Here is a 64,445-nt window from a genome sequence, read left to right as displayed (position 1 = left end):
AAATACTTCAACAAGCAATGTTGAAAATTAACACTCGATCTTTCACCTTTAGTTAGCAATATTTCCTGTCCATAAAATGTAATGAATGAATATTTCAAAAAATGTTAGAATGCAAATTATTTGATTTACCAAATGTCTAAATACTATAAAAATATCCAAATGTCTTAAATTGATTAATTTTTTTTTTACATCACCTGATACAAGTACTTTCAATCCTATGATTAATTCAATTACTGGTCTCTAGCTGCTAGTCTACTATTAATTTACATGACAGATATTTGAATGTTATATCTTTGATTTCCTGTTTCAGCATGCTCAAGCATTCTAGATTGCATGGGGATTGGACGTTGTCATGATGACAATAGTCACTACCACTGCTTGGATAACAATTGCGCCTGTATGGAAGACAAAGATGTTCCATATTGGTAAAAAATGCGCTACTTTCGTTTTATTAACATAATAGAACATATTATCCCAAGTACAAGGACTATAAAACACATATACACAAAGTATGTTGCAAAATACGTGTACTAAGATTTTTCGATTAAGAAGTAAATGAAAGAAAATATGATCATTTTGTGTCTTAATTTTTGAAATAGATTCTAATCTAATAAAATTTTAAGTTATCTGAATTTAAGATTCTTTTTGTTTTTATTTCCAGATTTACGTGGTAAATGCGTTTTGCAACCTTATCTTTTGTTGTCACACATTTGAAAAATAAACATTAAATGGAAAAAAAGTAATAAGTTACTATCTTAGGTGTTCTTTTTTTTCACGATCCTCGTTTCTTGCTCATAAAAACTCAAATTTATACATTATACGTATTTGTTTTGGGGTTTTTTGGTATACTTTTATGGTTGTTAGTATTTGTTTCATCTTGGAAATAGGAGATTAAATAAAAACAACAACAAAGATGTTCAAGATTTATACTTTCTTCTTATTTACAAAAACAACACAATACTTTTGAGATATGCTGCACTTTAAACAATAAAAAAAAGTCTTTTAAAAAGTTTGAAGATGACGAACAGTAATAACACTCAAAAGCCCAATTGAATGTTGAGAATTGAGAGCTGAGAAAACTTAAACCACTGGAAACATCACAGGTGAGATTCAAATTTAAACCTGTACTCGGCACTTACACCTTTTTAGCAGTGAGGGAACTTTTTCGTGCCAGCACCCACTGCTTCACGGGAACCCCGATTTATACGGTCTCATCCGAAGGACTGGACTCCACGTCACACAGTGGATTTGAACCAACAAAGTAAGGATCAACTCCTTACGCCGCGACTCTAGAGCACTACACCATGCGGGGAACATCTTGATAAGGTAAACAGAGTAAAGCGTAATCAAAAGACAATAATAACATTGTTTTGTATTTAAAACTCAATGAATTCGACATAAAAAAAACTGTTTCTCTACAGATAAGATCATCATATTGATCATTAAATGGGAGAAATATTGTCTTGAAACGGTTTTCGCAACTTCAACTTACTTGTTTGTAACCTACCTGGGTTATACTCAGAACATGCTTTATTAACACAGTAACACTGTATGTGGTATTAATGGTATACTGTTTCATGAAATAAGAGAAGCTGGCGATAGAAAAATCGAAGTTAAATCATGTTTATCATAAAAAGTTTAGTTATTTTAGAATTTGCAATCAATTTGTTTCTCTTGGTGGAACATTTCGTGCATGGTTTCTGCTTTGTATTTTTAATCGTACATTGTGATTTTTGTAAACTTTTGGATTCCAGTATATGAAAAATAATTAGAATTGAACTTGATTGTAAAGAACAAGATTAAAATTGTCTTAAACTGACCGATGATTTTTGAATTATAACTATGAAGGTCCTTTTTTCCAGCTAGTAGGAGGACATGTTTCAGATGGCCGATTCCTACATATAAGAATCTAAGAGATTTTTATGCAATTAAAAAGTTTGGAAGTTTGATGTTTTTACACCATAAACATACATCAAATTCATCGGCAGGCATTTACATGAATCTTCTTAAACTGATGTTATACGAGGGTCGTTCAATAAGTAATGCAACAAACAGTATATCACAGTAAATGTAAATCTATTTAATTCTATTTTTTCACAGTTGAAATGTTCAATTAAAGAGCTCCTAATCATAGAAAACCCCATGATTTTTCTATTATCCTCGCAAAGAAATTTACTTTTAAAATATGCATGGTCATTACACTGAACTGAAAATTAACTTTTCAAAATGATCTCTGCCAAGAAGATGAAAATGAGAGCGTATGTGAAAACTGTGTTTCTTTAAATAAATCGCCGAAGAACTCATATTAAGGATTATGATTTTTATATGTGGAAAGAATAGTCTTTAACGCTGTATAGTTTTCAGATTGATTTAGAAGTAAAAAAGGAGAGTTAAAATATAAAAGTCAAACTGGTCGATTGAAATTTGTAGGGATAACAAAAATTATCGATGCAATGTGCAACATGATATCTGAAAATGTCAAATTTACATCCAAAGACATTGCACGAAGAGTAAGCATTTCATTGTCATAACATTTTATAGAATTCTGACAACGGAAATTAATATAATAATATTTCTATCAGATATGTGCCTTATTTTCTTAAAATTGCCTAAGAGAAAAATACGCATTAAATGTGCCAACGGTTTACTTAAAAACATACATTTTAACAAAATAGAAGATTTGTTAAATTTGCCTGATGAATGACGAAACATGGGTGCATTTTTTATAGCCAAAAAGGAAAATCAATAATAAAGTGGATTTAAAAAAAAAAGCTATTGTTCTTATTATTGTAAAGAGAAACAAGGGTTCCAAGCATGTTTCATTAATTTTCATTTTTTTCAAGAGGCCCAGTTAAACATGTAGATATACCCGAAGGAAGGACCATCAATGGTAACTTTTATGTTCAAATTGCACCGAGGAAAGGTAAACAGATTTCCTGCAGAAGAAGTCGACATACCGCCCCCAGGGTAATTTTCTTGCACCTGGCAACCTCCTGCAAATAAGCACAGAGAAATAAATGCAGCTCTGACGAAAAAAGAAGTTTACAGAGCTTTACCATCCCCCATATTGGCTAGATCTAAGCCATTGTGAGATCTTTTTATTCTAAAAATGTTTGAAAACAATCAATGGAAGATTGTACAATATTAGATATGTCATGGAAAGTGATATTCATCAGTGTCTTTGGGGCATCCCTAAAGAGGGGTATGCTGAGGTTTTCTGGTCATGGGCACAAAGACTTAAGACATGTATAAAGGATAACAGAGAATGCTTTAAGAGTTTGAAAATGTTTAGAATATATATTTCTCACTTTTCTTACTTTTAGATGACCTATTATATTATTTATTGAATGACCCTCGTATGTTAAACAAAAATATAATCCCGGGAAGAATCTATGGAATCAAGGGAAAAACACGCTTTACAACATCTTACAAATAAAATGGAGTATACGATAAGTGTATATTAAAGTGTGAAAACTGGCGTTTATAGATGTAAGCCATGTTATGTCAAATATTCTTATCATAAAATTCTTATTTCTTGTCGTGACATAGAATCTACAATGCCATGTCTTATCTTGTACTTCATTCCCAATAAAGGTTGTTTCTTTCTGTATAGCAGAATAGGTTCAGCATTGAAATCGCATTGTCGGTCATCATGAAGGCTTTATTTATCTGTGCTTTTATTTTTTACAGTGGTAAGTGACCTAGTATTTTTTTTGTTGAATTCTATGTTCACTCCATGTATATGGAACTGATGTTCTTAACATGTATAGAAGTAGATATAAAAGGGAATAAAAAAATGAGTATAACATAGTTGACAACATTAAGCAAAGCTACAGAGAATAAGCAAACCAGGGGTGGACTGAATATCATTTTAGCTGAGTACCAACTTTGAGGAATGACACAAGTTATTGTAAAGAAAAATATTTGATGACATGATCAAGCAAAAAGGCATACATAATTTAAAAGAATCTTTGCTTATATACTCATCAAAATTCCATTTCAAAATATTGTAAATTAATATCAATTTTGGATGATTTGACATGAAATATCATAAAGTGCAGTAAAATCTTCGACGTCAAGGGCATTCAACCCCAATTTAAACTGTACAGTGTATATACTTTAAAACTTGACCCTTAATTGGATTCTAGAACCTGATTGGTTATTAAGGAAAATATCGTTCAAAACTTTACAGTTTTTCTTTCAATGTACACAAGAACAGAGCATAATAAGCTTTTTTTTTTTAAAACAGACTGCATGAATTAGCCACTGGTGTAGAAGTTATTTCGTACGGTACTCTTGATTTATGACCTAACTTGAACAATGTTCTTAGAACATTTACACCTCCTCCCCTTTTTTTCAAAAAAGATCATACAATTTCAACGTGGAATATTCATCTCAAATTCACAACACACTTCGGATCGACGCAATATTTTAGGGAATTGCAGTTTAGACTTTAAAAAAAAACCTTTTTAAGGGTCTCTGAACAATATAGAAATTATGAATTTTATAGTCAAAAACTACATCTTGTTTTCGTACCAACGCATTTTATTATTTGATGACAGTAAGTGTTCTGGCGGAGGTCTGCAAACATGTCGATGACTGTACATTAACAGTATGTCCATCCAACTCAACCCATATTGCTTGTCATGAGGATAGATGCACCTGTGATGCCCACACCGGTAAATATCTTCGATTTATATTGCCACTGAAATATTGGAAATTCACTTGTTTTGATTATTTTTTTATAAATGTAACAACAAATACATTTGTTCTACATGTTTGTAAATATTTGGCAACCTGTAACAAGTTAACAGTCTTCATTTAAGCATTATATATCAGAAGAGTGTCAATTACCGTTGTGCTTACAGTAATTATATGTCTATGGCAGCATGCTTCGTCTTGCTCTTTGGAATGCGCTGTTACTTCAGTTTTTATTGTGTTGTATATTTCAGTCTGCTCCGATATGCTGGACTGTATGGGAATTGGCCGCTGTCGTGAACATGACGCCCATTACCATTGCCTGGATGGTAGATGTGAATGTCTCAAAGATCACGACCTTCCAGGGGTACATCATGGTCCCGGTGGTCCCCACCCCCATCCTTGAATGGTACATCTTTTCCTTATCATTAAGAAGGAATAGCACTTTGCTTAGAATACGTTCTATTTCCACTATGGAAGAGTTTTACTTCTTAGTGCGCTCTTTTGTGAAAAAGTCGGAAAATGTACAGATCTAACGGGATTTCTGGGAAAAACGTAACATAAACATGTAAACAATATATTGAATGTCGATGAACAATTCCTAAGAAAATGCAAATGAAATATTTTATTGTTGTGGACTTTATATACATCAAGAGTAGGAATGACAGCGATATCAATTTACATCTATTGTTGATCGTATGTACATATTTATCGTATGGGACATCTAAATACAATACACATGCCTCGGAAATGTCGTATTTTTTATTAATGGATGATAAATTTAGGGTTCTCACTCTCTTACATATGTCTTTTAGTTCTTTTATTCTTTAATTGGAATGACAAATACACTTAATATTTAAAATTGGATTGAGATTGGCATGTTTTGCATTATCCGCAACGCCATGCTGTCCCAGTCAGACGACCAAACGCGCCTCTAATTTTGAAGAGTTCATTAATGGAAATAGAACGTATTGATAAATAATCATGGTTTGTTTATAAGAAAAAAGACTCAATTTTCTTCTCATGTGGTTTTCTAAATATGCTTGAATTTTATATTTGAAATACACGGAAGAAAAAAAAAATATGTAAATGTAATTGCATTCAAAAATCCATTTCGGTAAGTGTAGGTCGTTCTAAAGTTTGATCATATAAATTTTCACAATATGTATACGATTTTTATAGATGGAATAACTAACATCTATCGATATCATCACAACCCGGATTAGTTTTGCATTAGCAGCAGAACTGTAGCTCTTTGGTTGAGAAAATTTAGACCAACAAACCAGAAAGCTATAGTTCCAAGCACTGTAAAATTCCTTCGACTTACGGCGTCACTTTCGTCTAAATTTTCACAACCAGAGAGCTTCAATTCTGCAGCAAGTTTGTGCCTATGGCACATGTGTTTTAGACAATTTTTAAATTAGTAACATATCTTATTTTCAGTATGGCAGATAAAAGTGGAGGTTTTCGACCTTGTATTTTTTCTTTATAAATTGTAAATGGAATAAAATATTTCAAGAATGCCTTGTTATTTATTATTGATCTCTCGATCTCTCTCTCTCTCTCTCTGTGTGTGTGTGTGTGTGTGTGTGTGTGGGTGAGTGTGTGGGTGGGTGTACTAAAAATGGTAAAATCTTTTTCGAAAAAAAAAAAAAACAATATAATGTATCACAAAATTTGAATTCGACCGAATGTTTCTAACAAAATACTGCAACTTCTACTTGTAATAGCCATAATGAGTTTGACTTGACCCTATCATGAATATCGAGCTACTCTTTGATTGAGACAAAGAAGTTGTTTTAAAGATATTTCTTAACTTGAAGAAAATAAAAAAATAAAGAGAGAAAACAAAAAAAGTGTTACCCTGGATAGTTTTTTGATCGATATGTTCCTTAACTTCAACGAAGCTTCAAAGTGCTAAGCATTGTATTACATTTATTTACTTTTATCAGATCATTCTTTTCATACTGATTTGTCAACGGATTATTCCATTTATCTGTTTATCTGATCAAGGTAAAAATGATCTCGGTCAGCTAGGGAAAGTAACTCCTACATCGCACATGATTCGATCTCTATCAATAGCTGATTCGATCTCTATCACTAATTGATTCGTTCTCTATCACTAGCTGCTCTTTGACATGCTCTCAGTTTCTATTGTATGTGGTGGCGATTGAGTCTTTTTTCATCCTCACATTCATGCTAATGCACGGAATTTTTCAAATTTAAATCCAGAATTGTCAAAGAAAACCATTAAATCTACATGTGATATTTCTCATTATCTATGTTCAAAACGAATTTTGAAAAAAGCTATATTTTAACTTGCGTTTTCCTGCCTGTACTCCTGTCTTGTTTATCCACAATAAACCCCTAAAGTGAAAAACAGATGAAAAGATAATTTTGATTTGAACATATTTTATTGTAATAATACATACAAAAGGATTGGATACAAGTTCTTTCAACTTAATAAATCCTCTCCTTATTATACAAACAATGAATACAATATATGATTGTCATAATAAGTAAATTGAGATAATTTACGAAAATTTATGTTGTACATGTAATATATATGAAAAATTATAAAGACACATACTGAGTAATCTATCCGAGCTCTAATGTTACATATGCACTGATTACAATGTTTATTGAACAAGAAGCTTTCATATTTGATAAAACATTTAAAATTTTCATTCTGCATATACATATTGAAATCAAAGACACTGTTTTGAATTAGAATCTATCTGATTCTCGAATAAATTTCTGGACACTACAGAAAATTTTAATATTTACATCGGTAGACAAAGATTCGTTTCCGCACAATAAAAATTGAGTATCTATTATATTTTGCTGGTTAAGTTGAAGAATAGTGTTTATTAAGTCATTTCTTGGACGTTCATATTTCTTGCATACAAAGAAAAAATGATAAATGTCTTCAGTTTGGCCGCAAGTACATTTGGGGGAAGAAATTATATTTCTCCGATACAAGTCGCTATTTAAGATACAGTTGTGTCTTAATTTAGTGTGAATTATATTCCAAAAACGTTTTCCATATGAAAAATAAGAGGGAGGTTTAGAGGATGGTGTACAAATACTTTTCTTAAATTGATTGATGGACTTTAATTCCCTCACTCCCAGATTGAGAGAATTCCAGTTGTTAATTACGTCTGGGACAAAGGATTTTTTAAAGATTTCAAGTCTACATTTCGGAATTGTGTAGTTTTCTGTATTACGAGTATTGTATGATGAAATGTTCCCTCGAGTATTTGGAAAAATCTCTTTTAAGTAATCAGGGACAGTGTTATTATGTATTTTTAACATTGTAGTTAATTTAGCTTTCTTCCTTCTCTCTACAAGAGGTTCCCATCCCGTTTCTGAATAGAGTGATTCACTAGAAACAAAAATGGGGAGACCTGTAATGATTCGTGCGGCAGTAAGCTGAACTTTTTCTAATTTTTCAATATCTTATTGTGTACATCCATCCCAGACAACGGATGCATATTCAAGGTGAGGCCTAACAAAAGCTATGTACATTTTAGAAAGTGTGTTACGTCCAAGAGTGAATTTGAGTTTTTTCAAAAGACCAAGTTTTTTATATGCAGTATTTACTATGCTATTAATATATTCAGACCAACTTAAGTCTTGTGAAAAAAGTAGACCAAGATGTTTATGCGTGGATACACACTGTATTTGACATTGTTGAAAATATAGTTTTGGAAGCTCAAATTTTTTTTTTAAGTGTAAAGAATATAGCTTTAGTTTTTGAAGGATTAAATTTTAGTAACCATTTTTTAGACCATTCATCTAAAACTTCTAGATCGTGATTAACATTATATTCTATGTTAGCAACATTTGACGAAGAACTTTGTATAGAATTGTCATCTGCAAATAATCTACAAAGTGATAACATGTTTTCTGAAACATCATTTATATATATTAGAAATAACAAGGGTCCAAGGACTGAGCCTTTGGATACCCCGGCATTAATAGCCTTGCTAGAAGACAAAGTATCTTTGTACATAACTTTTTGAGTACGATTGTTCAGGTAACTTTGAAACCATTCAAAAAGATTGCCCGAAATTCCATACGTTTGTAGTTTAAGAAGAAGACCCTTGTGCCATACTCTATCGAAAGCCTTTGATAAATCACAAAATATCATACAACATGATTTTCCCTCATCAATACTTTTAGCAATACTGTGGTATGTTTCTAGCAATTGATAAACGGTTGAGTGACCAGGTAGAAAACCTGCCTGGTATTTGTAGAACAAATCATTTGTATGAAAATAATTATACACATGCTTAAAAATTATTCTTTCCATAATTTTACTTACGTAGCTCAGTAATGATACTGGTCTATAATTTGATGTTAAAGACGGGTCGTCTTTTTTGAAAAGAGGCAGTACATGAGCTAGTTTCCAGTGGTATGGGACAACTTTTTCTTTTAGAGACCTGTTAAATAGTTTACATAATGGTTTTGAAATAGTCTGGATTGTTGCTTTCAACATTTTATGACTTATGCAATCTGGTCCTATAGTTTTGTTTACCGGAAGTATGGATATTATATCAATTATTTCCTGTTCTTGAATCAAAATATCACTTAGCCTATCATTACATAATGAATATTTTTTCGGTAATTCATTGCCATTGTCATCTATATTAGAAATAGACGAGAAATAGTTGTTTAGTATTTCAACCTTTTCTAGATCAGAAAATGCTGTTGCATTATTTCCACTTTCGGATATATAGTGAATGGGCGGTATATCTGATGAAAGTTTAGTACAGAAAGCTTCTTTCATTAGCTTCCAGTATAATTTGTTGTTATTTTTATTTGCATCGTTGATTTGTATATCAATATTGTCATAGTAGTTTGACAGCGCATGCTTTTTCATATTATTAACTTTATTCCTAATTTTACGATAGTTAGCCCAGTCAGAGTCATTTTTAGTTTTCAACGCTTTATTTCGCAATCTATTTCGTATTCTAATAAATTTTCTTAATAGGGAATCAAACCAAGGTTTGTCTTTAGGTCTTATAGTAATTGTTTGTTCGGGTATGCATTCACGAACATATGACAAATATTTTGAAGAAAAAAGCTCAGTAGCGGAGTTTATGTTTTCTGCATTACAGATTAGCTCATCCCAATCACAAGATTCAATTAAATTATTTAATTTTTCAATGTCTGTATTTTTATACTGCCATATTTTACGTTTATATGCACTATTAAGATTGTAGTTTTGTGAAATTGATATGTTGGTTGCTTTGTGATCACTTATAAAGGAGTCTATATATAGAACACCTGAATCGTTTGCTTCAATGTTTAGTGTTGTTAAAATGGAATGTTTAAAAAATCTGTGTTTATGTCACCAACAATTATTATTCGATTGGATAATTCGACTGCTTTATCTATGGACCAGGAAAAATTTCTCCAGAAAACATTTTCAATGTGTGGTGGGCGGTATATACAGCACAGAAGATAGTTAGAGGTAGGGTTTTCTATTTCAATCCATATACATTCAATATTTGTAGGTTCTAAATCTACCCGACGACGGGCAGAAATAGCATTTGATAGATAAATCATCACACCGCCCCCAAATGAATTCCTGTCTTTGCGAATAATACAGTTAAATCCTTCGATATGAAGATCATCATTTAGTATACTATTGTCTAAATGAGTTTCAGTGAAACAGGCGATATCAAAATCATGAATAATTGTATTTAAATAATCTATCTTGTTTCTTATGCTTCTAATGTTTAAGTGAAAAATGTCGAGGACACTCTCATGAGTGGGACCAGGGTTAATCTTGATATCACCAGACAACAATAAAGTAAAAATAAAAAAATGAAAGAAAAAGTTTACACACATCGATATTCTAATAAAACTCTTCAAATCCCATGACAAATGTTTTTTGAAGAATTTACGGGCGTATTCCGATAACTGTACAAAACTAAAGAAAACAAACATTGAAGATGTATAAATACCTCTACATGCAAGGTAGAAATTTCCTATTGCGGCACGATGTTGCATAACCGTATTACCCATTGTCCATGACTGTATTTATGCAAAATAAAAAGTGATTGATGTTTTGGTCGCACATAGGAAAGTATATATGTGTCAAATAGAAATACAAGGGAAAAGGTTGTTGAAAAATAGGTTGACAATCACACTTTTTTGTTTTAACATAAAAAAAGAAACGATGTAACAAAGAAGAAGCAAACAATGCAAATGCTAGAAATATACAAAAATAAGTGACTTTAGTGAAAATTAAAGACAAGTAATATATGTACAAAAGAGAATAAAGGGTTTGAAACCGAAACACGGTTATGGTGTAGTTTAGAATGATAAACAAGTTAAGCAAACAGAGTCTTACTAGGCAGATTGCCATAGAGAAAGTGTTTATGCGCACAATTCTGCTAGATGATTATGATTTATGAATGAAGAAAATAGACGATATGACATCTGGTAAATTTATTTTACATGTTTGATCAAATGGTCAGCCGTTTAAATTCTCACCATGGGGCGTACCTTGATTTCCGGAGAGAGAGCTGGTTGATGCTCCTGCAGAGGTGGCCTTAACCACTGATGAATATAACCCCTCCTGTGTATCGTCCTCAGCCTCATCTATCGTCTCCCTTGCCTGAGTGTTTGTAACTATAAGACGGTCCAAATCAGTTATGTTTTTAATAACGGCCTTTTTGTCATTGTTTTTCTTAATATAGATTTTTCCGTCATATGTCCAACAACCTTTAGCCCGGTGATTTCGGACAGCTTCTCTGGTCTTGGCGAACAACATGGACCTTCTTCGAGTCAGTGCCTCGTTGATATAGATTTTGTAGCAATTAGTAGGGTTGTCATTCCAGCCCTTTAGGTTGCTCTTGTTGTTGTAAACAAGGGCCTTGTCACTGTATCGAACAAATCTGACAATAATGTCCCTTGGCCTGTCTTGACGAGGAGGTCCAAGACGATGGGAAGTACTAATAGCATTGACATTAAATGAAATTTGCCCTTCATTCAAAACACATTTGTTGATGGTGTTAAGTATTACATTGTTAGTGTTCTCATCCGACATTTCGGGAATTCCAGTGAACTTTAAATATGTTTTTCTGGAGATAATTTTACAGAAAGTTGAATAGGATCTTTATCGTTGATTGAGGAACAATCCCTTAGGTTTTGACGAGAACTGGTCTAAAGATTCTAGTCTTTTTCTGTATTCATCAATTACATGCAATACGGTATGAAAATTTTTTAACAGTTTTTAATGAAATTTTTGGTGAAAAAACTTCAAGAATATGCAATGAAAGAGTGAGTAGATGCAAGTTTTTGTTGTTGCTGTAACACAATGAATTTTTTTAGAGAATAGACTGTAACATGAAGTGAGATAACCCTGAATACAATGTAATTTCAAAGGACTCTCTGAGTAATCTTTATTTACTTTTTCTGCCAATTACCATTTCAAAATATTTCTGCAATCTATTTTTTTTTTAAATTGATTGCAGAATATGCACATATAATATGCACACATAATATGCACATGTTTACACCAGAAGAAATAAACATACAAGACCGTTCTGCTTAAATGTCTGTACAAAAAATTACCTTTATTATTTTCCTCTTGAATCCTTATTTCTTCAGAATCATCCGTGGACGATAAAACATTCAAATTTTCTATTGTAAAACAATGAAAAAGAAGCAATGACACTGAATTCTATCAAGATATAGTCGCCTGCTTGTAATCATTATACTGTCATAGGCACTTGACATTATATATATTTTAATTAAATTTAAAAAAAAAAAAGCATTATACTCCCTATTCCGGTTTTCTGTGCATACTGTATCTCTATAATCAAGCTTAGAATTCACGGCACAAAATTCATCCATTCTTTGTTTAACCACAATACTAGATACAAAATGAAGATCTGTTTAGAGTTATATGCAGCATATTTTGAAAATTTAATGATTAGATTTATAATAAAATATTATTTATTTCGATGAAATCCTGTAATTTGAAATCCATTCTGAAAATTAGTTAACTTACAGAAATCAATAAAATTACGTGATAATATCTAGTACTGTGTAGAAGTACTTATAAATCTAACTTTTTATCTAATTTGTAGTACATGTAATGAATCATTTATGAAACAATTTTGATAAACATGTTGATTTTAGGGTTGCTTCAATTATGTTTCAATTTTTATGATTTTACAGAATTTGTACAAAATGTAAAGTGCATTTGCTTTGTACATTTGGTAACCTTAAAAAGTTATCATTTTCTGAATATGAGTGAAAAATTCTCGAACGGGACCTAAGACAACATACAATCAATCAATCATTCATTCATTATATTGATTTCTCTGTGAATGTTCAAATTAAAGTTATGTCCAATCCTAGAAAGAAAGAGGCATTATATTTGGTGCACATTTTCGCCACCTGTTTTACTACATAATCTTATTTTTTATAATTAAAGCAGTCTCAACAGTGCATGGATTGTTTCACGTATTCAATGCATGGCCACATATAATTAGTGTGAAATTGTATAAGTGGGACATTCATACAGTTAATTTACGTAATGCACTCTTAGTTTGTTGTTTGGTTGTGATATGGAGCAGAATGAAAAGACGATGTCAAAAGAAACTGTATCTGAGAAGGAATTGAATGATAATTACATGTAAGTAGATCAGTTGCGAAAATACATTTCATGTTTGTGTCAGTTTTGTGCATCAGTTATCATATTAACTCAAATTAATCTTTAACCGAATTTAATTTAAAATATTTCTTTTCATGTCTCTATTAAAACTCAAAGCTTTTCAAAAACAACCACAAAATCCAATTTCATTTTTCTTGATGACTTTTTTACTCTTACGAGGGGCATTTGAAAAGTTCTGAGAACTGCTTGCTAAAATATTAACCATTTCACAGACGTTAATAAGTTTGATACCATTGAAAAGAGCTGAAAAAATTGCACTTATATTAAGGTCATTCTCTTTTATTCATGACGTAATAACTCCAAAAATGAAAAGTCGCCTTCTTTTCCACATGAGAAGATCGAAAAAGTGCTTTCAAAGGCTTCTTTGAAAAGATATTTCAAAGAAAATATGCAAGGAGGTAGATTAAGACGTTAAGAATGGTACGGTAAATCAGCAATTCCATATTTTATTTTTTGTGCTTGGTTAATAAGAACGGTAATGTTATCTTAGTCGTTCATAAAAGATTCTTATTTGTATGATATAGCTTAATTCTCGGTCTATTATATAGCTCTCCACTATATCAAATAAAATATATTCTATATAAAACTGAAGTGTAACAATGCACTTTTCCACAAATGTATTTTGAGTATCAGGGCTCTTACCGTGTACGAATAAGACGTACATAAGTCTTCACCCGGACTTCTTTTTGTGCGTATTTTTTTTCCATATTATTTCAACTTCGGCGATACAAAACACACTATTGCTTTTGACTTTCGACTCAAGAAAATAAATTTGAATTTCATTGCCATGTACAATCTTATCTGTTTTCCAAGATTTAAAATTTTCGAACATATCGAGTTACGGTGGGGTCAGAACTACACCGGCGCCATTTTGGTTTTTACGAGAAAATATAGGACACCCTTAGCTTAACCTCTCTTGAGCTTTAATCGTTCCCGCAAAATTGGTTAAAATACCTGACGAATTAATGCCAGCAAACTATGTAACGCCGTCCACTATTCTTCTGTGATCATCAACTTTGTGATTTTCTCACAGCATCGTCTTTTTCACCCAATATTTTGCGAGAGATTCGATAATAACATGCTACGTTTGACACACTCGTAAACCATCTCAGAACTATAGGAGCCCCTGAATATTAGTTCATATGATAGACTGTTGTCTATGTAAACATTTTTCCAACTGGCAGTTGTGTCCGTTAGCTTGGATCCGAGTAATTAACAAAAGTTGACTTTAAAATTTTACTTTACTGAAATTGTGTCTCTTGTTAAGTCATTTTTATGGTCAGTATGCTAGACATTCGAGATTCTGATGTCATTTTCAGAGTTATTACGTAATAAAAATTACAAAGTGACGACACAGTATGTGTATATTTTTGTGATATGACCAATGATATCAAATTCTGTAATTTCTGTTAAAAGGTTAATATTTTATCAAACAGTTCTCAGAACTTTTCAAATGCCCCTCGTATATCATTTCAGTTGTTTTGTTTTATTTTGTTTTTTTAAATAATGTCATGTGAGCATTTCATATTTATAAAGCGCACAATTTTACAAACACTTTGCAATAATAATAATAAAAAATCCATCGACAGCACTTATTTGATCTTAGATATATTCTGATACAAAGCAATTTATAACACTGCTAAGTGCTGTAACTTCAATTTTGTAAGTTTATGATGTCATTAAAGTATAACATGAAATTCAAGATATTTGATTTGATATAATGCAGATATGGAAAGTGGGGTCCATATCAAGTTGTTCAGACAGCTATATCGTTGTTTAATATATGGCCAGCAGGATACCAACTCTTGATAGGAGTTTTTATTGGTAGGTTTTTGAAATTTATTAATTCAGTTTGTAAAGCTGTCATTCCATCACAAAAGTCACTCTGTATTTAGTATTAAGGAATTCAAATTCAAAATTTGTTTGACGCGGTAGAACCTACTATTTGAAAGATTTATGTGTAATTTGATTAAATTTCTTGGAAAAAGATATTATTATACTGTATACGTGTGTTAATTACAACAATTTAGTTCCTCGAGGGTAAATTTGTCTTTAAATGTTAATACTTTTAAGGAAAGGTTGACGAACGGTTTTTTTTTAAAGGCTATCGACCAGATTTTCAATGTGCAATTCCCGAAATAGAGAACAAAGATGGTAAAAACAATTCGATCTACATAACATACGAAAAATGTCACATCAAAACATTTCTCAACAACACAAACCAAGGGAGACCTCAGCTGATTAATCAGACTACTTGTATTCATGGATTTCACTACAGTCTAGGAAAGCACAGTACAATAGTAACAGAGGTACATGTATATAATTGAATTATTATTACCTCTCTGATTGGCTGAGTTTCAACATCGTAGAAAAAAATACTACGTTATGTTCACCTGCAGGTGAACTTCCAAGTGAACATAAGGTTTTTTTTTCTACATTGCTCCAAAAATATTTAGAATTTCCATACTGATACAATTGGTTATGAAAATTATTTCTCCAGCATCCAACTCCAACTTAGGTGAACATAGTTAACATTCAGACACATGGTATGTGTGTGTTTAGGTGTTAACTTTTTGTTAAAGTAAATTTTTGGTATTGAAAATTTCATTAAACAGTGGCTGAAACGTTATTGTACACGAATGATCACGTTACACGAACGATTCCGCACGATTATTCCTGATACACGAACGATCCTTCCCGCACACGATTATACGCGTTACTCGAACGATCACGATTGCGAATGCAAGTGCACGATTCTTCACGCAATATAGTTCAAAATATTTAGGAATGTACATTGATGTACATGCTGATCCTGCACTGTTAAGAGACAGATTATGTATAAATCTTCTCATGTACATGTATCGTCGGAACATTAAAGGTTGGTTGCTTCCTCTTACTTGCACCTATCTATCTTCTAAATTCCATTTATAAGCTGTTTTATAAAATGTTTTATCTACATGTATATGAAATTAATTATTCTCCTTATTAGTATTTAAAGTTTCTGTGGTTTTGTCTTGACTTTTAATCAACTTTTTTTCTGTATTCCAACAGAGGAAAAGGAAGTTATTTAATGATCAAACAAGCTTTAACGTCATCACTCCTGATTTTTACAATACACTAGAAGATTTAAGCAGAACGGAATGAAATTGAAAATTAACTTTTGACAATCCAAATACATGTAATTTGAAAAGAACAACTCAAAGAGAGATGCTTATTACCACAATTGCATTCAAGATTTTTAAAATGCATGGAAATTAAATCGGGTGTAAGAAATTTCATAGAATTTTATATGAACTAGATATGAGTTCTGAAAAGAAACTCCATGAAGACGTGGGTGACATATTTGTCGTGCGGTTATAGCGCGTAACCTACTAGCATTGTGTTAATCATTTTATTCTATAAAGTTTTTCATGTAACTTAATTACTTTTAAGGCAAAAGTCAAAATAGATAGGCATTTGTGTAAAAAATATGTTGATGACTTCCCATTATTTAAGATTTTATTTACGTTTGACATTACTTTCGGATTAATGCTAGTACTACATTGCTACAATTAAAAACTGATTAATACGTCTTTTTCTTCCTAAGTTTTACAAAGAATTCAGAATTTGACTCAGCGATTTAAAGTTTCCTGGCTTTAAAATATATTGCTTTTTATGGTGTTTTTAACGTTTAGTCTATTGGCTGCGCTATTTTTGTCATGTGATTTGTAAGAATTGTGTCATGTGAATAGTCAGCATGTAAAACTAGTCAATTTGTCATATTACTATAATTTTTAGCTAAGCCAATTAATTATTATCTAAGTCTATGTAATATGTAAATATAGTTTTAGTCTTTTGTTGGCTAGTTTAATAAATGATATGTTCACTTAATCGGAGTTTTTCTTAATATTATATACAAGATGTTTAGCAAAACAAGCTGCGAATAGCCAGAATTATCTCCTCTCATTACAGGAAAAATTTGTGGATATAAATATATTTTGCAGATGAACCTTGTCTGCGATCGAGCTCCCCTAGCTGAACTTGTCCAAACGTTGATCATGGCAGGACAATTGGTCGGAGCAGCCTTCGCATCTTCACTCGCAGACAAATTTGGAAGGAAGACCATTCTTCTTGTCTCTCATCTTTTGACCATGACATTTGGTTTTGGTGTTGCTTTCTCACGAAGCTACATAACCCTGGCTATTTTGAAATTCATTCTAGGTGTTTTACAACAGGTAATTGAGGGGTATAATGAATGAAGGTAAAGACTTTTTAAAAAAAACCTAAATTGAAGATAAAAGGAGTTTGGTTTCTTTGCTTTTTTTAATAATCACAAGAAAACATACAGTTAACAGCATACTAGTCATTTCTAAGAGTTAAACGTAGTTTTTTTAAAATAGGGAATGGTAATGCCTAATGCGGTGTTAGCGTTAGAACTGTTCCCGGAGAGAACACGTTTTTACACAGAGACATTAGGTATGTTTGTCTGGACTACTGGACTTATCATCATGGCACCCATTGCTTATCTGATGAAAGACTACAGTTGGCGATATCTGCAGATAGCTCTTACGTGTTTTTCTCTGTTTAGTCTGGTACAGTATTGGTAAGAATGAATGAAGTTATTTAAGTACGTAACCTAAAGCGTCTTCAGTAATCTACTGAGTTTAGCGTCGTTTAAAAGATACCTATTTCTCCTGCATGGTAGATATAGGAACAGTAGGAATTTTTCTACCAAAAAGAACTCTTTAAATTTAGACATTTTTATGCTCTCTCTTTCGGAACAAAATTTGATTAAATATATCTGTTCACACTATCTTTAATTGAATAATTCATATTAAAAATGTTGACGATTTAACGAAATTACTAGAGATATAATAGTCTTCGGCATAAAACAATATTTATGGTACTTTACATCTTTAGTGTTCCCGGAGTTATTGGAATTTGCAGCTTGAATTAATTTTAAGTAATTATTTTGATAATTTTTTTTTTTTTTTTTTTTTTTTTTTTTTTTTTTTTTTTTGAGAGGATACGTTATATTAACTTCATGAAGTTAAAATTCTCACAAAATAGTAAATATTATTTGTTTCAAACATCAAACACATGGATTTTCATTGCATACAGTTTGCAAAGAAAAAATATCAATATAAATATATCATGTGCAGTGTAGAATGCAACTTACTAATAAATCATTTACCTGAAGGGTTCAAGATGAATCTTTAAGATGGCTTGCAGCAAATGGAAAAAAGGAGGAGGCTGATAGAGTAATACGAAAAGTGGCAAAATGGAATAAACTAAATTATGAAGATCTGAGGAAGATAGTGGAAGGAAAAATGGCGCTTACCAAAACGGTCTCTGTGCAACAGATAGAAGATAAGAAAAGTGACCAACTATACCAGAAGTCTGATTTGCCTTTGGTTGAGAAATACTCATTTTTAACAATTTTGCGAAATAAAAACATTTTTGCAATATCGCTGATTATGTGGTTTACATGGTAAGTTTCTATAGATTAGTATAAGTGTTAATATTTATGCACATTCTATTCATCTGTACCTAGAGCAATGTATATTCAGTTTTTCTGAAGATGTAATACTAATTAGCACAACCACAAATTAATGCATCCTATGTTAGCATGCATCAGATAAAGTTGTTGGTTATAAATTAGTGTGCTATATCTACATCCAATACAATTTTCTACATAATCCTATAAGTAAAATTGGGTCTATCATCTTAATAGACCGCCAATAAGATTTCTTTAGCGTTTTCTTCGTCAGTCATTTATCCCACATAAAGAAAGTGGGTTGTGGAATCGGTTGCTTCCATGTTTAAATAATTTTTGGTGTGTAAAAGACTGGGGTTGTATGGAATGACATAAATTTTGATATAAAATACGTACATATAGGTCATTAACACATCGTAAGTTCAGTTTTTAAGCAAACAATAGCATTTTAGTTTTGGAAGTGAATAAAGTTGATAAGTCGTTGATGATTAGAGTCTCTGAATCATCTCGTGTTTGAATGAGGTTTCTACCTCCAAAGACCCTAAAAGCAAGATAATAATTCCATAAATAGACGTTCTAAAATATTTATCAATTTAAAATAAGTATACATGTAGTATTAAACAATGATGTTGTTTTTGTATTGTAGGGTGACCAACACACTCACATACTTTGGATTAACCTTGACTTCTACAAGATTGGCGGGTGATCGTTTCCTAAATTTCTTCCTATCCTCTTTTGTGGAATATATTGCTGTAATTCTTACACATGTCATGCTTCTTTGGTAAGTTATAAACTAAATCTCTAGTCTGCTCTTTTTTCAACCTCAAGCATATTTTGTTATTAAAGATGGAATGAAATGTTGGGTTTTAAGCTTTGTAGCTGAATGTTACTCATTCAAAGTCTTGAGGGAATATCCTCTCAACCTTTGTTGCAGTTCGTTAAGAATTTCAAAATAAAACTTTCAAAATCAAACGATAGAAAAAGACATTTCATTTATTTAATTAGATAAAAAAGAAATTTGAAATAATATCACATCTTCATTCAATATTAATATTTTAAAGTTTTCTTCCCCTAATATATGTGACAATTTGATGAACAATTAAAATGCATTTCGAGCAGTTTTCAAAAAAACTGAGTAAATTGTTAGTAAACTTACGATAAAATTTTATTTTTTAGTCTTGGTAGAAGAGCTATAACGATCATTTTTCACGCCATATGCGGAGTTTCCTTAGCTTCAGCTACGATATTGAATTACTTTGCAGGTATTCATGCCACAATGCTATATTTGAAATTGATGTCTTATTGCTTAATTATTTGCGGAAATTGACTGAACCGATTTCAGAGTTATCTTTCTTGTCAAAAGAAAATGTATATGTCAATGTATGTCACAGACGACAGTGCGTCTGTAGATTGACATGTACATTGTTTAGCTTCTGAATATGTTTGATCGGGGGAGCTGATTTCTTTCGCAAGCTTTGTAGAGCTTGAAATTTCTATCAGTTCTCTATAACAGGATAGAAGGCAGGAATTTCAGTTTGGATGACACCCACTAACAAAGAATAAAATGTCATCAGGCGTTATTTTTGAGGAGTCATATTCGTAAATAAGAGATTTTTTTGTGTAAATTATATACCGACAAATTTCTGGAAAGGAAGGGCCCTCCCCCCTGACTCCTGTTCCTATGGGCCTATAAAATATTTATTTCGGGGGACATGATTTATGAAATGCTGAATTTATATAATTAATACTTTTTTGGTAAATATCAAACTACATGTATAGGGTGAGTTAACCATGCGTCGGACACATACCTTGCTTCGGACAACTTTAAGCAATAAACTTTCATTGAACCTGAGTCTCCCCGTGTTTTTACTTGTTTCTGTCTTAAAGGTGAAGATTTAAACTTTTTAATGATGCCGATTTTTATTTCCATGTTGTGATAAAAATACCACAAGAATGGCCTTGAAATTACGTCATATTTTGCATCATCAAAGGGGAGTAACCAGAATTTTACGATTTTGTAATTTTTAGAGTTGTCGGTCTTTTAAATAGACTTCAACGGAACGAGTCGGGCCTAGGTAAAATTTGTCAATGATTGATATTTTTACAGAAATTTTTCAAAAATTCTACTTCAATGTTTGTATAATAACTTTTAGAGTTGTTTTTTACTATTATGTTCATTTCACCGTACATCGGACACAAATTAACCATGCATCGGACATTTTCCGATGCATGGGTAATCACTTCCATTCTCATATAAAACCCAAATGACAGCTGTTTTTTACGAAAATAGAAAATGAAAACTCTAAATTTTAAGTGAAAATACAAGTTATCGATATATGACGACTAGAAGTGGACCCAATTTATTTCTTTAAACTAGATGATGATAACCCACGAGACAAAGGCGCGAGTTGCCATATTACTAGCATTGTAAAGCCTTTCTAAGGCGATGTGATGCACCTAAAATCTCTTCACATTTGTGGATCGAAATAGTAATTCAAATTTAACTAGAAGTTTAATTTTTTAATAAAAGATAAAAATGTTTCGATTTCACTCATTTTAAAGCACCGAGATCAAGGTGTGATATTTTTCTGGTTAAAATACCGTATGTCCGATGCATGGTGAATATTGTCCGATCCATGGTGAATTCTGACTTATTTCGAAAAAATCGGGTTTTAATGATATTTTCTCAATAAAGAGCACACGATTGTGTCAAAAATTTATATTTTAATCACATACTACATGTTAAGTTCCATTTTGATAATATTCGGTCGGTAGCGATATCGCTAGAACTTGTTGAAGTGCGAGGGTGTCCGATGCATGGTGAATTCATCCTATGCCTGATCATAGACCTTGGTCGAGTATGCATATGTTGATTTATTGCAAAGCAATTATATCCCCATCAAATTTTCACAGAGTCATAGGATTGATGCATCCCCAAAAGATTACAGACATTTTAGGTTGATATACCTACAGTGTCGATCAACACAGTTTTGTTTGGTAGCCATTTGTGATTGATCAATGAGAATATTTTGTTTCCTATTCCCATCTACAACACATCTCCTTTTTTAAGAGTACTCCCAAGCAGGACAATCTTGCCATGGACATTTCTCTCTATCTACCATGCATTTCAAAACCAAATACATGATCTAAAGTTTTTTTGCATTGTTTTTAACATTGAACATTTGAAACCCTTCACAATTCACTATGACTAAACGCAGTTACTTTTCCTTCCCTCTTTCTGTGGACATTCTGAAAATTGGGAAGGTCCATAATTTCAATCTTTCCAGTTTCGCAAAAACTTGGTATCATGGTATTGCATGTAGACCCAGAAACCGAAAAAAACCTTGATTATATTATTTTAATTAACCTTTGACCATCTTTCTTTAAATTCGATTGTTTTAACTAGGGATATTTCTTTCCGTCTTCAATCCATTGTCATTTCAAAAGAAAAATGTCATTTTGACTTTTACATATGTTTCGTCTATGTCATATGCTAAAATATGCACCAATGTTGATTCAGGAGTTGAACTAAACTAAAGGACATAAGCAACGTACATCACCTACTGATAATTTTTCAAGATATTCTTAATTTAAGATTATAGTGTCATCAGATGTTCGTAGACAAAAAATCAGCATGTATTACCAGGAGTTTTGAAAAAAATATCAATTGATGAAAATTCTTGTATAATTCAAAGAAAAATATACAAACATTACTAAACATGTATTCTAGATGTTTTTTTTTACCCAAACTTGTTTTAGAAAAAGTGTACAACAGCATATGTAGACATTAAAATGTAGCACACAGTTCCTTCACGTATTGGAACTCTTCAACTTCAGGGAAAAAGACATTTAAGATCAAACTACGTTGCGTATGTCCTTAACCACTACATACAGATTTTTATTATAATAAAATTTAGGTACACAAAGCTTTTAATTTCGGCAATGTCCACCAACTTCCGCAAATACTTTGAGCACAACAGTGAACCATGTAATTATAATTTATAAAACAGTATTTGGTATTTCCATGATGGAATAGCCTGTATCAAAGTAATACGTGTGTGCGACACTTTGATAAAGGAAGATGACTATTTGAATATTTTAAGGACATAACAGTGCACTTCAAACGTTATCAGTGGTAACAACATTTGTTGGGAAAATGGCAATCGCAGGGTCTTTCAGCACTCTTTTCTTGTATACACCTGAGCTCTATCCAACAAATCTGAGGTAGGTTAAATTTTAAGATATTTCTTCAAGTTTAGCCGTGTTTTGGTTTGTTTAGAGTCCATTGGAAGCATTTCAGCTTATGAAGGGGGATATCAGCCATGATTCTTACAGGCTTGTGCTTATTGCTATAAAAGTGAAAACATACTGCAGATACTATTCTGATAAGTAAAAGTAAGGGTAATAAATACATATTGGTTTACCGATAAGGAAAGAAGGTTTGAAAATATGATTTTTGTCCTTCCTCTAGGAACGTTGGCATAGGTTTTTCTTCAGCCTTTGCAAGAATTGGTGGAATATTATCACCATTTGCTGGAACGTTGGTAAAATATATTTTAAAAATATAATTCTTATAAAACTCTAAGGTTATAAAAAAGTATTCCAATGTTTTCCTAATTTTTTATAGGCCGAAGAAATACCCTGGGTTCCAGGAACAATATTTTCTGTAATGTGCTTCATAGTGACATTACTTATCCTGTGTGTACCTGAAACACGGGGTACGGAGCTTCCACAGTCTTTGATAGAAGTTAAATTATGGTACACTGAAAATAGTGGCATTCACAAACGAAATAAAACGATGAACACGAAGCTTTGAGAAACATATTCGAAATTTTATTTTTCAGTATCATAAAATAGAATTTCTGAGACAATATACGTTATCTAAATAAAGTATAACTAGTATTTTGAACGATTTTGAAAATGAAGATGTACTTACAGATTTCCATACAACAAGAATTATTAACAAAAGTACGCATTATTATACATATAGCCTTTATGTAATATGTAACATGTAGAAGTTTTAATTGATGATATGAGTTTTATTTGTTATTAGCATTCCCACTGGGAGAAAGTTTTAATTATCCAATCGTAGTCATTGCTAAAACCACGTGACACAAGATAGCATCACTTCGCTGATTTACATGTTGAAGTGTAAACAAGTTGTTTTGGCGTTGTGATGTTGCAAACAGCTGTTTGTTTTTGGTGGCAGCTTTTCGTTTTGACAACTTTTTGTTTTGTGTTACTTTTATTTGTTTAAAATATTCTGCCAAACTGATGATTGTTTGCAACAGGGGAGATCCCATTGTCAATTTTATCGTTCTTTGTACTAAGGATTTTTTTGCTGTTATTATCCTGGTGATCTTCCCACAACTATAATTGTGTTGTATAGTTATTGTCATTAAATAATTCACACTCAATATTCTTTGTCTTTGTTTTGATTCAATTACAACTTATGCAATAGCCTAGCCAGATCACTAGGGTTACATCATAAAAATATTTTGGACATGAGGAAGTCCTCCTCCTTTTATAAAAAAAAAAAAAATAATAATAAAATCATAAGCAGAGGGTGATACTGAAGAATGAAGAAAACGTTAGTTGATTAAAAGATGAATTGTTAATATATGCATTGTTCGGAAAATCCAAATAATTCAAAATATCCTTCAGTTATTCATGGTGTGGAGGAAAACCTTTCAAATAATTTTTCATGCATATTCGCGCAAAGTCAAACGTATTCTGCTAGTTCGATGCAAATCAAATAAATTAGAAATAAATTTAAAATTCGGCCTTTAAACTGCAACGACTTAAGAGACCATACCAATAGAATTATGTAATACTTTTTTACTCTGAAAGTACCTCATTTTGCTGCTATGTAATTTTTGGAGGGATACTTGAGGTGACGCAAAAAGCAAATAAAATTTTTACGTTATGCAAGCATTTCATCTTGATTTACTATATGTGCAATTTTAATATAAATGCATACAAGATATATATGTTTACATAACAGGGACATTTTGTATGACTTTAATCTTTTTCTCTTCTTTTCTTTCTTTCTTTTTTTTTTCATTATCTACGTTTGAGAAAACGTCCATAACATTTTGGGGGTTTCAATGAAAGGGAGAAATACAGAGATGGTAGGGGAGGGGTGATTGATTTTTGAAAATATCTGCAAAACTTCTAAATATTTGTTGCTTTAGTTAAATTGAATCTCCAGTCAATGCTTGAATGCCTTCATGAAAGGGAGATTTCTGAACACTTTGAAACTGGTAATTTTTAAAGGATTCTTCTTTGACATTAGTTGAGTAATCATTATTGAGACTCTATGGGAAAAATAGATATGGCAAATTTTTTTTTTATTACAGACTTCTGTGCAGTTTGTATAGTATTTTGATATATATATTTATAAATTTCTTCAATTTAAATTTGTGCAGGAAAATTTTATACATTTGCACAAAGTATATGATGAGTTTATGTATATTTGATTAAAAAAATGCCAAAGACAAATTTCGGACATGTAGTTAATAAACTTTAAATTCAATATGCACTGCGCCTAAATGTGAATGAATACCTGATTGCTACGGAGAGATACACTTAAAAATTCATTCTCTCTTTAAGAGATCTTTTTCCTTTCATATCTATCAAAGTATTCGATCACCAAATGCATGATCGGAGGAATTTAATCGGCCTACAGAAAATATGAATTAAATATTTGATTTAGAGACCATTGAAACTCGGGTGATTTTTAAACACAAATACTAAATAACATCCACATGTTCTTTGTGCGACAGTCGCGCAACTGTCTGGCGGATTTATTTTTGTTGTTAACTAATGGACAAGACTTTCCGCGCCAGCTACTCTAAATGTCGAATTTATTGACATATGAATTCAAACTGACGCGAGGACGAATACAGGATTACATATTTATTATTTGCAGTAAAATGAAAAGATATCTATCCACTCTCAGATTTTAAACAAATCAGGTAAATACGGGGAGTTTAATACCAGATCGAAGGGACACTGCGCCAGAGGATGAATAGTTTTTAAGTTTGGTTGATTTAAATAGGTAAGTAACTTTTAATATTTATTTTTGAGTAAAGAGACGTGTGTGATATTAACATTTATTATAAAAGATGTAATACACGTAAAACAACGAATCCACCTTTTTAAAATAAAAATAAATGGCAGTGTAATTAAATGTATTGGAATCATTTAACGGACAGACCACCGATATCATGTGAAAGAGTGTATACATGTCCCATCAAATTAAAATGTTAAACACATTTTTTTGTTAGTTTAATATCGCAAGAGAATGTCAACTTGTATCTCGGTATATATCATCTCAATAGATAACGAATCAGAATGTTTAATAAAACATTACGTATTGTGTTTGATTTTAGTAAAATTCAATTTAATTGTTTGCCTTGGAATTAAGGTATCGCAAAATCAAATATTAAGTGGTTATTTTCAACCAAAATTGATCCTTACATCGATGATTTACTAAATATGTCAAGGCGTTTATTTAAAAATTTCAGAAACTTTATTCAAAGTTCTTAATAAAACGTGTCTTGAGAGCAAATTTTTATTACAAACAACAAAAGGACTTGATAAATTGATCTAAATATGAAATTCTTTTCTTCGACAACTGAGAAAGAAGATTTTAAATTGCACTATACAATCTCATGTACCTTGATCTATCGAGAATAAAAAAGTAAAATATACCATCAGACCTGTCAATTGCATTTTAATGATAACTTTCTTTATTCCTTAAATTGCAAATCACTGCTTCATTTGCCAGCTTTTGTTGAATTGTTTGTTAAAATTCTTCAAATCGATGTAATGTAATACCTAGTTCCGTGCAGTTATAGAAAAAGGGATGTAGAGGTATTGAAAATGCAAGTATTGAATTGCCTGTCTTTCACTGCATTTAAAGTGTCAAACAAAAGTTGATATCGTTTGAATAAAATCAATTTCCGAATGGCTTGGTATAAAGAGTGGTTAATAATGTTGGACAATACTCAGAATTTTCTTTAAAATAAAATCTAATGGGGATTCATTGTAATGCATGTTGATTATTAATGTGAAAGTTTAATGTCCTAATGATAGCTGTGAGAGAGTTTGTTGCTAAATGTGTTCAGGTACATATATGTAAGTACTAGTGTGAAAGTTATTATGACAAAATCGTGATTATAAATCATAACATGTCAAAATTAGGTAATTAAAAAATGTTGAATGGCATCGCTGAATATTTTTTTTTCTGTGTAAACATGCACTATTAATTACAATGAATATTCTTTACATTCCAAAGACGTTGACAATGCAAAAATGTAACTTAGTCTAATAAGTAACTATGATGCACTTTATTCTAACCTTGAAATGTTTCTTTAATTTCCCGTACATGTATATGAAATGATTTTTTTTAATCAAATGATTTGTTTCAGAGAGGAATATCTATCTGCATGAAACTATTAATGCAAAATCTTTGAAATCTAAAATGCTAATTATGACTGGATTATCAGCTTATTATTCACAATACACTTCACATTATTGTAAGTCTATTGTTTTCCTTTACTCATGTGTTTGCTGATTTTCAGAAGTAACACCAATGTCAGCCCCCACATTAACCAGGTCTGCTTCAGACATGGACTTCAAAAAGTCCGGAATAGACTGGAGTGAGACTTACCTGGAGAATGACCAGCTGGACTCTCAACTGGAAAGTAGGATTCACCAGATCCATAAGGCAAAGTACAAGGCCACGATTGACAGTGATTATAGTCTGATGGAGGCCCGGCGTCAGGCTGAGGAAATACAACAATTAAGTAAAGCCATCAAAAAGAAAGACCGACCGAACAGTGTCAAGTTGTACGAGTCTAGCAGTAAATCTGGATCCTTTTCTAAATCTCGTGGAACTTCAGCTGTAATGAGAGAAACTATTTCAGAGAAAGAGGAGACGGATATTAATAAAAATGAGATATCTAAATCAAAAAATGAAAATCTAGACTCCAATCAGAGTAGAGTGTCAACAGAGAAGGAAGAAAATACTACAGACGCAAATAATTCCAACGAAGCATCTGAGGATGAAATTAAACTTAGACCTGTTAATGTGGCCATGTTCAAGTTATCATTTAGAAGATTTAACTCTAATAAACAGAACAATTCTCCTTCTGATGACCTTCATCGTCAGTCCATGTCTATTTCAAACATTCGACAAACCCAGTCTGCAGCACCATCCAACATACGAGATCGTGCGAGAAACATTCGAGATTTAAAGAGATCTGGTGGTAGGACGAGACGTCCTATGACATCCAAATTAAGACAGCTAAAAGATGGCGAGGTTCTAGAGGCAGTGGATATTCATCCTGTGGTAGTGTTTGGTGTTAATACGCGGAAAATGAAGGAGACAAAATCTAGGCGGGAGTTAGAGGAAATGAGCAAAATTCAACACGAAGAGAAATTCGGTAAACCCGACAAAGAAAAAGAGGAAAGAAAGTTAAAAATGGCCGCTTGGGCAAAAGGCGACGGATCTTTGGAGAGCAAGATTCGTAATTTTATCACTGACATAGAAGATTTCAAACGCCGATCCAAAGGTTCAGACAATATTTTGCTTTCGTATCGGAGAACAAACTCAGTTTTATAGAACGTATTCAGGATGTTCAGTTATGCAGTCCTTGTTTAATGCAGTTCTCACAGTAATAAAAAGGCATTTTATGGCGAATGTTTTAAATAATTTTAAGTAATAAATGTTCACTATAAAGATTTTGCTCAGAACTAGAAAAATTCTCCGAATTCTGTAAAACTTTTGAGCTAATTATAGTATTGATAACATGAATTGGCTCATACTAAGACAATCGAGGTTCCATTTCTAGTCTTAGATACACGAAAAATGAATACCCTATAGCGGGTTTTCTTGGCGGGGGTAAAATTTAGCGTTTTGCTTGCTCAAAAGCATGCCAAAAATTTTGGCGTTATTAATGTAGCGGACACAGGGCTCAAACACTTTTCAAAAGAACACTTAGAAGAATACTGAATATTTTCGAGATTAAAATTTTACTGGGCTACTACCAAAACGCTAAAATAAACCAAAATTAGCACCCCGCTAAAATTACCCGCTATACGGTAGGTTAAAAAAATTTTTAAAAAAAAATACATTAAAAAAATTAATTAAATGAAGGGCGAGATGAATATTGTACTTCGCGGGTTGCTCATCGTAATGACTTAAATGAAAACCAGCAACAGTTGTTTGTTATTTGATTAAATGGTGCAAACCTTGCCTTTTTTTTATTTACATTTGTTGAGGTCCTGGCCGATTGCAGTTAGAGAAATATGATATGGTATACAGATAAGGTCTTCCCTTTGGATATGAACCTGCAGAATTCAAAACTACCTTGGGACATTTTTTTTTTTTTTTCAAACTCATGAAAATAACAACTGAAGCCTTGTTGATATAAGTAAATGCATAATTTCTCCGCTTATATTTAAATTTTCATTCTAAGTTTCACAATTATGACTTCACAAGTGATGAAAAGTTGTATAGATTTATGAGGGTGGCAGCAAAAAAGTAGAATTTTGATCATTGTGTTCCAGAAATTTCAAATGCATATATAAACAAGAGTCCCAGAGGCCACATCGCTCACCTGAGCATGTGGCTAGGAAAAAAGCAAAAATCAGTTTAGTATTGAAAAGCTTAAATGCAAAAGTGGTCCCGACCTACCCCTAAGAAGAGGGGGAGGGTATGATTTGAACACAATTGAATCTACAATAACGAAGGATGCTTAGATATTTTTTTTAAATGTGACCTTTTTTCCCTACAAGTTTGAACTTTCATTGTGGCCCCTACCTACCCCCAAGGGGTCATGATTTGAACAAACTTGAACCTACGCTATCTGAGGATGCTTCCATATCTCCTGTGTAAACTTTGATCATCCATTGTGGCCCCACCCTACCCCCGGGGGTCATGATTTGAACTAACTTGAACCTACACCACCTGACAATGATTCCACATGAGTTTCATCTTTCCTGGCCCATTGGTTCTTGAGAAGAAGATTTTTCAATGATGCTATAATTTTTCGCTATTTCGTAATTATCTCCTCTTGGAGGAGGGCGTGTCCCTTCATTTGAGCAAATTTGAATCCCCTTAACCCAAGGATACCCTGTGCCAAGTTTGGTTAAAATTCGTCTAGTAGTTCTGGAGAAGAAGATGAAAATGTGAAAAGTTTACAACGACAACGCCAACGACCACGACAACGACAGACAACGGACAAATTTTGATCATAAAAGCTCACTTGAGCCTTTGGCTCAGGTGAGCTAAAAAGTAAAGGTTTAGATCATTTCATTGATTGATTGTATGTTGTTTAACGTCCCATTCGAGAATTTTTCACTCATATAGAGACGTCCTTAGATCATTTCAAATTAACGGTCAAAGTTAAATGGGATTTTTTTTTTGTTTAAAGGCCTTGGAAAAATAATGTCGAATAACTGTTCTTCCAAATAATTTCTTCTTCTCTGCCTTTGCCTCCAAATAAAGACGACGAATGCTTTTATATGTGTCTATTACTTTGTTTATCTGCAGACAAGATAATAAACAAAGAAATGTTTTGGTTTTTTTAAGTTCAGGAAAAGAGTATTTAGAAACATTTTGAAAGGTTGTACCCTTCGCTACTAAAGAATTGCAAGGAGATAGACAAATAAAGACGAACAATATATGAAAACAGCGACCTATTTCAAAAGAGAACTTTTTAAATTAGTTTCAAAAAGGAGATGGGCGAATAAGGCTTGCAGTATGCGTATACCCTAACAAAAAATACTATAGTTAACTATAGTTTACTATAGTTAACTATAGTGATAACTTTGACACTATGAAAACTTTGATTTACTATAGTGATAACTTTGACACTTTGATTTACTAAAGTGTTTAAATATGAAAACTTTGATTTATTATAGTGATCACTATGAAAACTTTGATTTACTATGGTTAAAACGTTGATTTACTATGATGATAACTTTGAAAACGTTGATTTACTATAGTGATAACTTTGACACTATAGTGATCACTTTGAAAACTTTGATTTACTATAGTGATCACTATGACACTATAGCGATCACTTTGAAAACTTTGATTTACTATAGTGATAACTTTGACACTTTGATTTACTATAGTTAACTATAGTAAACTATAGTTAACTATACTATAGTATTTTTTTGTTAGGGTAGCTTCAGATATATTAAAAATCATATTCATTTTGTGAATTAAGTATTTAGAGTAAAATTTTCATTGTTAAAATTTATGAAAATTTGACAAACAAAAAATTTCTAAGGAAAATTTTCTCTGCAAATTTTTTTTTCTATTATTAAAACATAGGTAATCAGAGATGACAGAGCTCACCTCAACGAATGTTGTCTTTAAGTAAGGCAAATTCCCAACTAAACTAATAATCTACTAGTGTGCAATCCTAGATGCAATATTATGCAATTTTGATCTTATATGGCTTGCAGTTACTTGGGAATGTACTTATCTAAAAACTTAAAACTAGTAACTCATCCAGAAAATGTTAGTCAAATCCAGCATCTGAAGCAAGTTTAAGAGTGTTGGTAACTAATGCAGCATCCATGCAAGTTTGGTTCAGATAGGCCTTATAGTTTCTTGGCAATGGACCTGAACCAAAACCTTTAACCTGGTCACTCATCTGGAAAATGTAGGTTAGATACAGCATCCGAAGCAAATCCAGTAGTGCGCATCCTTAGATGTATCATCCATGCAAGTTTGGTCAATATGGGGCTTATAGTTAATAAGAAATGAGATCTGCACCAAAATCTTTCATCTGGTCACTCATCCGGAAATGTAGGTCAGATCCAGCATCCAAAGCAAGTCAAGTAGTTTGCATCCTTAGAAGTATCATCCATGCAAGTTTGGTCAATATAGGGCTTATAGTTACTTGGAAATGAGGTCTGCTCCAAAAATGTTTACCTGATCACTCATCCGGAAAATGTAGGTCAGATCCAACATCCAAAGCAAGTCTGGTAGTGTGCATCCTTAGATGTATCATCCATGCAAGTTTGGTAAACATAGGCCTTATATTTACTTTGAAACGAGACCTGCTCCAAAAACTTTAACCTGCTCCAAAAACATTAACCTTGTCATTCTTTAGCTGAAATTGCAGCATCTGAAACCTTGACTGGTACAATGAAACACACTAGAAGCCTCTTCCATGTATCTCCGATTAATATAGGGCATAGAAGTACTTGAAAAGATATCTGCTCAAAAAACTTTAATCTGGGACGCCGAAGCTGACACCGACGCCGAGGGTTTTGCATATTAAGCTCCCCCGACTTCATTGAGGTGAGCTAAAAATAATGTGATATTCTAGGGGTTCGAACCCTAGCAATAAAAATACTGAGTATAATTTTCCTTTGAGATTAACACGATAACCAGTATGCTACACACCTCCTTATGAGTATTGGCATTTAAATCATGTTTGTGATATGACCCTTGACTAAATAGACTTCTAAAGTATTTCTCGGAAAGATGCGAATGTTGTGTCATACAAAGTAAATTTTTAAGGTATTATGGGTCTTTGCTCCGTATTTTTGTTAACCGAAAATGTACATTTTTACGCAACCTTTGAGGATAAACGTTCAAAAAAATGGAGAAAAGACCCACTCACATGGAAAATTGTGTTAAAATATGAGAAAATCACCCTGTTTGCCCTCTTTGGTGTGTGTATACTAAATTGTAGGCAAATGATTTCAATCTTTGTGAGATTTTTGCACATTGTGGAGATTTTACGTAAAGTATACTTTAATGTTAGATGAAATATCAAAGAAATTTTGTTAGAATTGAATTTTAGTTTTTCACCTCATATTTGCCTAACCATGTCCATCTACAGTTAAACCTCACTATCTCGAACTCAATGGACCGGGAAAAAAAATTGAGATGTCCGAGGATTCGAGATATCGAGGGTAAAATACTTAAAGAATAAGTAGGGGCTTCCAAATCATTTCGAATTATCCATGGTATTCGAGATATATCAGTTTCGAGATACCGAAGATTAACTGTACTTTTTAATGAGTAAAGTTTCTAGTCTCTCAATATTGCCTGTTTTAGAGATGTTTTAACCTGCAGACATCCTAGGAAATGCAGATATTCATATTTATATTCATGTTGATGTATATGTCTTTTTAAAATATAGTTTTTGTTTTGTTTTGCTTTTAAATCATGATATAATGCTTAGAAGATGTAAAAAGCTTTAAGGAATAAATGAGATACGACGTTTCAGCAAGAAAATGTTTCATTTCTTTATCCGCTCCAGTTCATTTCTTCTGGAATGACATTTGTTTCCAACAGTAATGGTTATCCTCCTTACCGTACCACTGTCATTTTCATATTCATTTCTTTTATTTATTTATTTACTCCCAATATATTAGTTGCTTCCTCTCTAACAATCCGGAAATCCTCAGTACATCTCCCCCGCCTTAAATTGACCAATAAAAAAAACTATATTTGTTTTCAAGGTGAAATGCGTCATTTCTTTTGTACCGTGAAACAATATCTTAAGATGATAGGTCAACTTCCTGTGCTGCACGTATTCTGACGTAAACAGGTTAATAAGAGTGTTTTTAAAACAATTACCTCACTTCTGAGGGGATGGTTTTCTTACTATTATATTTGAGACAATAATAAGACAGAAATAGAAATGAAGTATTCACCAAATATGAAGCAGCTACCTATACTGGTGTTGTCTGTCGTTATAGCAGGTAAGCAGAGAACCACGGTCAAGTAACAGATGTTCTAAGAAACAGAGCAACTCCTAAATTTTATCAACAAGATAAAGCTATATTTTTTACTTTTATTACACAATGAAATTAAAGAAGCTTTGCCAATTCCTGTGTTTAAAATTAAATGAATTAATAGAAACTTTAAGGGCCTCGATCCTTAGGAAAAAAAATTGAATAGCATTTTGGATTAATCGCGAAATATATTTTTACTAGGAACCACTGTACAACAGTGTGACATTAATGGTGTTTTAAAATGCTGGAGTGAGTCATCTGTGCCAGAAATCATGAACAGGTTTAGAACACCTGAATTCTTGAAGACTTTGAATGCCCAATATGCAACTGAGGAATATTGTAGGTAAGTCCACTTTTTGTGTAGTTGGATTTTTTTTAACTGAGGTCTGATAGAAAGGAGCTTAAAGGAAATGGATCGTTTTTTTTTTGTTTTTTTTTCTCTTCAAGAAATTGTAAAAATGAATATATTGAAGACTTGCACACTTTTTGATACATAAACTGTATTCAGAACCGTTTGAAAAACATTATTTCTTTCAAATTCTTCTCTCGAAATTTATCTTTGAAACGACTAAATGCCGTAAATTTGTTCTTTTAGTGCTCAAACAAAACTCGATTTATGCATGCAAGACTACAGAACTAATTGTCCTTCCGACGACACTCTGTCATTAGACACCATCATATCAGCTGGAAATTTTCTGTGCACAGATGGTAAACAAGGTAAAACAATGTAGCATTCTTTAATTTTTAATGAGTCAAAAATGATTGTAATTACCTTACAAATATAAAAACTGCAACTAATAAAAAAATTACCATCTTGCACAATAAAAAACAAATAATATCAAGAAAGGTAAAATAAACATAGAATTTGTATTTTCACAACGGTACAGGTTTCATTAATCATTTCCACTGCTTGATGACTGATGCGTTTCAAACCAGCACATTGACTTGTATGAATGATATGATGGAGCTGTCCAAAAATGTAAGCAAGGCCAAGGACAATGGTCGGAATCTTTCCAGTGAAAAATGCAGGTAAAGGTTCATACCTGAAAATATACGATGTCGTAGTTTTAATGTCTGCTTTGGATTAATGCATTTTTTAGTTTCTGTTGCTAAAGCAATGTATGTATTTATGGGGCTGTTTTAGGGATAACTGTAAAATACTATTTTCAGACATTTGATTAAGAATTTTTCTTCATTTGAAACACGATAAAGATTAAATTTCAAATTTGTAAAAAAGAATGACATGTATTTCATTTTGCTTCGATGCTTCGATAATTACGGCTATTTTACAGAGTTTTATGGGGCTTGTTTTATCTTGCAGGACATCAAAAGAAGCAATAACTTGCATTGAGGAGAAAACTAAGATATCATGTGGGGAATCTGCAGGTCAATTTGTCCATCATTATCTCGAAGCAACCCTTCAACCATTACTGAAAGACGTACAGTGTAACCACAGTGAGTACACTTCATACAAATTTGTACATCTGAACATTTGACATCTCGGACAACATTTGACATATATATATATATATATATATATATATATATATATATATATATATATATATATATATATATATATATATATATATATATATATATATATATGGAGAGAGAGAGAGAGAGAGAGAATGGTATAGATTATTCCTATATTTATTCCTATTCAATAATTTTTTATGATTCTCCATCACAGGTCATTCACCAAATGAATATCCCACTTCACAGAATGTGCACATCGTTGGAAAAACCTGTATAAAATATTGTTATAAATATCCTCAAAGCTCTGCCACACCCGTCCTGGAGAGCACAAAAAAGGAGATGGATGGCTGGTGTGAAACCAACTGTAAGCTTGGTAACTGTCCCGAGAACCTCTGTACCTGTGACTGCCAAATTCCAACACAGGTTCTTGTGTGTGAGCCAGTCTTGTCAAAATTTGGCGCCAAAGATGACGCTGCTTCCTGGTGTTTAAACACATGTAAAGCAGGACACTGTCCTGAGGATTACTGTAAATGTCATATCCTCTATAGCCTTCCTAGACCAGTCACAAATGGATTATGACGTTTAAACCTTGCAAAATTGAAGAGAAATCCATAAGTTTAAATGTTCAATTGCTTTAATAATATTTTTATTACAGTGTTTTTATTAATTGTCCGTTTAAGATTATTTATTCTTTTTATCGGTAATGTTCTGAATAAATGATTCACCTCTGTTATTACCAGAATGATTAAATTTTCATTTGCCTTAATTTTGTTTTTGTTTTTGTTTTGTTTTGTTTTTTTCCTTTTAAACTTTGCTCATTTACAGTTTTGTGTAGTATGTTTATCATTTTGTGTACTCTTTAAACAGTATTTTAATTTTACTTTGAAGACTGAATTGAAAATGAAAATGACACAAAATGCCAGATATGCTCATTGCTCCGCCTTGACATCAATTCATTTTGCTGTCGTTATCTGATTTCTATCTCTGTATTTCTTGTCCAAATTCTATCAAACCTGCATAAAACAAAGACCAAAAAAAAAAATCTTAAAAATTACAAACATAATTTATATAATTTTCCCACTTGTCCAACCTGAACTATTTACGTAGTAATATACTAATTGTCATTATCCGATTTCTTGACTGCGCCGGGTTACCATATCATCAATTCATTGATATACCATAACAAGAAATAAAAATATTTCTGAAATATTTCATTTCTTGCCTTTATGTATTAATTAATTAATTAATTGATCTATTTATTTATTTATTTTTGTAAGTTTAACGCAAATGCCAATTTTCACCAAACTATGTTCATTTGAAAGAATATACACAATGTCTCAATAACTTCCGAACAACCCTTGTATATTTATACTTGAGAAAAACAACATGAAGAATTCATATATGCAAATATATGACACATAGAATCAGCACGCATATCTAAAAATTCCCTTTGGATTCTCCATTTAAGGATGATTACCTGATTTATATTAAAATTAGAATAGGTGTTGTTCTATTTAAAGGTGCTTGGACACAGAATTGAAGTTAATATTTTCTCAAATTGTCGGTATAATTTCGTGACTTATATGTTGCCATAGCATTTCATACTAAAATACAATAAAAATCTTATTTCATCTCGAAGTTATTAAAACTTCGAATTTCTGGACGCGTTTGATTGACACATCCTTGCGCTTTCACATATTTTAATTTTATTCTTAATACTGAAGAAAAGTGGCAATTTTGTTGTGTATTAATGAAAAATATTAAAACTATAACCCAGTAAATTCAGAGTGGAAATGTTCGAAAGCAAAACTCACTCACAGTATTGTAAGTCCGTGCTCAGTGGTGTGTGCAGAGTTTAACAATTGAACACACCCGGTGAATCGTAAACATTAATAATAACAGAGCTCGTGCCCTGTTTACAAAAACAGTTTACGTTTCACGGATGTGTTTAATTTGTTAAATTCTATACACATCACAGAGCACGTACTGACAATACTGGTGATTTGGTTTTGCTTTCGAACATTTCTACTCTGAATTTTCTGGATTTTAGATGTAATATTTTTCATTTTTACATAACAAAATCGCTTCTTTTCTTAAATATTAAGGATAATGTTAAAATTTGTGTAAGTGCAAAGATGTGTTAATCAAACGCGTCCCGGAATTCGTAGTTCCAATAATTTCCAGATAAAATAAGTTTTTTTATTATATTTTCGTGTGAAATGCTATTGCAATATATAAGTCGTGATATTATACAGAAAATTTGAGAAAATATTAAGTTCAAATCTGTGTCTAAGCACCTTTAATATAAATATGAAATCAACAAGAATGAACTATCTTCTGCATTATCTTTCCTACTGAGTTCTATATAGCAATTTGCGATCTTCCTAGAGGTAATATTTTAAATTGCTCAAGCAAACCATTGCATGATCACATCATAAAACCAAAAAAATGGACAGTTATTCTTTATATTACATGTACCACGTTTCCGCAAATTCACAAGCTCAGTCAAAGCCCCTCCAACTTCTCTCTCTCTCTCCGTCAATTTTTTAACCACCCCTATGGTTGAAACAATAACTTTATGAAGAAATCAAGCTATTTTACTATTTGTAGTTTAATCTCGGACAAAAAGAAATTTAATCTTGTAAATATGTTTCAAAATGAAAAAAAATTGTAATATTTTATTTCAATTTCATTATTCACTCTAGCTTTGAAAGCTAGGGAATCACATTTCTACGTGAATGTCAGATTTTATATGATAAATGCTACATTTAATCGGTCTGAATATTTGTGGATTTTTTCTTTGCTGTTATAAATAATGATCGATATGCTAGTTGGCAATAAATAACTGACCACCCTTCGATTTATTGCTATCTTTAATGATGCCACGAAGGAGGTGACAAACGTGTTCCTTGGAACACTATAGTTCTGAAAATTTATCATTTTTTCATGTTTGCAAACGGATCATAGATCGTGGCATGTTTCGAGGTGTACACATCTTATTCATGGAAAAATTCTTTTTCGTAGTTTTAAACATTCCATGTTACTACATGTATTCCTTAATATAAAGTTTTCATCGAAGTCTAAAAACTTAAACAAGGGTCCAAGTAAATTTATATAATTCGAGATCTATAGTCTATGTCCATGTTTAGAATTACCTAAAATACAATTCTTAAGCAAGCTGCATTCAAATTACAAAGGCAAATTAAATATACTTGTTAACAAAAAAAAAAAATACATGCTTAAAAATTGACTTAGCTTCTTAACTTAATTGCATTTACTGCCTCCAGTGAAAAAAAAATATGCAAATAACTGACGCATAGAAAGAGTATGCATGCGTAAAAAACCCTTTTGGATTTTCCATGAAGAAATGATCATCTGATATAAAATATTGAGAATAAAATTAATGTCATCATGAATTAAAATTAGTAAGAATGGTCTACCTCCTACTAGTTACACTTCTTAGTATACTAGGTAAGTGAGACAAGTTTTAACTCATTTATTTATAGCGAAATAATCCTAATTTGTAAAACGTGCAAAACTGACACAACAAATCGGACGTCTCTTCACGATTTATTGCCTCTATCCTAGGTACTGTATTTAATAGATGAGGGTATGAATTTACCAGAAATAATTGAAGCATTTGTTTTAGGGACCTTTGCTAAAGGATGTACCCATACGGAGATCATTAATTGCTTTATGCAACCATCACTACTAAATTATACACACAAGATTAACTCACCAAACATTTTAAGGATACTGAAAGCTCAGGATACTGTAGAGGAATATTGTAGGTAAGTTACCAACTGTTAGTTCATGTGCTGATTTAGTTTGATACAAAATCCTTAATACATGTACAAATAGTTAATGACGTTCTCTGGATCGTTCTACATGTATTTAAATGGAAAGGTGCTTCATATAAAAAAAAATCCATATCGTTTTCTTTTACTACTCTTTAAATGAATAGTAGGGAATGTAGCCTATATGATTTTTAATTCAATGTTTATTACAAAGTAATCATTTGCACCCTAAAGTGATTTTAATATGAAAATTTTAAATGCACCAAATATTAAATTTTTAATTTTTTTTTTTTTTTCTTTTCTTGGAAAGCATAACAAAGGGCTTAACATCATGTCTACAGGACGTCAAAACAACATGTTTATCTACAAACAGAATCACTTTATCAATAGACATGGCGCTTTCTCTGATAAACTACCTGTGTTCAGAGGGAAAACGAGGTACTATGGTTCATAAATAGTGACATTGTGCTTGACACATAGTACGGAAAAAATATTGCAATACAGATTTGTCACTTCTAACACTGCTAATACGCTAATCTCAAAAACATTATAGCTTTCTTTGATTTATATATTTGACCTTTTACATATCTGAATATAGGTCAGCTTTAAAAAATTCTTTTGCAGATTTCATTGATCATTTTCAATGTGTGATTCTCGATCATATCCAAAATGAAACGAGTTTTAAGAGTTGCCAAAAAGATATGTTGGATTTATTCGATTCTTTCATAGAGGCCCAAAGAAGTGGTAATAATAATTATGGCAAAATATGCAGGTAAATTTTATGTACAATTATATATCACATGATAGAAAAATAAGAAGTCTTACACAGCTTTTGTAAAAGTTGTAATGATTATGAAAACATACTTTCAATTTTGCTTCAGTTATGTATTCAAATATTATCCTAAAGTATCATGACCTTCAATGGGAATATGAACAATCAATTATTGATTACTAATGATCAAAATCTTTAATAGGTAATATTTTTCTCTCAAACGTGTTAGTGTATACATTTTTTTAAAGTTATATCAAATTTAAAACTATAAAACTATATATAACCGTTTAGAGCAGCAAATAAAATTGTAACTTGTATGGAAGAAGAAGGAAAAAGAGTATGCAGTGACGAAGCAAGCAAGGTTATGCGAACAAAAACGGAAGCTGCGATTCAGCCATTGATGAAGGACATATCGTGTGAAAATAGTATGTATATTTTTAAATTAAGCTATCTGTGGCTTGAAAAAAAGACAAAAGAACGTCATATGTGTTTTTAGATATTTTATGTCTACTCATTTAAGAGGGATTCATATTTTCTCACCATTGAAAAAAAAATCCAAATCTCATTCATGAATTTGTTTTTTGTTACCTTTTTTTACTTACATGTACAAAAATCAATCGCGAATACATAATTTCGCTAAAAAATAAATAATTCACTAAATCTTCTAATAGAGAAAGACAAAATTATGTATATTGAATTGAAATCCCTTATAACGAGTGATGTCAAACTTCAGAATCAGGGTTCGAATTCTCAACATTTCAAATTTAACTGTGGCGCAAGACGTATGCGAAATGCTAATATTCGCGGTCTTTTAGCGACTGAATTCGGGAAGTTACAATGAATAAATTGAAAAACACAACTTTTCTGAATCACTATTGTAATACACAAGTTGTATTAAATATTTGGCAAATTGGGATTTAAATCAAACGATAATTAAAATCAATTAATGGATATCAAATTTAACATAGTGTAAAAGAGAAACAAGAACGTTTCCGTTATACAAGTTTTCTTTGACACCCCGCCCCCAGCCAACACAACACAACGTACTTAAAAAAACAAAAAATAATAAGCTTATAAAAATCTGAAAATATTAGTACCAGTAATAACAAGTTTTAAGTGTTTAATCTGATTTTTTCAAAAGATATTTTTTTTTTTTACAAAATGTAAATTATACACTTACAGTGTCAGGACAGAGGAATTTCTAGCACAATCAAGCTTTCATCAGCCAGATATATTTGCAATATTGGTTTCGGTTGACTACAGTATCAATGCAAATTTAAATTAGCTGTTTGAAGTCATAAAATGCTGCTTTGATGGATTATCGTTCATTTTTCAACTTTACAGCAATACATGATTACGATACACGTACGATGTTTGACTTACAGTGCCAATGCAATTTTAGAGACGTGGTTATCTTTAGTAAAGCTAAGTAGTTTTAAAATTAGCATTAAAAATCATTTGCAATTACCGGGGAGTGTGAAAAAGGTTGTCTCTTTTCATTCATGCGTAAAGTCCAGCGAGGCCTAGCAGATAATTGAATGTGCAAGCCCAACATTGTCTCTAATGGGACTAAATAACGGTTAAGCATTAAAAAACAGTACATAATATGGAGGTTCAGTTCATGTTTGAGTTTATAAATTTATACATAAAATTTAATCTTCATGATAGACGACGATCTTACTGAGCCGCTAATTTTTTACTTAGCGGAACTATGGCGCTAATTTTTTAACTGTGAAACTAAGGAATTTAACTGGCACGGGGTCGCCAAGTTAAACGACGACCCTTGAAGAACCATGCAGAATGATAGTTATTTCAAATTAGTCTGAAATATCATTACACATTTGATGTTATCTTCTTCAATTCAAAAGTTGAGCAGTGGTAACTTTTGCTTAAATTACATCACTGTTCTGTGTATCAGGAGAGTGAACTTCTTTACAAAATAAAAGAAACACAATCAATATTCAGCATATTCATGTAATGTGAACACTTCATTTGACATGTTATTCATTCTGAAGTTTAAGATACTTTTAAAATTAATCAAGAAGTAATCTCATTGACTTAAGTATTCAGAAAGAACAAGGATATTTTCATTTTAGAGACGCTACTACATGTGCATGGATGTAACAAAGACGGATTTTCTAACTGCCTAATACAGTCATCTCTACCAGATTTCATAAAGGAAATAAGATTAATGAACAATTCAAAGATTTTAAATGCTCAAGAGACTGTTGATGAATATTGCAGGTAAAAACCTTATTTATTACATATTTTTAAGTCTCTGATAAAGGGATAAAACTTTCAAATAGTTTTGAATATGAAATAAATTTAAAGTATGGGCATCCTGAGAAAACTTGAACTCAAGAATGAAACTTTCTGACCAATGAAATGTCTCTGTGTATATAACATGGAGTTAAACTGTTTCATGAATCATGTTGATTTGTTCTCATTGTAACTAAACATCTTCTTGATGCTTGTCGCATAAAAACAAGCGTATTAGTTACTAGTTACATTGCTGTATGTACTTACGGCCTTTAGTATTCATGCTAGCAAAGCTACAGAAAGGAAATATTTTGAATATTAAGAGAATACTCAGAACAGCTGCAGCATTTGCACAAGAAAAACTTCCTTTAAAGGACTTATCGCATGATCTTTCAAAAATCGTAATTTTATGAAAAATATTATCTATAACCTTATTCATCAAAATGCTGAATACAATAATCGTTGTTGAAAGCATATTTTAAGAGATATTAAGAGTTGAAATTCAAATACGGCAATATGCATATTTCAGTCGGATTTCGGCGAAATACTGCTCTGACGTCATAGGCGACAATTCGGTGATAGAGAGATGAGAATATGCACACTATTAACGGAGTTATCAATGACAAATGCAGCTAAATTACGAAAAATGCTGAAAAAATTAATTCCTTATATGATTTTCAATTATCATAGAAACATTAATTAGTTCTAAGGTATAAGGCTTTTAAGATATTTTCGTTTTTTATTCAAAACATTTAGAACCTAGCTGTAGCTCTAATTACGGCAATGTTTCGTGATCGGGAAATTATTTTTCAAGATCGCCATCCTTTAAAAAACATATGAAGACTTGCATAAATTAATATTATATACAAAACGAAGAATAACAAAGTTATATAATGTTTAATTTGTGAATCAAATAATACATGTGATAAGATGACAAATCAAATTGCATTGTTATGGCGAGTTTCTTCGTCTTCGCTGCGTCTCCCTCGCTATCGTCGCTGCTATTTTTACAATGTTAGATTTTTCAGATTTTTTCTTGCTTACAATTCTAACATATAAGGTTGAATATTCAATTTTATATCGACAAAATAAGTGATTTGGTCATTCACAACGCAGAAAATTCAGGTTGTATCGCGTATATTTTAGTAAGATTAATGAAGAGCTGATCAGCCATTGTCGCCTTTGACGTCACAGGGTCACGTGATAGCTATCTAATTAACTTAGATTTTTAATCCAGGGGTTTTCATTTGAGTCAATAATTGGTTAATTACCGCGATTTATCCACAGTAAAAACACAGAATTTATAAATTGTGGCCATAAGGAACGTAATACGCTTTTAATTTCAAATAATTTAGAGACGGCTTAAAGGTCCTTAATGATGGATTAAAGGTCGTCTTTAATTAAAAAAAAATGATAACAATATGCGTTTATATCAAAACAAAGTGCGTGTAATTTAATATCTAAGTTCGATTTATTCGATTTACGGAATATTCAAAATCTTCTTTTAATTTAAGAACAAAAGAACTCTATCGTATAATACTTCTTATGAATTCAGCAGCGGAACATGACTCTCCACACACGAAAGAAAATTATAACGTGTTTTTTTTTTTCTTTTCGTTGAATTATAAGGTATGTGTTTAGGATAAAAATAATTTAAAACAAGTATTTAAACAAAGATTTTTTGGTAGCGAAATTTTTAAGATTACTTGCAGGAGCAGTTCTAAGTGTTTATGTTTATACGCATTGACAGAACTTAGAATTAAAATTAGATAGTCAGCATTATGAATTGAGTAAGATTTTACTAGCGTAAATGATACTTAAAGATAATTTTAACTTAATACACTGTAGTTTAAAGACTGGTTAAAGAGTTGCGTAAAGTTGGCTTAAAGATTACTTAAAAGTGGCTTAAAAATTACTTAAAAATGGCTTAAAGAAGTTGGGACATTAAGCACCTATATGCTAGAGCTTAAAGGTTACTTAATGGTGGCTTAAAACAGTTTGGACATTTACATGTAGCACTTATTAGCTGCAGCTTAAAGGTTGCTTAAGGATGACGTTTACGCAGGGTTTTAGTTGGCAGAAATGCAATGCTATAAAGTACTATACGTTAGATCAAAAGATTGTTCTAAATAGACAAAATATTCATGTTACGACTCAGTATCCATTTGAAAATTTGAAATTTTATTATTTGATTGATTGATTGATTGTATGTTGTTTTACGTCCCATTCGAGAATTTTTCACTCATATAGAGACGTCACCATATACCGGTGAAGGGCTTCAAATTTTGACCTTTACTCGGCACTCAGGGCCATTGAGCAGTGAGAGATCTTTATCGTGCCAACGCCTGCCGTGACACGGGGCCTTGGTTTTTAAGGTCTCATCCGAAAGACCCGCAACTTTTCACTCCAAAGTGCCGAGCGCATGGCGAAGGAACAGTTGCTACCTATTAATTTATCGACTTAGGTCTGTCGCGGCCGAGATTCGAACTCACGACCTCCCGATCACGGAGCGAGCGCTCTACCGACTGAGCTACCGTGAACGGTTTTATTATTTGAAGAGAAATATCTAATTATTTGAAAGTGAATAAAAACACTACAGTCTAGGTCTACAATGAACAATAATTGGATTTTCGTTGTTATCAGTGGAATTTTTTATCATTTGAGTAAATCTCATCCTTAATGGTGGAGTATAGAAATCAATTTCTTTAGTCCCTCTTTAAACCACCTTTAAGCCGTCTTTAAGCGAATGCTTTAAGAAAGTTTTTCGTCTTTATTGTTTAATGTTATGAAACTAATGTGAATTTGGATCAATTTTTCTTGAAGATTTTGATAAAAGTTGTTGATTCTATGTACGTTCCATAATATTCTATAGAGATAATGCATACTACTAAAGCTGATTTAATACTAAGAGGAGAAATTATGAAATCATTTTTTCTTAGATGTACAATATTTGAGTGGTTTTCGTGGATGTCTCTTGCACAAGGTCTTACAACCTCAATGAATACTGAAATATGACATTATACCCCCAAGAGCTTGTAAATAATTAGTTATTACCGGAAAAATTCCCAAATTGATTCCACAATTGTGCTTGCTGTAAGTTGCTCTTGAGTATTCAAATCGACTTAGAAAGAATTTGCCATTATTAATGAATATGATTTTTGAGTAGTCAAGGAAATTCTTGGCTCGGTAACTTATGAAAGGGTAAAAGAGAAAAATGTTCCTCAAGTAAGTGCTGTGGTTAATAAGCCTTTTTTTTCTGTATTGAACAGTATCATAAGGAAGCCCAGCCATTGCTTGGAAGACATCAAGACCACATGTCATTTTACAAACAGCATCTCTCTTGACATAGATATCATGCTTTCTGCTGAAAACTTCCTGTGTTCTGTAGGAAGACAAGGTATATGTTTAAGTGTAAAAGTACCTTAAGAGTTTGAATTATGCTTCCGAAATTTAAAATAAAAAGTAATTGAATGAAACTGTACATTTTAATGGAACAATAATAAAATGATTAACTTGTCTTTTACAGGCTTCGTAAAGAACTTTCAGTGTGTGATGTACGACCTTCTCCTTAACAAAGGTCTTGATTTCTGTACAAAAACTTACATGGCAAAACTAACGAGAAACATAATTGAGGCAGATGCAAGTGGTTCTGGCATTTCAAGCAAAGTTTCTGAAAATCTATGCAGGTATATTTTCGTACGTTGAAAATAGATGCAATTTAACATGGTTCTTTCCCCTCTTAAAAAAAACAAGCATTTAAAAAAAAACTTAAGTAATACATGTACTTAATTTGTAAATTGCATTCTAAGCATAATTTTATGCATTACATGAAGGAATATATAAGTGTGAAACATTCATGTAAGTTATGCTCTCAAATGTTCAGTATTTTTATATATTTTTAATATTAATTTTTTAGAGCAGCAAATGAGACATTTAGTTGTTTTCAAGAGAAAAGCAGGACATTGTGTGGTGAGGAAGCAGGAGCATTCACGAATGCTTACTTTGAAGCAAAAATCCGACCATTGATGTCAAATATTACATGTGAAAATGGTAGGTCCACGGTTTCTGTTATACTTGCTTTAACTTCTGTTTTAGACTTTTGGAATTTTTAATTTTTTGTTCAAAATCCCACATTTAAAAACTTTAATCTAAGTCTAAAATCTAAACTCAAATTCCAATTACTTTAGCTTCGAAACATGGATAAAATTTTGTTAAATTTTGTAGCTTCATCCGAAACATTTTTAAATCTAAATTTTCACAATCTTTATCATAAAATAAATTTATTTCAAACATTTAGTTTCAACATTTGAAATATTTGCGATTTTTCGAAATTTTAAATTTGATGCACATACTTGAATTTCTCGTATTCAAAACATCTATGTTTTTAAAATTCTGTTAAGTGTTAAACTGACAAGTTCATCATTGAACTTCATATCAAAAAGATATTGTGTAAGCAAGATAGAATTTAGAGGTGAAAATATCTCATCATCAACAGTTATTAAAATCAAACTTTCCGGATAAAGAATATCTTAAAATTTAGATTTCAGGGTAATATAAAACTTATGATCTAAATATTGCATATCAATCAATTTTTACCTTTGTTTCTAAATGAGTAACAGTTGAAATATCAGAAAACATTAATGTTATTAATTGCAGGTTATTCTCCAAGAAAATATCTCAGCAATGTTTATATGGACCAGCATGGTGAAAGTTCAAGTACCATAACCTCTCCTACTCTGGGAAACAATTGCTTTTTCATACTTATCCAAACTTTCGTATGGGCATTTACAACTGATATTTCATTACAGTAGATTTAACATTAAAAAGTCCAACATTATTTGCTTGGATTGTTCTGTAAAAATAGTTGTGAAGATAATGATCTCAAGTAAATATAAGTCGTGAAATAAATTGCACATTTTTTCTTAGGAGGAACTTCAACTGCAGAAGACAAACTAGTGATTCTTTTACCACCTCCGATTTAGTGAAAATGGAAGGATAGATTGTTTCCATTTTGCCTTTTAAATTTCTTATACGATTCTTTTTTCTTTATATATTTCTAAAACACTTAATCCATTCTGATAAAGTGTTCAGATTTTTCTTTTCAAATTTGGCCGAAAGTCTGGCATAATCTTTGACAGAATTCAGAATAGAAATGAAGTTCTGTCGCCAAATGAATGATCGCAATTAGGACCGTTTAAGATGATTGATTTTAGGTCTTCATTTTCAATTATACTGACATCATCAGCAACGATTTGCCCAGCGGGGCTGTAGTAGATAGAAAGAGAAAGAACGTTTAAGAAGATTTTGTTTATATAAGAGGCACCTCAAGGTTTGTTTATAATTAAAAAGGTTGGAAGCAACAGTTTTGGAATATATATAGGAAATGAAGGGTATAGACTTCAACTTCAAATATAGTGGAATGCAATAGTAAGCTTTTCTATGGCTGAGAATGTTACTAACGTTTGCAGCATCTATTCTGATTTATTAATTGAATGATATATTTTTTTTCCAAAATTCTAAAGTTTACCCTCATTGAAAGAATAGAGGTGTTAGGCAAAAATAAATGTTTATAAAGATGTTGATGGCCCCTGTTATTTAGTTTAATCTTATGCCAAGACATTCTCTTATTGAGAAAACCTTTTTTCTCCAATATAAACCTGTTTGCAAAGAGTACATTCAATTCCATAGACATTATTGAAGTTTTACAGATCAATTTTTTTACCAATTTTAGTATAAAACTTTTTCCAGTAAGGTTGCTATAAAAGAATTATTTATCAAAATGTCACAGGTTTTGCAATTTTTAATAGAACATTTGTAGATTGAACACATGGGGTTTAAAAATGAATTGCCAGAAATAGATCTGATTAAAACCTTGCAATCTTCAATTTTAGCAAAGGTTTGGTTTGTTTTTATACCAAATCTGTTTATCTGTTGATTGTATTTAAGATAAATTGTGAATGTCTCGAAGGAGAATTCGAGGCCTAGGGCACCAATTATTCTGTCAGAACCTGTGCCCCTTATAGGTTCTGCAGTTCGACAGCTTTTTAAATACTGTGCTCTGTGTCACCAGTGTAGAACCGTTTGTCTTTTCAAAATCCATAGTAGAACATATACCTAGCGATAAGTATTCTCGGGGACAGAATCTCCACTAACAGAGACACTTGCGCAGTGGTTAAAATGAAAAGAGACGAAGATAACGAAGAGTGATCGATCTAAACAAAATTTATAAACAATACATGTACAAATATGTGAAGAGGATATAACATACGGACCCCTGAAAATTCCAGAAGTTGGATCAATTGGATGGTTGGGATCTATATTTTGTGTTAATGGTCAACATTATTCTTTATTTTTTTTTTTTTTTTTTTTTTGCATCTGAAAGTCAGAAATGAAAATACAAATTTTAAACTGAAGGGGAAAAACTCAGGGTAACAAATTATGAGCTAATATTAAATTAGCTACTTTTCCAACATAATGACCCCTGACTCAATAAACTTGTCACCTGAGTTTCAAATCTACTCCATCGGCCTCCGTAAAGTCCAACTTAGGACTGGTTTATTTGAAGACTGGGAAAATATCCCCAAAAGAAAGTATAAATTGTCATAACAGTATTCTAGTTAAAGTTCACGTCAAAACATGGCACAAAATAATTCCTGAATCTCCCCTTCCGAACCGGACATTTTTTCCCTAGACTGGGACTGATTTTTTTTTAAGAAATGAAAACCTATATGTAAACTTTCTGCATATACCAGATTCTCTAAAATGTGTGTTCTGAATTCTTTATATGTAGTTTAGTAAAGGGGTGGATTAGGCCCTACTATTGATTTTCAATCTCCTTAAGCTTCGACCGAAATAAACTTGCGTACCTTGTTGAATGGCTATGTGTTTTTGGTACTAAAATATGTAAAATAAATTGCTTTTCAAGGTCTGAAAAGAAATATTCTCAAAAGATTGTTTTGAGTTAATAACGCCTACTTAGAATTGTGCGTTTGGTAGGAATATCTAAAAAAAAAAAAAAAAAAAAAAAAAAAAAAAAAAAAAAAATTAATACTCTGACGCAAATGCAGCAAATCCATCCATTGTGACTGATGCCCCCCCCCCCCCTCCAGACATATGCGATACTAAAGAGATAGCTGAATTTCCTTTGGGATGGGGCTACCAAATCTTCTTCAATTTACTTACTAATAATCAGTCAAGAGAAAATGGGATTTTGGTAATTTGGTGAGTAAAGATGCTTTGGAATGTTATGTAAAATAATTTGAAAAAAGAAATAAATAAAATGAGATTGATCATTGTTCCTTATCTTTATCTTTTACATCACCTTAATTGTAATTGCATAATTTTCTTCCAGTTATTGCTACTTCAAATAATGGACGACTCTAAATGGGTTGTCGCAGCAGTTTAAAGGAAAAATAATGCTAGGACATACATATACATTCTCGAGACTCGAAATGAATTTAAATAAGATAATTTAATGTATTTAAATTAATTAATCTTTATAACTAATATGTTTGTTTAAAACAGGTTTTGCTTTCTTAAATAAGTATGAATCCTCCGATCAGTGGGTTTTTTAAATCTGCCTTTTCTAATGAAAACCATATAACTAATGTTTAAAAAAATCAGGTGTTGTCTGTGTCATTTATTATATGACTTTTACGTAAAACTGAAATCAATGTATGAAATATATGGAGATAACGAGTATTCAAACTCAAAAGTCCATTCAAACAATAAAAATTAGGGGCAAAGCAAACACGGACCTTCTAAAACATCAGAGGTTGGATCAGGTGCCATAGAAGAGTGAGCATCCCCTTCCGACCTGTCGCATCCGCTTGTGCTTCTAATGATCGGGAAATAACGGGAAAGTCCGTCGACAATTCAGTGTGTAAATAATGGATTAACAACTAGTATGAAAAACATCAGTCAGCATTTGACTAAATGATAGATTGTACTTGCTGACAAGATCAATGTATCGACCATACATTTTACGAAATGATGACCTTAAATGAGACTGTTGTATGAGTGTAATATAGAAATGCAAGAGGAGTCAAACCCTAACAAAAATACTATAGTTAACTATAGTTTACTATAGTTAACTATAGTATCAAAGTAAAAACTTTGGAACTTTGATTTACTATAGTGAAAACTTTGGAACTTTGATTTACTATCGTAAAACCGTCGAATTATGTCTTTGATTCCCATTTTTGACATTTTAAGATGTTCATAAAAGCATCAGAGAACTTTGTATAAAACCGACCCTTTCCCTAATAGAAATTAATGTACAAGAAATGAACTTAATGTAAGATTGTCTCTGGCGCCGATAGATAAGCAACATTTATTTAGGTGTATTTAATTTAATGCAGGTGTAATGCAAGTTCTCTTTATGGAGAAAGGAAAATAATATACTATAAAATAAATATTGCGTCATTTAAAACAAAAATACCTGTTCCAACAACTTCAGTATTGTATTGTACATGTATTTTTTTTTTCAGTTTATAAATGTAAATATTGCATTTCAGTTAACTAATTCGTAAATTTAAATTAAGACATACAACAACCTCCACCCCCTAAAAACGGCAAAATAAAAACAATATTAAAAAATACTTTAATAAGTTGATAAACTATTGTGAAAGCTTTGGAACTTTGATTTACGATAGTGAAAACTTTGGAACTTTGATTTACTACAGTAAAAACTTTGGAACTTTGATTAACTATAGTAAAATCTCTGAAACTTTGATTTATAGTTCACTATAGTATTTTTTGTTAGAGAAGGCTTAGATGCTAAGGGTAATTAAGTGTATTTTAATTCTTTTTGCAATCAGTTAACTGGCTTGGATCAAAAATTTATCAGTCCAGTGTTATATAATATAAGTGAATATAATAAAATCTATTTCCTATCTAGGTTGTAACACGATATTTGATTGGATAGCAACCGGGTGTAAATGTCTGTATACCCGTCTTGAGCCGGGGATAAATAACATGATATCACAATGCATAAGTTTCAAAGCAAATAATGATGAAACCTTGATGTATTGTAGCACGTAGTAAATATTATCGAGAAATTTAAACGCATTGATTGTCATGGATTGCAAAGAATTTATTTTGTTACATAGATGTGACTGAGACCTCAAAATCACACTTAAACAATCAGTTTCTTTATTGTAAGAGATAAAGAAAATAAAAAAAATAATAATTAAAACACGGAATGTGTAAAATGCAAATTGAAAACAATACTTGTAAATTTTTTGAATACTAAGGTGTATCAATTCAATTTCGAAATGTTTAGTTTCAGGAAATTTTTACTGAGTAATATCATTTAAAGAATTTTTTTTACAAGACCTTGACCAAGTAATTTGCATAATGAGTATTGTAAATGAGACAGTTTAGTCTTCTAATACACACCTTCTGACGTATGGAGGCAGCCATGCATATCTCTCTTTACACACGTACTCTAATATGGTTTTTCCAGTGTGAAATAAACATTATCTATATACTAAAGCTAAACATACTTGGATTATAATCATGAAATCTGTAAGCATGGCATTTGTCCTTCTTGTATCGCTTGCCATTGTGTCAGGTAAGTAAAAAATAGTAATAATTTTTTCCAAAGAAAGTGGCTCCCATCAGCCACGTACCTCAGATCACTTGACTCGACACTAATCTAGTGTTTTGGTGGTATGATATATACGAGGCTTATGATTTTGATAGTTTATTAATTAGCTGCAAATCCGCCATCATCAGGAGCCTACCAACAAACGCATTATTAATAACTGATATGACGAGCATGTACACAAACATGGAATTCAACGAACTTCTCTATTCAGTGAGAGAGACTTACACACAGGCCAATACCTGTCATTTCTTTCAAAACTTATCGAAAAATCCGCTCTCTGTAGACTCAATTCGCATGTTAATGAAAACAATCTACTCCCCAAAAATCAGTCGGCATACAGACGTTTCCATTCTTGTGAATCTGCGCTTTTAAGACTCGTAAATGACCTGCTTGACTCTATGGAGAAACAAGACGTAACGACTCTTATAGCAATCGATCTCAGCGCCGCATTCGATACTGTAGACCACGATATATTAATAAAAGTACTTCAAAAACAATATGGAATCTGTGGCTTGGCATTAAAATGGGTAGATTCATACTTGCGACCTCGTGGCTGCCAAGTATGTGTAAATTCCATTTCATCATCTGTGCGTCAGCTGCAATGCAGCGTTCCACAAGGTAGCTGCTTAGGACCCTGGTTATATCTGGCGTACGCAGGAACTATATTTGATGTCATTCCTCCTTCCATATCAGTTTTCGGCTTTGCAGATGACCATACCGCAATTACACGCTTTAATCCAACGTCGAAACACAGCGAAATTGAGGCTATTCGCGAGCTTGAGGATTGTGCAAAGATTATTAACAACTGGATGAACGCTAATAAACTAAAAATGAATGCATCAAAAACAGAATTTATTCTATTTGGCAGTAAAAAACAACTAGAAAAATGTGCTACAAAAGTGATTAACATTAATGAAAATGAAATAAAGTCCGAAGAATGTATACGATATTTGGGTGCATTTTTAGATGAAAATCTTAATTTCAAAGAACATGTAAATAGGAAATGTCGAACAGCAATGTTAAATTATTTAAGGATCAAAAGCATCCGCAAATATTTAACGAAGGAAGCTACGGAAATTTTAGTTCTATCATTAGTTATTTCACATTTAGACTATTGCAATGTTATTTTATTCGGCATAGCACAATACGAAATTAATAATCTCACGGATTCTTTTGTTTCGGTGTTGTCATACTATTAATCCTGGATTTATACTATATATAAATCTAAACTGGTTTGCATGTGCACAACTGGCATTGAAGACAGGCATACCATTATAACGAATTGATCAATGGATGATGAAAAACCCTGCACCCACGCATGAAAAGTACGGAAATTCTGTTTTATAAGAATGTAGCAAACCAAAACGAATCTGGAATTGTGACTGGGTGACTGCATTAATCAGTTCATATTTATCAAATGAGTGTTCCTGGATTATATTTTTATTGGTATTAATTAAACAGGTAGATATTTATCACACGTTAACTAAGTTCCAATCACTCTGTTTTGTTATGTACGGATGGAGATCTGAATCAAATGACTTTCCACGTGCGCTGGTTCTAAAGTAATAAGTGCATTCACAACAGAATGACACGTCCTTCCGAACACTACATTACAGCGGAAATTGCACAAGGCTTACAAATGACAAAGCCAGTTAACAAAGAGAACATAAAACTATAGTTCTCTTAGCTCATGAGCATGTATCTCATCTCACATCGGACAAATTGTCTGATGATGAATAATAATTGTTGACGAGAGGGCCCTCACCAAAGTCACAACATGCAAGAAATATACTCATTCGTTTTTCAGTGAGCTTGCTGAAAAGTTGAATACAGATACATGTCCCATGATCCTAATGAGAACATTGAAATACCCCCCCCCCCCTTCCGCGTAAAAAGCGGCTTGATTTGAACCCAGATTTATAATGACTCGCAAACTTGTATATTCTATGGAGTATGTATTATCTCTCCGCCCTCGTGTTGTCTGCTTTGTGCAGAAAGCTGTAAGTAATATTATCAAGGACACCCTTTGCATTCATTTCAGCAATGTGTTCTTCAAGATATTATAAACTGGGATACTAAATTAAGCAGTTATTTTTGAATTTAATTGCACTAGCTGCAAAGTCAAGTGTTTTGAAGTACATGGCTGATGGGACCCACTTTTTTTTGAAACGTACTTAAATATGGTTTTTCCATTGTGAAATAAACATGAACATATACTGAAGCTAAATATACCTATTGGATTATAATCATGAAATCTGTAAGCTTGGTATTTGTCCTTCTTGTATCGCTTGCCATTGTGTCAAGTAAGTAAAATAATTATTCATAGTACTATTGCTTGTAAGTTGGAAATATTTACTCTTCAAAGACACCTATAGTTAACAACCATTTTTTGATGTTTGTTAAGCATGCTATATGCACACACTTTGTGATTAATTGCTTGTTTGTGTAGTTAATTTCGTTTTTTTTAGGGACAGTTGCTCAAGATTGTGACAATACTGGGATTCGGAATTGCATGAACCAATTCTCTATACAAGAAATCGTAAAAATGTTTAAATCACCAGATATTAAGACGTTGGATACTAAAAAAACAGTACATACATTTTGTAGGCAAGTGTGATATTTTCATTTCAGTTCATCAATATACATGTTTGAAATTATGTTATGTTTCTTAAAATTAACTTATTTGAAATCATCATCAAATTCCCTTGAACGTTTCATCATTAAATGTACATGTATATGGTGTGCTCTCACTACCACCTAGATACGATATTCTTTCACGTTATACCGTTTGACATCAATTTTTAATATCTGAAATTGTAAACAATTGATGTTGAAAATTGTACTGAATTTCTAATTTTATATATTTTCTTGAATGGCACAGCATTCAAAAACAGTTAGGCAACTGTGTGCAGGAATACGGGACCGCATGTAAATCACCAAGCACACTTTCTGTAGAAACATCTCTAAATGCTGCTAGCTTCTTATGTTCTGAGGGAAAGGAAGGTAAGAGGGGTTTCAACTTATATGATTATAGAAGAAAATTATAGACCTTAAAGAACATATATTACAATTTTTTTCAAAGATATTCAATACTGTTAATTGAGGCACATTTAATACATAATAACTCAAACTAGCATAGCTGCCCTTAGTGAAGAAATATAATATAGAAAGCATAATAAAATTCACTTAAGGGAGCCGACTGTGGTTTTATTGTGTAAAAACTAAAATAAAGAAACTCTTTACTTTATAGCAAGTGTAGCATACACTGATTTCAGTGTACATGCAAAGTTTCAGTAAACTAGTATTAATTGTAACGGGGACCGTTACAGATGTTCCCCAAACGCTCCCCAACTTCCTTTTGGTGTCTTATTCCCTGTAAGCTTCATTAAATAAAACAATCAAGTATATTGGTTTTATCACGCATTACACGCGCCCGCACGGGCACGGGCATGCATGTTCAAAATGACCATGTCAACTTGTCTACACTTTTAATACATCTTTATATTCAAATTTCATCAAAAGATACAAAAAAAAATCGGCTATATTAAGTATATCTGTCATTTTACGCATTGCAAGCGCGCGCACGTGCATGCATGCCCATGATGACCGTGTCATCTTGTCAACACTATTAATATATCTACATATTTTGAGTATCAAAGCATTTCATCAAAAAGTATAAAAGTTACAGCTATATCAAGTATATTAGTCATTTTAGCATTGCATGCACGCGCATGTGCATGTTGACAATGTCGTCTTGTCTACATTTATAATATATATTTATATTCTGAGTTTCAATGCAATTCAACAAAAAATGTGCAAGTTAAGTCTATATCAATTGTATTGGTTATTTCAATAATTGCACACGCGCGCACGTGCATGCATGTGCATGCTGACCATGTCATCTTGTCTACACTATTAATATATCCTTATATTCTGAGTATTAAAGTATTTCATCAAAAGATGTAAAAGTTTTGGCTATATTAAGTATATTGGTCATTCTACTCATTGCATGCGCGCGCACGTGCTTGCAAGTGCATGCATGTGTGCGCTGATCATGTCATCTTGTGAACACTTCAAATATATATTTATATTCTGAGTTTCAAAGCAATTCATAAAAAATGTACAAGTTAATTCTTTATCATTTGTATTGGTTATTTCAATCATTGCGCATGCGCACACGTGCATGCATATGCATTCTGACCATGTCATCTTGTCTATACTTTTAATATCTCCTGATATCCTGAGTATCAACGCATTTCATCAAAAGATATGAAAGTTATAGCTATATCAAGTACATCTGTCATTTTACTCATTGCACGCGCGCGCACGTGCACGCATGTGCATGCATGTGTGCGCTGATCAAGTCTTCTTGTGTACACTTCTAATATATATTTATATTCTGAGTTTCAATGCAATTCATCAAAAAATGTACAAGTTAAATCTATATCAATTGTATTGGTTATTTCAATCAATGCGCATGCGCGCACGTGCATGCATGCGCATTCTGACCATGTCATCTTGTCTACACTATTAATATATCCTTATATTCTGAGTATCAAAGCATTTCGTCAAAAAATATAAAAGCTACAGCTATATCAAGTATATTGGTCATTTTACGCATTGCACGCGCACGCACGTGCATGCGCGTGCGCGAAAAATGACCTTCGTTCCGCAAATCTACATAACATACCTATTAACCCTAAAAAGGTTTCACCTCAATCGGATGTGTAGTTTCGGAGATCACTCACGGACAAAAAAGTACCCAGGAAGAAAAATAATAATAATAATAATAATAAGAAACAGAGTAAAAACAATATGTTCCCAAACTTCGTTTGGGGAACATAAATATACTGTCTGCATATTTTTCTATCTTAAGGGACCATCTCAAAATACAGTTGCACTTACCATGGGATTATATGGGGAAATGTTTTTTTGACCTCAAAGCAAATTACAAAAATATTACAGTAGTTTTCTTGTTCAAATTACAGTATGTGATCAGTAATACTATACCGAACTTTATATATTAAAAGTACAAATTTATACAGTCTGCTTTCCAGAGGGAGAGGGGGATCTCAAACTGTCAATATATACGGAATTTTCCTATTTTTATGGAATGCTACAACACTTTACAGGCACTAGGAATTTTTGCAGAAGATAACCAAAAATAATCGTGACATTTTCAAATCTCCATGTTTCACAAGAGCATATTACTTGTACTCTTCTCTTTTTTTTGCACTTTTTGTGGCCCTTATTAAAAACTTCAGTTCCTCATAACGTCACTAACACAAACAAGAGGCCCAGGGGCAACATCGCTCACACGTTGGTAGATAAAAGCAGAAATCATTTCAGTATTGAAAAGTTTAAATATAAAAGTAGTTCGGAGGAGTGGGGTGGGGTTATGATATGAACAAACTTGAATCTACATTTCCTAAGGATGCCTATGAATAAATATGACACATAATGGCTTTACTGTTCTTAAGATGAAAATTTTATCGAAATATTCTTTATATTCGTTGTATAACTATGATACCCTGTTATGGTCCCTCTATTCTCCTGGAGGGTAATGATTTGAAGAAATTTAAATCAACATTACCTGAGGATGCAATAATATTATTATGACCAATCAAAGCTTTGCTGTTCTTGTAAAGAATTTTAAAGATTTTTTCCTGTATTCTTATGTAAAACTTTGATCACCCATTGTGGCCCCACCCTATCCCCAGGGGTAATGATTTGAACAAACCTGACTCTAAACTACTTGATGATGCTTCCTTATAAGTATGACCAATCATGGCGTTGTTTTTGAGAAGATTTTTAAAGATTTTTCCTGTGTATTCCTATGTAAAACTTTGATCGCCCATTGTGGCCCCATCCTATCCCCGGGGGTCATGTTTTGAACAAATTTGAATCTACACTACCTGAGGATGCTTCAATATAAATATGACCAATCATGGCGTGCTGTTCTTGAGAAGAAGGTTTTTAAAGATTTTCCCTATGTTTTCCTCTCTAAAACTTTGATCATCCATTGTTGTCCCACCCTTTCTGATGTATTCCTATGTAAAACTTTGATCACCTTTTGTGGCCCCACCCTACCCCCGGGGGTCATGATATGAAAATTTTGAATCTACACTACCTCACAATGATTTCACATAAGTTTCATATGTACAAGTACAGTTGTTCTTAAGAAGAAGATTTTTAAATTATTCCATTAATTTTTCACGAAATCATTTTATCTCCCTTTGGAAGAAGGTGTGGCCCTTCATTTGAACAAATTTTAATTGTCTTTACCCAAGGATAATTTGGGGCAAGTTTGACTGAAAATTGGCCCAGTGGTTCTTGCGAAGAAGAAAGATGAAAATGTGAAACGTTTACTACGACAACGACGACGACAACGACGATAGATAACGGGCAAATTTTGATCAGAAAAGCTCACTTGAACCCTCGGCTCAGGTGAGCTTAAAATGACGTAAAATCCATTTATGAGTTACAAAATCGTTAACAAGGTCATGTCTTGAAAAATGAAAATATTTTTTTTTTACTTCTGTTACCTTAAAATTGATTAATTTGACAACTCCATGAAAATTACTTCTTTAAAAGCTTAAAACTGCTTTATTTTAATAAACTGCGAGAAGCAGCGGAAACACCATTTGGCCCACTGTACAAGGATACTCACTCCCGCCAAAACCCGTAACTTAACTCTTGACCTGTAGAACCTGCCTCGTAGCAGTGCAAGAACGACGCGCTACACCCCTCGGCCATCTAGGCAAGTTATTAAAATTTGCTTTCGATGGAATGGAATTCTCGCTGCACTACATGGTCATCGAGAATGGAAGTGAGATCCAGCTATTTGGACATAGATAATTTCATTCTAATATATATCGGTAACGATCCTCTTATGAAACATGTCCAAATAGCCTGAAAAAAATGTTTCGACTTTCTTTTTCTCGAGTTGGAAGATAGGTTTAAAATGCAAAAATGAGTAAAAGATGGAACCAAAAGGTATTTGTGTGATATTATTTTTTTTTCCTCTTTTCCCTCTTGAATAGGATTTATTGAAAATTTCCAATGTGTGATGACCAAATTTGTGGTGAATCAAACAAGCATAATGTCTTGCTTGAAACTCGTCCAACAACTAATCGAAAAGCAAGACACCAAAAGGGGTTCTGATACTTCTAGTGAAAAATGCAGGTAATTTTTTTTTACCTAAGAACATAAAAATCTGAGTGGAAGTAAAGTTAGGCCTACTGTATCACTGTAGGAAATAATCAAGTGTTTTATTTTGAGACGTCAATCTAAGTGATCCATTTAAAGAACTTACGACTAAGACTTTAAACTTAAGCTGCTCCAAAATACCATAAAATCTTGCAGATAAATTCATCGTTAAAAATTGTTTGCATAGCAAAATCTTGTAAATCTCTGAATAAAAGGATTAATACCATTTTTAAAAGTTTTAAATTGATATTGAATGAATTCACAGAGTAGCAGCAAAAATGACGACCTGTATAGATGATAAAACAAAAGAACTTTGTGATGACAAAGCAGTGCCATTTGTTCATTCGTATCTACAAGCCATCATTAAACCATTGATGAAAGGCGTAAAATGCAACAATGGTATGTATATCATTAAACATAATTAATGATTAATAATAGTAATTTATGGGCATATGGTAGACGAAATGTGGTAATTTTAAAACTTATCACTTTATTAAATTGTTATTTGGAAAGCGTTTTTACTCTAACAATTATTTAGGTATATTTAGAGACACTAACAACGATAAGATGTTTTTATTTCATCTTTCTATTGATTTGTTGCGAATACATATACCTCCTTTTTTCATTTGATCTTAAGAAACAGACAGAAAAGAAATATCTCATGATAAAAAGAAACTTATAAATACTAGAACATTGATTTCGTGTGTATTACTGAAATGTTACGTTTTACGAACAAAACTGTACACAGGGACATGCACAAGAGATATCTACTTTGTGTGAATAAATATTATATATAAGCTTTTTTATTTATATTTCATAGATTAACTCACGCTCTGAATAGAGTGTAAATATGTGTGAAATAATTGTTGTTTTCATGGATATTTAAATTTTAAAAATAGAGTCCTTTGAAAAGTGCATAGTTTTCTGTTGAGTGTTTCGAGGGACATCAATTCGTTACTGCCAATTATAAATTCAATAAAGAATTTCAAACAATCATGTTATTCCTGAACCTAGTGGACGTCTGAAGCGCTTTTCCAAGTCTTTGGTGCGTGCATATATTGCTTAATTTGTGATGATCGAAAACAATTCTAGAATCAGCAGTGTTATACTTTTTCCTTTTGAGTCTTTTTTAATTTGTGAAAAAAACTTAATAGTAGTAATTGATTGGTTAAAATAATGGCACACATTCGTCTTTACAAGTCGTTACAAGTCCTTTTTTTAATTACTTTGATTGTTGTTTGTCTGTATTTTCAGGTCAGAAAACAATGAAACAGTGGTGGACATTTGTTATGATATTTGTGACTTTTACAATTTGTCTCTATAATACTTTGTATGATTTATGGTAAAGTTTTTAAAGAGATAAATAGCTTATTATTTCATTGTACTTTTTTAAAGATTTCTTTTTTTCAACTTAGAAAAAAAATAATTCTCTGTTCTAAAAAATTACTTATTTCTATATTAAGGAATATGATGTGTAATGAAAATATTGTGGTCTTTTTATTACATGTGAGACTATGAAGTGTAACAACAAATAACCTTGAATATTATAATTGACCTCATGCTATATGCAACAAAAATTCTATTTAAAAAAAATCTAGAAAAAAAACTTGATTGCGGAAACAAATACCCTAGTTTGTACAGCTCAAAAGTAACCCCCAACCCCCCAAGTTAACATGGAAGTCAGTGGTATTGAATCATTGTATGCCAATGAAGATTTCAGTGCTTCTGAAGTCTCATTTTCTGCGATCTAAAATTATAGAAATCACAGATTGCAGTAAAAATAATCTAGCAACAGAATACCTAAGTTCATGATAACATGACCGTACATTGCAATTCGACTATCATTAGAAAAAGCGGACTTCAGTAAAAATGCTCGTTTGTCAAGTTTTGTTTGATTCCATACTTCTAGAGAGAGAGAGAGAAAGAGAGAGAGAGAGAGAGAGCAATTCAGATTTGTATCGTAATCTCGATGGGAAAGGCATGCGTCATATAATGGGCAAGATAGGGTGAGGCCCCTTTTTGGCCCCTGATCTAGAATGTCTTTAGGAACGATGTAACAGTTCATCAGTAAAAACCTGTTGCCATCCCTGTTACAAAATGAGTATCGATTCTAGGTAATGGGACACATAAAGGTCATAGGAAGGTCTTAAATTATGAAAATTTCTGAATGTTTTCATTTTAACCAAATTTTCAACAATTTTACAGCACATTTTGTTTCAGAAAGATGCAGTGCACAAATTAAACTTGCCTATCTACCAAATTTATTTATTTCATTCATATGTCGACTCGATATATCCCAGTGAACTTGAAATAAAAGATAGCACAGAGTCTGACAAATCTGTTTCATATTTGGATATTTAATTAGAAAAAGACGTTTATGGTAATCGAAGGACAAAACTTTATGATAAACGTGATGACTTCAACTTTTCTATCGTCAACTTCCCTTAATCATGTAGCAATATACCATATCACCTGGTTTTTGTCTCCAGTTGATTCGATACGCAAGAGCATGCTCTACATACGAACAAATTTTAAAACGAGGCAACCTACTGACAAACAAGTTGATGAAACAAGAATATCATGCAGCTCACTACAAAGTCAAAAACGTACTGCCATTCCCATTTTTACTGACAATTACTGACAAAATTATTGCAAAACTTAGACAATTACTGACCTTTTTACCGCCGGTGCTGAAAAACTTATAAAAGTGCTGACAATCTTAGTCGGTGCTGATAAACTTAGACAATTACTGACCCTTTTCACTGCCCCTGCTGAATAATTTATTAAAAATATAATGTGAAAATCTAATTCGGGAAGAACACAAACTTTTAACATTTAGCTGCAATTTTTAAACAACAAAAATAAGTAAATGAAAAGGAGGAAGCCACTACTAAAGTGTTGCAAAAGTATGGTTTACAGGGGTTTCTTCCTAATATTTGCTGTTAAGTCGGGTTAGCATGAAATGTACATTTCAAGGGACGGTAAAGTGAGAGAGAAATAATGAATGCGTTGTCATTAACATGCATGGAAAGCTTGTTTATCAAATTAGAAAAAAAGCTGAAAATAATTCCAGGTTTATTTTCTTAACTTTTTATAAACAATTTTAGAATAATCATTCAAAAACAATTTACATGCAACAAGATCATAACAATAAAAAATTATTTTCAGTCGGTGTTACACTATATCTCAAACTATCTGCATTCTCTTCGCCGGGGTCAATATTGATCTTTTGGAGAGAGAGAGATGGGAGGGTAGGAAACTTGGCACGGGAGGTAGTGGGGACCCACAGTGTATAATCTTAATCTTAAACAAAAGAAAGTGAAAACAATATTAATCGAAACTGAAACGAATGAACAAGTAAATACATAAATATTCAAGCGGTATATACAGATGTCCAAGAACATTTAGAAATGAAATGACTGATCTGTAATTATTCAAGTCTTAGAACATTTATTTTTTTTTTGTTTGATAAGAAGGGTTTGTCCTATTGATAAAAAAAATAGAAACGTAATTTCATGAAAACATCAAATAAAGCAAACTATACATTTAAAGACGGGTTTATTTAGCATCTTTCTGCTAAGGAATAAATTGATGAAAAACTAATTTGTTGATTAATTAATTTATTTCTTTAGATTGAACAGGGATAGGTATAAAGTGCAATTATTCAACAAATTTATTTAAATTTGATTCACACATAGTTAATTGTACATCGTATTATGAATTATTTTAAAGATATCAATAATAAAATTCTTAGTTAAAAAATTTAACTATCCGGGAACTGAAACTTTATTTTGAAAATTAAAATAAGACTGTTTCTAATGATACACAAACATTTTCAAACCACTGCAGACCCCCGAGAGCGAGAACAATATGAACAGTACTTATCAGTAAATGTCAGCACTTGTCTAAGTTTTTCAGCAGGGACAGTGAAACGGGTCAGTAATTGTCAACGTTTATCAGCACCGACTAAGATTGTCAGCATTTTTCTAAGTTTATCAGCACCGGCAGTAAAATGGTCAGTAATTCTCTTGCAGTACGTTTTGCAGTAAAGGTAGCACATTGTCAATAATTGTCTAAGTTTGTCAGTAAAAATGAGAATGTCAGTACGCCTTTGACTTAGTAGTATCAGCAGTTTCATTTAAAGTCATCATTTCGTAAGTTCTATGGTCGAAAAAATAACCTTGTCACCAAAATACAGCCTATCATTAAGTCGAATCTTGACTGACATTTTTCATTTAGACGCATCTTGTGTATAAAAAACCTCAAATAGGCAAGCTTGTGCTTCATCTTTAAGAAAGTGAAAAGTATCTTAAAGTTTGACAAAATTATATCAGAACTGAGAAAAATAGGTACAATGTCCTACATTGGCACCGTCGTGCGGACTCCGTGTAGGCTTCGAATTAAAATTAAAGTTGGTTTTAAAACAAGCATCTTACTTGCAAAATATCACAACTGTTTTCATTTTTTATGAAATAAGGGGTCAAAATGGGCCGTTACCATATCTTGTTTGTCCTTTGTTTAACAACTGATCACTATTCAAAATCCGTATTTCATATTTCTAGTTGTTATAGGAGGAAAATGTCTTTAAGATTTAGTTAATTATTTTAAGTTAAAACATGATTTGGACGTGGACCTTTTGTTTGTGTTGCCCATTCTATAGCTTAATGTTGAGTTAACTCCTCAAACAATCCATTAAGTTACCTGTAAGTGTCCATTCTTCTTGAAAATCTGTCCATTCTTTTAAGAATGGACAGTTTTTTTTTCAAAAAGAATGGACAGTTAAAACAAACAGAAGGAGAGTTACAGGTAAACTTTGGAATGTGTTCAAGACTGAAACAAAAACAAATACATTAAATACTTTTTAATTTACATGTAAATAACAAAAAGAACGCGGGGGTCAAAGTTAATCCAGAATACAATGTCTGCAAAGCATCCAATCCATTTTACTCTTTTTAATCCATGAATGATGCACATTATTTCAATACCCAAAACATAATTTTCACAAAACTTGAATTCAAATGACACAATTTCACATTTGCTTTAAATTTTGGAAAAATAATTCCCTCGAGGAGAATTCATTTTCAGATAGAAGTACGTCTAATATTAAATCCTCTACCCAGAAAACAGTTTGCACCATGAACACTACACTGCTGCAGTTAATATTTCTGTAGAAAATAAATAAAAATGAAACATTTCCAGATTTGATTTGAAAAACATTTCAGGTCGAAGATTGGCTCATGGCTAATCCAACACTCAGAACACAATTTTCATCTCACCATTACACTGCTGTAGTTAATATATCCTCAAAAATAGAATTAAAAAAAAAAAACATTTCCAGGTTTGATTTGAATTTGATCATCTGTATCTGTCGTCGAAGTTCATTTTTGGGTCAAATTTTGGCTACTATTTCTTTTACTCTTACTTTTCTGTTTCCAAATCCAAATATCACTACTTTTGTGAATATTTTAGTTTATAAGATTTTGATTCTATCATATACTCTTTCCATCACAGGAAAACGTATGCCTTTACAACGCAAAAAGTAAACTGATTTTGAAGCATCGCATACTTGTATAAATACTAGTATCCCACAAAATCCACCTGTAACTGTCCATTCTTAAGACAAAGACCTTTTGTTATTTGCATCTGAAAACACAATGACTATTCAACAA

At 32.0% G+C, this 64,445-nt stretch overlaps 5 protein-coding genes across 8 annotated transcripts; all 5 read left to right on the top strand.

The window, feature by feature from the left end:
* Positions 1-13,289: 13,289 nt before the first annotated feature.
* LOC133201576 (organic cation transporter protein-like) lies at positions 13,290-24,289 on the top strand. 3 transcript variants are annotated; one of them, XM_061337373.1, is made up of 11 exons: positions 13,290-13,357; positions 15,123-15,220; positions 15,500-15,705; positions 17,380-17,610; positions 17,776-17,978; positions 18,576-18,866; positions 19,519-19,653; positions 20,049-20,134; positions 22,976-23,096; positions 23,344-23,416; positions 23,500-24,289. In XM_061337373.1, exons 1-11 carry the CDS (start codon positions 13,290-13,292, stop codon positions 23,686-23,688), a joined length of 1,701 nt encoding a protein of 566 aa, XP_061193357.1. In that variant the 3' UTR covers positions 23,689-24,289. The 3 variants fall into 3 exon arrangements, with proteins under 3 accessions (XP_061193357.1, XP_061193358.1, XP_061193359.1); XM_061337374.1 differs by having other exon boundaries at positions 23,344-23,412; positions 23,500-23,632; XM_061337375.1 differs by lacking the exon at positions 23,344-23,416 and having other exon boundaries at positions 23,500-23,632.
* A 1,192-nt stretch (positions 24,290-25,481) lies between these two features.
* On the top strand, positions 25,482-29,091 carry LOC133201687 (uncharacterized). Its single transcript, XM_061337478.1, has 2 exons — positions 25,482-25,932; positions 27,461-29,091. Exon 2 carries the CDS (start codon positions 27,472-27,474, stop codon positions 28,501-28,503), a length of 1,032 nt encoding a protein of 343 aa, XP_061193462.1. The 5' UTR covers positions 25,482-25,932; positions 27,461-27,471; the 3' UTR covers positions 28,504-29,091.
* Positions 29,092-33,517: 4,426 nt separating this feature from the next.
* Positions 33,518-35,895, top strand: LOC133201688 (uncharacterized). The gene is made up of 6 exons (XM_061337479.1): positions 33,518-33,617; positions 33,852-33,993; positions 34,246-34,367; positions 34,538-34,679; positions 34,972-35,105; positions 35,344-35,895. The coding sequence occupies exons 1-6, from the start codon at positions 33,557-33,559 to the stop codon at positions 35,706-35,708; spliced, it is 966 nt and encodes a 321-aa protein (XP_061193463.1). The 5' UTR covers positions 33,518-33,556; the 3' UTR covers positions 35,709-35,895.
* A 2,661-nt stretch (positions 35,896-38,556) lies between these two features.
* LOC133201749 (uncharacterized) lies at positions 38,557-46,880 on the top strand. Its single transcript, XM_061337540.1, has 10 exons — positions 38,557-38,600; positions 38,779-38,920; positions 39,237-39,364; positions 39,551-39,698; positions 39,990-40,123; positions 41,795-41,942; positions 45,227-45,354; positions 45,484-45,643; positions 45,874-46,007; positions 46,614-46,880. The coding sequence occupies exons 1-10, from the start codon at positions 38,561-38,563 to the stop codon at positions 46,766-46,768; spliced, it is 1,317 nt and encodes a 438-aa protein (XP_061193524.1). The 5' UTR covers positions 38,557-38,560; the 3' UTR covers positions 46,769-46,880.
* A 4,523-nt stretch (positions 46,881-51,403) lies between these two features.
* Positions 51,404-60,155, top strand: LOC133201717 (uncharacterized). Of its 2 annotated transcripts, none has more exons than XM_061337507.1 (6): positions 51,404-51,531; positions 54,036-54,174; positions 54,449-54,570; positions 58,611-58,752; positions 59,042-59,175; positions 60,031-60,155. In XM_061337507.1, the coding sequence occupies exons 1-6, from the start codon at positions 51,477-51,479 to the stop codon at positions 60,120-60,122; spliced, it is 684 nt and encodes a 227-aa protein (XP_061193491.1). In that variant the 5' UTR covers positions 51,404-51,476; the 3' UTR covers positions 60,123-60,155. The 2 variants fall into 2 exon arrangements, with proteins under 2 accessions (XP_061193491.1, XP_061193492.1); XM_061337508.1 differs by lacking the exon at positions 51,404-51,531 and adding an exon at positions 53,673-53,870.
* The last annotated feature ends 4,290 nt before the right edge of the window (positions 60,156-64,445 follow it).

The sequence above is a fragment of the Saccostrea echinata genome, unplaced genomic scaffold, assembly GCF_033153115.1.
Source record: "Saccostrea echinata isolate AGI-Se365-2 ecotype Australia unplaced genomic scaffold, CSIRO_AGI_Sech_v1 ptg000045l, whole genome shotgun sequence".
Lineage (NCBI taxonomy): Eukaryota > Metazoa > Mollusca > Bivalvia > Ostreida > Ostreidae > Saccostrea > Saccostrea echinata.
The sequence above is the reverse complement of the archived record's forward strand: the minus strand, read 5'-3'. Positions and strand labels throughout refer to the sequence as shown.

Excerpts from the sequence above, each read along its gene's own strand:
- LOC133201576 (XM_061337373.1), top strand. The coding sequence starts at position 13,290 with ATGGAGCAGAATGAAAAGACGATGTCAAAAGAAACTGTATCTGAGAAG. Across the intron at positions 17,979-18,575 it reads TTTAGTCTGGTACAGTATTG|GGTTCAAGATGAATCTTTAA; the intron begins GTAAGAATGAAT and ends ATTTACCTGAAG. Across the intron at positions 18,867-19,518 it reads CTGATTATGTGGTTTACATG|GGTGACCAACACACTCACAT; the intron begins GTAAGTTTCTAT and ends TTTGTATTGTAG.
- LOC133201687 (XM_061337478.1), top strand. The coding sequence starts at position 27,472 with ATGTCAGCCCCCACATTAACCAGGTCTGCTTCAGACATGGACTTCAAA.
- LOC133201688 (XM_061337479.1), top strand. The coding sequence starts at position 33,557 with ATGAAGTATTCACCAAATATGAAGCAGCTACCTATACTGGTGTTGTCT. Across the intron at positions 33,618-33,851 it reads GTTGTCTGTCGTTATAGCAG|GAACCACTGTACAACAGTGT; the intron begins GTAAGCAGAGAA and ends TATTTTTACTAG. Across the intron at positions 33,994-34,245 it reads GCAACTGAGGAATATTGTAG|TGCTCAAACAAAACTCGATT; the intron begins GTAAGTCCACTT and ends TTGTTCTTTTAG.
- LOC133201749 (XM_061337540.1), top strand. The coding sequence starts at position 38,561 with ATGGTCTACCTCCTACTAGTTACACTTCTTAGTATACTAG. Across the intron at positions 40,124-41,794 it reads GGACATATCGTGTGAAAATA|AGACGCTACTACATGTGCAT; the intron begins GTATGTATATTT and ends TTTTCATTTTAG. Across the intron at positions 45,355-45,483 it reads GTGTTCTGTAGGAAGACAAG|GCTTCGTAAAGAACTTTCAG; the intron begins GTATATGTTTAA and ends TGTCTTTTACAG.
- LOC133201717 (XM_061337507.1), top strand. The coding sequence starts at position 51,477 with ATGAAATCTGTAAGCATGGCATTTGTCCTTCTTGTATCGCTTGCCATT. Across the intron at positions 51,532-54,035 it reads ATCGCTTGCCATTGTGTCAG|GGACAGTTGCTCAAGATTGT; the intron begins GTAAGTAAAAAA and ends CGTTTTTTTTAG. Across the intron at positions 59,176-60,030 it reads AGGCGTAAAATGCAACAATG|GTCAGAAAACAATGAAACAG; the intron begins GTATGTATATCA and ends CTGTATTTTCAG.